General features: G+C 32.9%; 2 protein-coding genes across 2 annotated transcripts; one reads left to right on the top strand and one right to left on the bottom strand.

Annotated features, from left to right (window-relative positions):
• The first annotated feature begins 10,610 nt into the window (after positions 1-10,610).
• Positions 10,611-37,728, top strand: LOC127719976 (short transient receptor potential channel 7-like). The gene is made up of 12 exons (XM_052226355.1): positions 10,611-11,472; positions 12,181-12,375; positions 15,660-15,827; positions 17,471-17,654; positions 18,291-18,572; positions 19,668-19,929; positions 24,395-24,626; positions 24,890-25,087; positions 26,632-26,661; positions 27,846-27,915; positions 29,221-29,396; positions 37,268-37,728. The coding sequence occupies exons 1-12, from the start codon at positions 10,726-10,728 to the stop codon at positions 37,481-37,483; spliced, it is 2,760 nt and encodes a 919-aa protein (XP_052082315.1). The 5' UTR covers positions 10,611-10,725; the 3' UTR covers positions 37,484-37,728.
• On the bottom strand, positions 19,941-24,387 carry LOC127719995 (uncharacterized). The gene is made up of 4 exons (XM_052226387.1): positions 23,944-24,387; positions 22,932-23,008; positions 20,811-20,847; positions 19,941-20,269 (listed from the first exon to the last, which is right to left on the bottom strand). Exons 1-4 carry the CDS (start codon positions 23,963-23,965, stop codon positions 20,064-20,066), a joined length of 342 nt encoding a protein of 113 aa, XP_052082347.1. The 5' UTR covers positions 23,966-24,387; the 3' UTR covers positions 19,941-20,063.
• Positions 37,729-60,425: the final 22,697 nt, after the last annotated feature.

The following is a 60,425-nucleotide window of genomic DNA, read 5'->3' as shown; positions in this document are numbered from 1 at the left end:
AATTTGAGAACAAAAACACATAATTGACAGGTATATAAAAAAGATTTTCTGCAAGCCAAAACACTAAAAAAAAAACAAAAAAAAAGCAGCCACATACTTAAGTTTCTGAATTACACTTGTTGCTTTATCCTACATATTGGTCTTTTGATGTTGTCCCTAAAAACTAAAAGTCTAACACTGAATCTATATATTTTGCTTTGAGACCAACATATTGTCTTCTTGTGGCCTTCAGCGGCTCCCAAAACCTTCGCCAAATTTTTTTGCCTCGCTCCGCTCGTCAAATATGTTTGACATTACTTTAAAAAGTGGCTTAGTTACAGCCCCCACTTTAATACCTTGTACGTATGCAATACCTGCAGTTTGGAATTCAGAAGATTCACTTCCACAGGATGATGATTAATTCTGATTAAATGGTACATAATGATTTGACTATACATTTATTATCTATTTAGGAATAAAAAAAATAATTTTAAATTGTGTGTTTTCAAATATTATAAATATAATTGTGAAAAAAATAATCAGTCCCTTGTTTTAATGAAAATGAAAAACCATGCTTCATCAGTGCAGAAAATAGATAATCTCTTCTCCTAGTTCACAAAAATGAATAACTGATCCAAAACAAATCCTCCTGGCCCCCACCAGAATATCAAATGGTCGTCCCCTTAGCCGCTGCTTCAACATAACATTAACCAATACACAATCTACAAAAGAATTATGTTTTGGTACCAATCTTTTCAAGCATGTATAATCTTAAAAACGTCCACTTCAATCATAAGTATGAATACATCAATTTACAACATTGATAAAATATAAGTGAGTGGGTGGGTGGGGTCACAAATGACCAGACTGGACTGTCCGTCGAATACTTACTTACTTACTGCCCATTACGCCCATTGGCGTGTGGGGCAGCAACGAAGTTTCTCCACATCTGTCTGTTTTGTGCCATCTTTTTCAAGCTCCCCCAAGTATGTTGGAAGTATGCCATCTCAGACTCAACTGTGCGCCGCCATGTTATCTTAGGTCGTCCTCTTCGCCTCTTTCCCTCTGGGGTCCAGAACATTGCTGCTTTTGTAAGTTCTTCAGGGCTCTTACGTAGTACATGGCCAATCAATTTCCATCTTCTCCTGCTAATGAGTATGTTGATCTCTTCCTGTTTGCATTTATTGAGGAGGTCCTGGTTGGTTTTTTTTGTGGCCAAAATATCCTCAGGATTCTCCTCAGACTCTTGGTATGGAATGTAGAGAGCTTCTGTTGGTCTGCCTCTGTCATTCGCCAACATTCAGAACCATACAACAGGATAGGTAGTATACAACTGTTGTATAGTTTTAGCTTTGTCCGGATGGTGTATTGACCAGATTTCCATACAGGCTGCAGGTTATTAAAAGCAGCTCTAGCTTTTGACAATCTTTGTTTGATGTCAGTGTTGGCTCCACCGTCTGATCTTACAGTACTTCCTAGGTAAGTGAAGGTATCGGTCTGTGGTAATGGTTTCCCGTTTATTATAATTGGAACTGGGTTGTCAATGTTTAAACTCATTACTTCAGTTTTCTATGTGTTTATTTTCAGACCTATCTGTCCTGTATACTTTTCTATTCGACTGGACTTTTCCTGGATATGTTGGTGAGTGTGCGATAGCATAGCAATATCGTCAGCAAAGTCCAAATCTTCAAGAATGGTGAAAGTTCCCCATCTTATGCCTCTTGGGATATCTGCAGTTGTTTGTCGCATCACCCAGTCGATGGCTATTATAAATAGTGTAGATGACATTATACATCCTTGTCTTACTCCAGTTTTAATTGGGAAATAAAGTTGTTCACTTCCGACTGTACATTTGAAGTTTTCATAAAAAGCCTTGATTAGATGGATCAGGTGTTGTGGGATACCATAAAGTTGTATGATTTTTTAAAGGCTTTCCCTATGAATACTATCAAATGCTGTTTCGAAGTCGATGAAATTGATGTAGAGTTGCCGCTGCCATTCTGTGCATTGTTCAATGATATTTCTCAGGATGAAAATCTGGTCAACGCAGCCTTTTCCCTTGCGGAATCCTGCTTGCTCCTTTCTTAATGAACTGTCGATTGATTCGGATATTCTTTTTATAATAATTTTGGCCATGATCTTGCTAGGAATAGATATAAGAGTGATTCCACGCCAGTTATTGCAGTCATTTAATGCACCCTTTTTAGGTATTCTGATGATAATACCTTTATCCCATTCTGTTGGTACTTTAACTTCTTTCCAGATGTAATGGAAAATTGGTTGGAGGGTATTGGCCGCTAAGATGGGATCAGTTTTCAACAGTTCTGCATTTAGATTATCTGAACCAGGAACTTTTCCGTTCTTTAGAGTCTTGATTGCTGTTACAATTTCAGATATGGTGGGTGGTTCAATACTTATTTCCAATTCAATGTTAGGCTCTGGAATAGTAGGTAGTTCTTTTGGAGATGGTCTGTTCAAAATTTCACTGAAGTGTTCTGCCCATTTTTTTTCTTGTTCATTTTCAGATGTTAGTAAATTACCCTTTTTGTCTTTCACTGGGATGTTAGGTGATGACTTGCCTTTTCCACAGATGATTTTGGTAATTTTGTAGAGGTTGCCTTGCTCTCTTTTATTAGCCGCTTCTTCTGCTTGATCTGCTAAATTATCCATAAATCTTCTCTTATCAGCTCTAACCAGGGTTTTGACATTGCGATGTATGTCACTATAATCTTGTTGGTATTTGTCTTTCAATCTTAGTGATTTGGTATCATTGACTTTCTTTTTAGCCTGCCTTCTGATGTTAATCTGGTTCCATGTTTCCGATGTGATCCAATCTTTTTTCTTTGTCTTTTGCTTATAGCCGATACATTCCTCGCTACATTTAGTGTATATATCTGCTATCTCATTCCACTTCTCATCTAATGTTTCATTTTCATCTTTTACTGAGTTTTCCAATACCTGGTATCTGTTCTGTAACTTTATAGCAAATTCTCTTTTAACCTTGATATCCTCCAGTTTATCAATATCAAAACGCTTCCTTGATGAAACTTTCTTTCCAGTTGCCCTGAGCTTCAGGTTGATGAAAGCTGTTATCAGTTGGTGGTCAGATCCTACATCAGCTCCTCTCTTAACTTTCACATCTAATAATGATCTTCTCCATGTGCTGTTTATCATTAGATGATCAATCTGGTTTTTATCCCTAAGGTTTGGGGAATACCATGTCAGTTTGTGGATGTCTCTGTGTGGAAAAATGGAACCTCCTACTACTAAATTGTTTGTTGAGCAGAAATCGACAAGTCGTTCCCCATTCTCATCTATATTACCACAACCATGCGTTCCCATAACTCTTTCGTAGCCAGTGTTGTCCAAACCCACTTTTGCATTCATGTCTCCCATGATGATCTTCATGTCATGGTTTGGTGTTTTATCAATTTCATGTTGTAATTGTTCGTAAAATGCATCTTTGTTCTCTTCATCAGCTTCATTCGTAGGAGCATAACATTGAAATAAAGTGATGTTAATCTGTTTTCCTTTGAATCTTGCCATAATAATTCGACTGCTTATAGGTTTCCATTCTAACAGTGTTCTTTCTATACCCTTTTTGATGATTATTGCCACTCCTTCATGATGTTGGTTATCATCTCGCCCAGAGTATACTACAGTAGCTCCTGAAGTTGTTGTCATCCTGCCAGATCCTGTCCATCTACTTTCACTAACGCCTAAGATATGTAATTTGTACCGCTGCATTTCTGAGGTTATTTGAGCCAATTTTCCTGTCGCATACATTGTTCTGACGTTCCAAAAACCAATTCTGGTTTTAGTTTTTGCCATGTTAAGAGTCTCCGTTATCCTGTTTGTAGTTTCCTTTCGACTTTCACTACCTACATTCATCCTTGCTCCACTGTTGGTGCGTTGGAGACTCTCTTCCACAGCTGTAGTTATATTCTTCGTTGCTCTTTCTGTAACATGAGTTTTTTTACTTGTTAGGGTCGTTAACCCTAAGCAAAACCTTCTACGTGAAGGGTCGGGTTATTCTGTAGGGGTTTTCCATCCCTTAGACGACTGCATGAGCTTACGAGTTCCTTCTACCCGGATTTTCTTTCTGGATTTACTTCCATAGCCTTTGACTTTCCAAAGTCACCCACAAGGCAGTGGGGCTATTATTCCATAGCTGGGGCAAGGTTGATGAGAGCCAGGGCGTATCCACTCGCCGGTGGGCCTGCACTCTGCATCTCTAGGGCCCTTGCTACTCCGAGATCCCTTGCAATTTAGCCTGGAATACTGGACCCCAGTATCCGTGTATTGCCACGAGAAGGCATTGCAAGAGTCTTGGTAGTGTAGAAGCTTTGTACTGGCAGGGCAGGGTTTACGCACTCGACTCTCCCTTTCACCTACAAGTAGGCTAGCCAGCGGCAGCGGTATATCTAATGGCCGATACCCGCCACACTAGACGCATTTCACTACCCTATGGTGTAACACCACTAACACACAAGCGTCGAATGACACATAATTAAACATAGATTTACCGTTACAATTCTTCCCGCTTATTTTGGCTCGTGAAATACTCAGTAATTCAGAGTAGACCTTATATCTAGTCATGTGACAAATTTCAAAAAAAATACACTAGTTCATTATAACACTTATAAATACATTATTTAGATTGTGCCATCAAACATTTATTAAAAATATGTTTTCCTGTTTCCACAACACATTGCAGTTCAATTATTTAGATAAAAATAATTTAAAATTAAAAATAGTCAAAATAGCGTCCCGTAATAATGAGAAATGCATTCATTGACTCTCAGATAATTATCTTTTATTAATTAACTGTGTCATTACTACATAATAAAAGGAGATTTTGGAGTTCAATTAGACAGCAAACCAACAAAACAAAAGACAATCAGAAGGTCAACATTAAAACAGTTGATGTCACTTTTTCACATCACAGACTAATTGTTATACATTGTCATGCATCATCAACTTATTCAAATATATACTGCAGCTGTGCTATTTTCGCAGCCAAATTGCATTGACCGTATATCGACTTTGTTTGTGACGTTGACAATGTGTTCCCGTTGAGTTTTATTTATGACGATATTAAATGTACAGGTTCGCTGAATTGTTACGTTCCATTCGCTCCAAATTAAAAAAAATGATGGTTTTTACCCTAAATATTCCATTTGGAACAGTTGTAGGAGTTGCAGTATATAAAGATTAACCATACATTGTCTCGAAATATAAATTTTATATGTTCTCCGCTCAAAACAGGATAGAAATGCTTGTCAAAGCCTCTCTTTCTACCTGTTTCTAAGCCATGTACATATAAAATTTATATTTCGAGACAATGTATGGTTATTCTATATGTCTGAAATTTACAAGTTCCTAATTACAGCTGAAATTTGAAGTTTCATGTGATACTTTGATAAGTGTACTGGTAACTAAACTTCCTACTTTTATGAGCAACTTTTAAAAGCATCAACTAGTGATGGTCAATCCACATTTGTTAGCATGTTTAGTTAAGGAGAACAGAGGGGAAAATACATTCTATTCATACTTAAAGTATCAGTAAACAAGAAATTGCAAGATTAAACAGGGTATTACTTACATTGTGAAACTCAACATTAGCAAGCCTTTCACGCCATTCCATGCAAACAATTAGAATGTTATAAAAAATCTTGAACGTTGGGTGTATATTGAGAAATTGTAAGAATTGGCAAAAAAAAAATAGTTGCTTTGCAACATGCATATCTAAAAATGCTTAAGCTGTACAATTCAATATTAATTGATATTCTGGTTACCTGATGATTTTAAGATCGTTGGTATAAGTACATATATGGTACAGCTTACCTAGTGTCTGGACAAATGAGTAGCAAACACGAGGAAACATTATCTAAACCTACTAAAAATTAAAATCATTCCATCCGTACACGAGTGGTTTACTAGTATTTAAGGACACACATTAGCATAGTTTGACCCTCATTTCTAGTGAGACAAACGATTTGAGACTTTGGAGTAAATGCCTCAGCGTTGTTAAAAGAGTCTGACTGCGATGGGATTTTGGAAGTGGATAATCCAAGAACGTAACCGTTGTCGCTTAAGAGTTTCAAACTTCATAAAAGCAAAATGTCGACCTTTATACATATTTTATTGATTGATTCTGTTTAACGTCCATCGGCAAATATTTCATGCAAATTAAGGACTAAAACAAAATGACATTAATCCAATAGATTCTGATGGATACGTTTTGCAGAGTAGACCAGATACATATACCTCTGAATAGGTCCACCAGTGTGAAGGACTGGAATTTAGACTTATCTGAAAAGGAGGGAATGTAAGATGAGGGTTAAAAAATCTTGCTTTGCAGCAGGTCACTTACGGACACAAAAAAGATTTGCACTTTCTCTACACGAGACATCGTATTTAATGTCCCCATTCCGACAAGACGTGGCCGTGGGCTGTGCATTTATACATCATGCACAGCCAAACTGTGCCAGTTTGTTTCCAATCAAAAGATTTTTGCAGAACCTATACTTACTGTTGATTTGTTCCTGCTCTTCTGAGTTTAAATTTTGATCGAATACAACTTGTTTGCTTCTGTCTTCAACTTGTGTTCATAAGTTATTTTTTTGTATGTTTTCAATGGATGTTATACGTTATAGAAGAATACGGAACAATAATTGTACAACATACAATATTCTATAGAATTGATAAATCTGGATTTTTATTTCTCAAACTTCTATGATTGTATGGGCAATATGGCTCGGTTAAATAAGTAAATCATACTATGTCATAAAGGTTTGTCATGTGAAAATATTCAATTTACTCAGATGACATGACAAATTGAACTATTATAGGCTCTTTATTTACGAAAAGTAAAGATGACTAATATCAAAAGAAGGTAAATAAAAAAATGATTTTTTTCCCTATGAAGGTCGATATTTATGAGGGATTATATCTGAGACTACTATAACACAATATTATAGTAGTCTCATAATTTATATACAACCGCAGCAGCTTTTTCATTGATGTCAGAGCTAGATGATCCGAAGTAGGTTAACTTTAAGGCAACTAATACATTCAATGTAAATCTAAAATATGTCTTTTTTTTTATACAAGGCTGAAATATTAACGGATGTCAAGTTGGTTCAATATTCAACATTCAACATTCATTTTTTTGTTTTTTTTTTTGTTTTTTTTGTTTTTTTTTTTGGTACTATTCATTTTCAACATTCAACTTTCGATTTCAACGTTCAACATTCAAAAATTATTTTTTTGTTAAACTTTTTTTTCAATTTTTTTTTTTTTTTCAACATTCAACATTCGTTTTCAATATTCGATTTTCTACTTTCAACATTCGTTTTCAACATTCAACATTCGTTTTCAACATTCGATTTTCAACATTTAACATTCGTTTTCAACATTCAACATTCAATATTTTTTTTGTTAAACTTTTTTTTCAATCTTTTTTTTTTCAACATTCGTTTTCAACATTCAACATTCGTTTTCAACATTCACCATTCGTTTTCAACATTCACCATTCGTTTTCAACATTCGATTTTCAACATTCAACATTCGTTATCAACATTCAACATTCGTTTTCAACATTCGATTTTCAACTTTCAACATTCGTTTTCAACATTCAACATTCGTTATCAACATTCAACATTCGTTTTCAACATTTGATTTTCAACTTTCAACATTCGTTTTCAACATTCAACATTCGTTTTCAACATTCGATTTTCAACATTCAACATTCGTTATCAACATTCAACATTCGTTTTCAACATTCGATTTTCAACTTTCAACATTCGTTTCAACATTCAACATTCGTTTTCAACATTCAACATTCGTTTTCAACATTTGATTTTCAACTTTCAACATTCGTTTTCAACATTCAACATTCGTTTTCAACATTCAACATTCGATTTTCATCTTTCAACATTTGTTTTCAACATTAAACATTCGTTTTCAACATTCAACATTCAAAATTTTTTTTTGTTAAACTTTTTTTTCAATTTTTGTTTGTTTTTTTTTCAACATTCGATTTCAACATTCAAAATTCGTTTTCAACATTAACTTTAAGGCAACTAATACATTCAATGTAAATCTAAAATATGTCTTTTTTTTTTATACAAGGCTGAAATATTAACGGATGTCAAGTTGGTTCAATATTCAACATTCAACATTCATTTTTTTGTTTTTTTTTTGTTTTTTTGTTTTTTTTTGGTACTATTCATTTTCAACATTCAACTTTCGATTTCAACGTTCAACATTCAAAAATTATTTTTTTGTTAAACTTTTTTTTCAATTTTTTTTTTTTTTTTTTCAACATTCAACATTCGTTTTCAATATTCGATTTTCTACTTTCAACATTCGTTTTCAACATTCAACATTCGTTTTCAACATTCGATTTTCAACATTTAACATTCGTTTTCAACATTCAACATTCAATATTTTTTTTGTTAAACTTTTTTTTCAATCTTTTTTTTTTCAACATTCGTTTTCAACATTCAACATTCGTTTTCAACATTCACCATTCGTTTTCAACATTCACCATTCGTTTTCAACATTCGATTTTCAACATTCAACATTCGTTATCAACATTCAACATTCGTTTTCAACATTCGATTTTCAACTTTCAACATTCGTTTTCAACATTCAACATTCGTTATCAACATTCAACATTCGTTTTCAACATTTGATTTTCAACTTTCAACATTCGTTTTCAACATTCAACATTCGTTTTCAACATTCGATTTTCAACATTCAACATTCGTTATCAACATTCAACATTCGTTTTCAACATTCGATTTTCAACTTTCAACATTCGTTTTCAACATTCAACATTCGTTTTCAACATTTAATTTTCAACTTTCAACATTCGTTTTCAACATTCAACATTCGTTTTCAACATTCGACATTCGATTTTTATCTTTCAACATTTGTTTTCAACATTAAACATTCGTTTTCAACATTCAACATTCAAAATTTTTTTTTGTTAAACTTTTTTTTCAATTTTTTTTTTTTTTTTTTTTTTAAACATTCGATTTCAACATTCAAAATTCGTTTTCAACATTCGTTTTCAACTTTCAACATTCGTTTTCAACATTCAACATTCGTTTTCAACATTCAACATTCAAAATTTTTTTTTGTTAAACTTTTTCGTCTAAACATCAGCTCAACGAATGTTGAAAACGAATGTTGAATGTTGAAAATCGAATGTTGAAAACGAATGTTGAAAACGAATGTTGAAAACGAATGTTGAATGTTGAAAGTTGAAAATCGAATGTTGAAAACGAATGTTGAATGTTGAAAACGAATGTTGAATGTTGAAAACGAATGTTGAAAGTTGAAAATCGAATGGTTGAAAACGAATGTTGAATGTTGAAAACGAATGTTGAAAAAAAAAAATTGAAAAAAAAGTTTAACAAAAAAAAAAATTCAATTTTGAATGTTGAAAACGAATGTTGAATATTGAAAACGAATGTTGAAAGTTGAAAATCGAATGTTGAATGTTGAAAACGAATGATGAATGTTGAAAATCAAATGTTGAAAACGAATGTTGAATGTTGAAAACGAATGTTGAAAAAAAAAAAAAAACAACAAATTGAAAAAAAAGTTTAACAAAAAAAAAAATTTGAATGTTAATTGTTGATATCGAATGTTGAATGTTGAAAATGAATGGTACCCTAAAAAAAAAAAAAAAAACAAATTTGAATGTTGAATGTTGAATGTTGAATATTGAACCAACTTGACATCCGTGAAATATCAAAATTTTGGTTCAATTGAACTTTTGAGTTGATCCCACTATTTTGACTTATATTAGGTGCTTCGAGAAATTACATGTCATGGGAACAACGAACAGGTAACATGGGGAAGGGGAGGGGATAGAGAGAATAAGAAATACAATTTGATTTTAAATAAGTTATGATCAACTGTTAAATTCTTGGAAACCTTTGGTTATTTACCTTTGTGCAGCAATTTCAAGATTTGTCAAAATGTATACTATACTTATTCATATAGTTTAAATACCAATTTTGTTGTTTATGTACTATTGTTGTCTATAAGCTTATTTTTATAGACAACTACGATCCTAAACGTTTTGTTTCAAACGTTTCGCCAAAAAAGGGACAGGGAGGAAAATCAACTTTTAATGACCTACAATTTTTTTTTTTAATTCTTCCTTTGTATAGCCGAACTACCATATTATAAACGCTGGTCATTAATTCGCACGACTATTATAGGAGTATATGTTTTACATGCTTACAGGTATAGGAAGAAGTTAATAAATGAATTTTGAAATAAAAAAAAATAATTGTTCATATCAAAATGCCATATGATATAAAATGTATATACATCTTAATGATTTATGTAAATATACATAGGACTCATCTTATCCGCATTTTATTTTTAAAGGTGCGATTCATTCAACAATAGATTAGATGCAAAATCAATTTTTTATTTTGTTCATAGTTAAATAACCTTAAAACACATGTTCAAATATCGACAGATACATACGATAATAAATGAGTTGTATAATAGATCACTAGGAACATGATACAATAAGTATCTGTTACTATCATTGTAATTTTGAATAAATTGTAAAGATGCAAATTAGATGAAAATTGTGCCTTCCAACAGATGACGTGAAATGACATTTTATTGAAGGATAGGATAATATTGTTCGAATCTAATGAGGTTAATGTCACGATGACAGAGGAAAATAGCTAAGCCACTTTAAATATAATGGACAAGAATAATAAAGAAGATAAAAACATGGTGAAAGTTTTAGCAGAACGACTCCAACCAGGACTGAACGAGAATGAAAGACAACTTTTGTCAGCATCAGAACTTGGAGATGAAGAAATTGTGAAACAGTTGATAGACCGCAGTGAAGCAAGTGCTGAGGTGTTAGATTTTCAGGGGAGAAGTGCCTTAGATCTAGCTATTATTGCTGAGGACGAAGGCCTTACTTCGTATCTGATTACAAAAGTTTCGGATAAGTTAATTCATCAAGGACTGCTTTGTGCAGTTGAACAACAGAGGACACAAATTTGCGAATTGTTGTTGAAAAATTCATTGTACGATTTAACATCGACCAATCGACAGGCGAGTGAACAGTTAAACTTAGTCTCCATCACAGAAGACGGCGCGACGAAAAACATGCGCCAAAAAAGCACTAAATCAAAAGTACGAATGATGTTAAAGGAGGCACTGATGCGAGCGTCGATTAAAAACAATTTCCAAATCGTGCAGATTATAATGTTAAAAGGAATCTGCTTAGAAATTCCCCATGACTACTTTTGTTCGTGCAAGCATTGTATTGGTGACAGACATAATGATTACTTGGGATTCTGTAACCGTCGATTAGATACATTTAGAGCTTTAGCAAGTCCTGCGTATATAAGTCTTACAGAGGAAGATCCTGTTCTTGCCTGTTTTCAGTTAAGTAAAAAGTTCCGACACCAAAAGCAAATTGAAACTGAATATCAGGTAACAATTCATAATTGTGGTATTTATAAAAAAACATGCATTAAATTAAGTATGAATAACTAAACAAATTTATTTTTTCCATGTTTGTGTTGCGCGAATAATGACTTCGATTGCATTTATAAAAACTTTAATACATTATTTATAAAAAATATTGGTATGTTTTTTTATTTTTTTGTTCGCTTCATGCCATGTATATTTATATATACAAATTGTGTTTTGTGGGGGGGGGGGGGGGCGTTGAATTTCATTTTGCAGTTTCTGTAGGTTTCTTCTTTATTCCCTATTTACTGTACACACGAGAAAATGAATTACAAGTCTAGTTGCGATTAAGGCAGAATAGTTATATATATAAATGCAGTTCTAACATTTTTGGTCGGATTCAAGACGTACAGTATATGTATATAGATCTACAAAAACTAGATTTATCTCGACACATATTCATATCAGGTTATCCCAATTGCGGAATCTCTTTTGCCATAATTAAATGGGTTCTTCGAGATATTTCATGAAATTTGGCTTTGATGTTAGATCTTTGATAGTCTCTTTTATGGTCCGGACAGTTTAGAAATTGACACATTGCGTAGATCATCTGTCCATTGTTTTAGACCGTGAGACATACAATTGTTTTTATGTGTAATAAATTGCATTTTGTCATAAAGCCTATTCGGATATCAGAAAGATAAATAAATAAATTATTTATTGCTGTAGCAAATCTACGACGAACTTGGTAATCAATGTGAACAGTTCACTCTAGACTTACTAGACGAATGCAGATCATCGGAAGAGGTGAAAGTTTTGCTATCTTCTCCGGTAAAGAGTAAAATAGAAGCGAAGACCGAGATACCTTACATCAGCGAGGCCTTTCCTTTGCTTTTGACAGCAATGCAAATGGAACAAAAACAGGTAGATATAATTCACGGTATTGCACTGGTTTTTATTTCACGCAGTTTGTCAACAAGCAATAAAATTGAGAATGGAAATGGGGAATGTCTCAAAGAGACAACAACCCGACCATAGAGCAGACAACAGCCGAAGGCTACCAATGGGTCTTCAATGCAGCGAAAAACTCCCGCACCCGGAGGCGTCCTTCAGCTGGCCCCTAAACAAATATACTAGTTCAGTGATAATGGACGTCATACTAAACTCCAAATTATACACAAGAAACTAAAATTAAAAATGATACAAGACTAACAATGGCCAGAGGCTCCTGACTTGGGACAGGCGCAAAAATGCTAAAAAAAAAATCATATATAAGTATATGTTCGAGAGTCATATCTATTTTCGAAAGAAGATATGGTATGATTGCCAACGAGACAACTCTCCACCAGATACTAAATGGTGTAAAAATAAGAAACTATAGGTCACCGTACGGCCTTCAACAATGAGCAATACCCATACCGCATAACAAGCGATAAAAGACCTCTAAACAACAAATGTAAATCAATTCAAACGTGAAAACTAACGACTTGATTTGTGTACAAAAAAATAAATGTAAAACCAAATATGTTATATTCAGCAACAAACGACTACCACTGAATTACAGACTCCAGACTTAGGACAGGCACATACAGGGTGTGGCGGGGTTGGACATGTTGGCAGGTGCGCAACCCGCCCCTAAACCTGGTCCAGTGGTGTTACAGAACAACACATGAACAAACTGTACACAACAATAAACGAAAAACAAATATAAAAAACAACAACAAACGAAAACCACTCAATAACAGACTTGAGACATGCAAATATAAAATGTGGCGGGGTGAAAAATTAGTTTTAACGATTCTCCATCGATTTAAGCAAACACGCAATTGTTTCCTAATTCTAGCAACCATGTCCTCTTTCTTATTTATGACATCACCGAGTACGACATTTCACCGGATTGTGTTTCTTGTCCTAATCAACACACTTGCCCTCTTTTTATGCCCCCGCGACAAAATATCGAGGGGCATATTGAATTATATAGATTTTATATATAATTTGAATTAGATACATGGTTTTTCCGGCTATCTAATCCAACAGTTTTTGAGCTTCAGCTTTAATATTTTGTAGGATGTTTCTACACATATTAGAGGTGTGCATGTCCATAGAGTTTTAATTTTTTTTTCAAATATTCTCAAAATGCCGAGTATTTTTGTACTAAAAGTCAGAAAGGAGTTGGGATTTAGATATTCACAAAAACCGGTATTTGGACTTCATTTTCTTCTTACTTGCTATATAATTGAAAACATGGTTTGTACTACTGTAGTTTAATGTCCCTTATGCAATAAATAAGATTTTTTTAGTAATGTCAAATATCTAATCAATACCGGGAAGTTGAACTTGGTGACCACTGGAAATAGAAAGTTGAACTTGGTGACTACTTAAACTGGAAAGTTGAAACCTTTTGGCTGGACATTCAGTCCTACAAGTGTAGACATTCAGAATAAAAAAAAAAGACAGATTATCATACATTGTGTTAAATTTATAATTTCTTATGGTCAGGCGGGGGCATCATTTGTGTCTCACAGACAATTTCAAGTTGTACTTCAACATTACGGTTTGTCAAATCCAAAGTATGTGGACTATACTCATGCATATGTGAGAGCAGAAGGGAGCATCGTCCATAGTTTAACTGGTTAAATTCCCTTTTTAGCTCTTCGGGCGGCCCCATGTGAGCTTATGCCATCACTTGGCGTACGTCGTCGGCCGTCGTCTGTCGTCGTCGTAAATTATTTCAAAAATCTTCTCCTCTGAAACTACTGGGCCAAATAGCTTCAAACTTTAACTAAATGTTCCTTAGGGTATCTAGTTTATAAATTGTATCCGAAGTTTTGATCCATCGACAAACATGGCCGCCATGGCTAAAAATAGAACATAGGGGTCAAATGCAGTTTTTGGCTTATATCTCAAAAACTAAAGCTTTTAGAGCAAATCTGACATGGGGGAAATTGTTCAGTTGGTCAAAATCTATCAGCTCTGAAATTTTCAGACGAATCGAACAACACAAATTGCCACCGAATTGGTAGTTTTAACAAAATTTTGCAGTTTTTTGTTATTATTTTGAATATTATTATAGATATATATACTGTAAGCAGCAATAATGTTCAGCAAAGTAAGATCTACAAAAAAGTTAATATGACCATAATTGTCAATTGACCCCTTAAGGAGTTATTGCCCTTTAAAGACAATTTTACACAATTTGTTTATCAAGTTTGCTAACATTTAAAAATCTTCTCCTCTGAAATACAGGTGAGCGATTCAGGCTCTTGAGAGCCTCTTATTTCTTTGACAATAGCAACCAAAGGGTTGACTGGGATATAGAAACATGGTTACCTGGACTTCTTCCATCTTCAAGTAAAATCAATGCAGAATAGGGGAGTCCGTTTGGCTGTGTTGAATGTATAAATTGTCAGAATGTGATAGAGGCAAACATGTTGCCTCTATCCAACATCTTGATTCCCCAGTGACAGTCTAAATTCATAGGCGACGCACTTTGTTTTATTCAAAACCTAACTATTGAATTCTTGTTGAGCAAATACCTATCAATTAATCAGTTTTGACTTTATGGCTTTCTATTTTTAATAGCATAACAATCTTTAGATGCGTACCATTATCAACATAATGAGGGTGGTAAAGGGTTATTTTCGTGCAACGTGATCGCCGTTTTTTATTTCACGTTCAACGTGTTTTTACTTTTTTATTTGACGTTCAGTCGTGCAAGACAGGTGCCTCGTTCAACGTGTTCTGCTTATTTAATTTTACGTGCATCGTGATTTTCAAATGCTTATTTTGCGTGCTCGGTATTTTTCAAATAAAATTCAAACACTTGGCAGGGATCGTCAAGAAATACTTTTTTAAAAGCCGTAAACCATTTATATCATAAATGTGTATACTAAATCAGGAATAACAAGTAAAACAGAGAGTTTATATATACAAGAAGACAGTGACTCAGTCACAAAAGGTTCACATCAAAGTTTTTATTTTTCGTGCAACGTTCATGACAGAAATTATTTCACGTTCAACGTGAAATTATGTCTTATTTCACGTTTTTTCCGTGCAAGCACCCCCCCTTTACCACCCTCCATAATCTTGTGATCATTTGATACAGGTAATGGTCACAGCAAGAACAAACATGAAGAGAAATACTGTTTTGATATTAAACATCAAAACTTGTACGGAACGAAACAAATAATGCATTTCTTTTTGTTCAGTTTGTAGCACACGAGAAGTGTCAAGCACAAGTTTCTGAGATATGGTTCAAAGGTTTACAGGCAATGAGGTATCTGAATAGATTCCAGTATTTATTGCTGTCCATCCCGGTTGGTATGGTAATACTGCCTATTTTATCAGTCGTGTATATAGTTGCACCATGGAGTAAAGTAAGTATTATCTAGAAATGTTTATGGTTAACTTGTATTGTTGGATCGCGGTTCATTGATTTTTATATTATATATCCTTCATTCGTGTAAATTTTTGTAAAAAGGCCTCATTGCATTTTTACAATCATTTTTTTGGAAAACAATTCCAAAGTGGAGCTTTAACTTTTTTTGGTAAGAAGAGTTTTAACTGGCGACATACATTTTATTTTTATTTTTACCAGCGTAAAATCAGTGTCCAATGCAGTGGTGTTTGCCACGTTCGGTTTCTTATAAGAATTATGTTCCAATTGTATATACTGTTACGTTAATTTTATGAAGTAGACATTTTTTAAAACCTAAACTTGACTTAATAAATAGAAAATAGTTTTTCCACTTTTAACGTTCCGCTATAGATGATGTCCTCTCACTACATAATTCAAAGTTTGATGTATATGTTGTAGTACACCTATCCCACTATCCAATCGAACTTGAAATTAAAGATAAAACAGATGCAGTTTAGTCTGCCTCATATCTTGATTTACATCTAGAAATTGACAACGAGGGTCGGTTGAGAACAAAACTTGACGGCAAAAGAGATGATTTCAACTTTCCGATTGCGAAATTTCTATTCCTATGAAGCAACGTTCCAGCAGGGCCTGCATATGGAGTATATATCTCCCAGTTGATATTACAGCCCTAGCATTTCCTATCATGATTTCCTTGATAGAGTGTTGCTGCTTACAAGGAAGCTATCAAACCAAGAGTTCCAAGTGGTAAAGTTGAAATCATCCATTCGAAAATTTTACGGACGCTATCACGAGTCCTCTTTTCCTCGAAGTGTCTACCGAATTAGACTTATCACCGGGTTTGTAGTTACACGAGTAACACGACGGGTGCCACATATGCAGCTCCTGAGATCATCCCCGGTTTTTTGTGGGGTTCGTGTTCCTCAGTCTTTTCTTTAGTTGTCTATGTTGTGTTTTGTATACTGTTATTTGTTTTTTTATCGTTTCCTGTTTTTTTTGCCATGGCATTGTCAGTTTGTTTTTGAGATTGAATATCCCTTTTGAAGCATGACTGATTAGCAGAAATGAAAAATAAATGTTTGATATGAAATAATGCCGCGTATATGTCAATGTCTTGTATGTTTTATGGGATTTACTTCTTAAGTTATCGCTTCTTCCAAGTAAAAACTTTTAAAAAACTTGTTCATAAAGCTGAAAATGTTTGAAAATTGATTTTTACCAACAACAGACGAAATGTACTTTTACCTGCAAGCATTCTATATCTGTATCATCAAGCCAGTATTACTAGCTAGTACAGGTAAAAGTTCGAATCTAACAGTTCTTTTACAGTCAACATAAATGTCTATACGTATTTGGGGTTATGTTTTTTGTTATTAAGAGTCGACTTATCCAAAAATGCATTATTGATAGTTTATAATTGTTATTTTTTTTTTAGTTTTCATTGCTCATCCAAATACTATGCCTTGACTTTGGCGAAAGTTGATATCAAAGTTCATAAGTTGGTGTTTCCAGAAGAAGTAAAAAAATCTTAAATTTACAAGGGGTGTGGTTTAAGTGAGCAAATCATTACCAAACCAAGTTTGTGCTCTAGTAATGAAGCAAATGATATACTCATGTTATTTTTTTTTTATATTTTAGGTAACAGTTCTGTTAAATACTCCATCGACAAGATTCCTAAGCTATACATGTTCATATTTGTCTTTTCTCTTCCTGACCGTGGTCGCCAAATTACATTATAGCGACATGTGGATTTCATTAGCATGCGATGATACACCAACCTCTGCCTATATTCTTATAGTGCTGATATTTGCTTGGATTCTAGGTGAGATTAATACAATGTCATACTTTGAAATTTTAGATTTGAGGTAGGGCAAATTACCCTCTTTTTGTTTCAATCAAAGGGTAAACATAGGAAATTATTGAAGTGTACAAGAATTTGATTTTTGTCTAAGTAATATACTAAAAGCTTTTTCAGAGCAACACAAAACATCGGTAATCAATTTGAATCAAGTTGTATCTAGAATAAAATTGAGAATGGAAACGGGAAATATGTCAAAGAGACAAAAACCCGGCCAAAGAGCAGATAACAGCCGAAGGCCACCAATGGGTCTTCAACGAAGACTACTTTTGTATACTATTCCCTGTGTGTGTGGTTTATTTCGAATTGTCGTTCAACACAAACATGAAAGATACACAATAAAGACATTTTAATTTTGCGATATCGTTTTTACATACAACGAAAACAATGGGTTTTTTTTGTTTGTTTGTTACGAACCTGTAAATGCATGAAATTTTGCAAATTCATTTCCTTTCAGTTTACTAGTATATATAAATAAAAGATAAATAATGAAGGAGCTTAAACTCTATACTAACACTTTAGAAAAGCATGTACGTGCGAGGTCGAAAAAAATTACCTTTGTAACTTGAGTAACCATTTATAGACTTAATTGTTTTGAAGGTTGGATCTGGGAAGAAATGAAACAAGTATGGTCCTCTGGAATAGAAGATTATGCCGGATCAGTTTGGAATATTATAGATTCGTTAATGCTAATGTTCCTTCTAGCGTCCTTCACCTTAGACATAGTTGTGCCAATCAAAGTTGCGGATGCGTTTACTACAAACCCACTTTCTCTGAATGTAACAGGAGAACAAGTTAACCTGTCTACTCTCCTCCATTGCTACGTAACGTCTGAAGTTGATGAAGCTGATGTATGTCCATCTGTTTCATACTCCGTAGGAGGTTTGTATTCAGAGATGGAAACTAGTTCAGTAGCCCACAATCCCCAAAATCTAGCTGAGATTGTAACTCTTTTTTGTATATGTCTCAATAATTTAATTGCTAGCTACTGTGAATACAAAGCTGCATCGGCTACTGCATATAAAGTCTATGTTCCATCCCTGTTAAAATTATTCATCAAAGAAAACGCCAAATTAATAGTGTTTTGATAAATTAATCAGTTTTATAGTTTTATTGAAATCTTACAAAATGTATTAAATATGATCATTATATTATATACATGATGATATGAATATAAATATTATAGGGTTATTGCTTGAATATTAATGAATATTGTACGCTTACTTTTCGTTAAGTTCTGTCGAAAATAGTATGTTGCTTTACAATAAATATAAATCATATCTGAAGCATATGTTCAGATGCATGTAGTAATGTTCACAGGTCAATTTTTGCAATAGAACCTGTGTTAATAGTTTCTGTGTTGTAGATATTTTCAATAAAATTTCGTTTTATTTCAGCTAATTTTCCACGATTAAACATATCAATAGAGATTTTTTTTAGATTGAAAACCGTTAATTGTGCGATCCCTCTATTAGTTTTTTCCTACGAGATGAAAATTGATATACCGGGTAGGCACATATACATATTACTATACTTTTATGTATAAATGTAAGGTTGTGTTGGTATACGAAATATATAATTGACACTATGTCTGTAAGACATAAAGTAATAAAAAAAGAGTCTTTGCCTCGAGCACCTTGGCATAAGCTAACCTAAATAAAACTTCAAAAAAGAAGTCACCCAGACATTTAAGTTTTTGATATGATTGCTTGTGATTGCTTGATACGTGTAGTATGCCGCTTAACGCCGATTAACTTGTTACATAGTAAATATATTAACGGTATGAGTTAGTAGCGTATTATTATAATAAAGTAATTTATAAACAGGAAGATGTGGTATGAATGTCAATATGACAACTATCCAACAGAAACAAAATGTACTAAAACAATTCAAAGAGAAAACGAACGAACAATATAAAACATGTTCATCATTTTATAACCATGTACACAACCGCTTATATGTTTATTATATTTACAGTATCTTGGGAACCATCATGGATACCAGATCCCGAGCTAATCTCTGATATACTGTTCTCCTTTGGAATAATACTGAGTATATCGAGAATTTCCTTTATCATGCCTGCCAATGAAACATTCGGAACCATTTTAGTATCATTTTACCGAACATTCACAGACCTAATGAAATTATGCGGCATGTTCTTGCTGATACTTTTGGCGTTTTCTTGTGGCTTAGCAGGGTTATATGCTGCTCATCGCTGTCAGACTACCACATTTAAGGGGTAAGCTAGAATTGAAGATTATATCACATCGCAATTCCATATTAAATTTATATTTTCCAATCATTCACCTGTATAGTATATTCGTCTTTGAAAGACACCTGTAACGCGTCTTTAACATGGTATTGTATTTGTTCTCAGGAAATACAGGTTTTGTCCTTCTCCTCCTTATCGTTTACTTCTTTTGGACTTTCATCGAAATAGTGTGTATCCTCTTCTCCATCAGCATCTATAAATACTAACTGACCACCAGATAGACAAGTCGTATCTTCGTCATTCAAATCGATTATATCTAAGCAGCATTCGTCAAAATCAAATTTTGATGATGAGGAGGCTGTTCTGTCTGAAAAATGCAACAGAGAACTTAAATTATTTATAAAACGAGACGTGGGACACACACCAGTAAAGTACATTGAGTACCCCCTCCCCCTAGAAAAATTAAAAAAAAACCACAGAAAATAAAAATATAATTAAATAATGCAATAAAAATTGCGTACTATTAGGTTTGATCATTTTATATTTATATCGTCATAAAATTTTGTATTACAATTACACTATCGCCATCGGTGATATGAATATATATTTATATATATATATATATATATGTATAGAGCTTTCATATAATGGCTACAAATATAATATAATTATTGCACGGAGAGAAATAACTCCACACTGTTTCTCACAAGAGTCAAACTTTACAACAAAAGATTCAAAGCTTATTGAACAATATCGTTATTTATGTTGCAATGGTTTTTCAAATTAGTAATAGGTTCTTGTATTATATGTAGTTCTTATGAAAAAAGGGAAAAATGAAATTTCATAAAAATAAATGTTATTGAATAATAGGAGACACTTTGGCCATTGCCTACCCATTTTGTTCTTACTTTTCAAACTAGACTCTGTTTCCAAAATTTCTTTTCCCTAAAATGTAGAAGACAGTGTAGTTTCTTGTAAATATGTAAGTTAGTAAACCTTTCTTCAGTTAAAATAATTGCGCAGTGCATAATTCATATAATATATACACAAAAACTGTCAAGAACCAAGAACTATTTGGAAATGTATCAATACTATATTTTGATATTATAAGAACATCCTCCTCCTATTGCTTTGCTTGGTCTATCTATACATGCGCTTTTAAGTTTTACAGATCACGTGGAATCACAATGGAGGTACATTGTACGAATTACATCACATGAATAAGCTGATCGTAATGTCATATTTCCTAGCGTTATCTAACCATTCGTTACCCTTACCATCTTGATGCTTCGACAATTTGAGAAGATTTGAATATGAAGCAGAATAAGAATACTCTTTCTGAGAATCCGATAAAACTTAAGGTTTTTGATGAGCGTTTGTACTGGTTTTTTGAATTTTTCTTGTTGATAAATATTTTGCATGTTCCGTGCATTTGTCTTGGTGCTTTGTATTAGTCTTGGTCGTGTATAATTGTTCTATTGCATTCAATTGTCTGATTTCCTCTTCAACAAACTGTACTATGAAAAATTGTCACGTCGTTTTTTTCTGCTAATTTCGAGATGAGGATAATAGAATACCCCGTGGCGTTATTTGACTTTGAAGGAATATTCGAATCAAGGACCAGAAAACGCCAAAAAAAAAACCCCAAAAAAAAAGTCGCGAACAAGTTTTGGACCTAGAAATTGGGAAAATTAAACTCCGCGAAAATAAACCACTTTACTCATGTTACAGTCACAGGCACTTGTCTCAGAATTTTTCCCCCCTACATACCTTAAAATAACACAGGCACTTGTCTCAGAAAAAAAATTTCCTTTTTACCTTAATATTAAGGTATATAGGAAAAAATTTTTCTGAGACAAGTGCCTGTGGTTATAGCAGTTGGTTCGGCCTCGACCTCTTCTTTTTGTTATTTTAAAAATTATTCGAACCATATACTGTAAAGTTAAAGAAATCTATATATATATATCCTAAAATTTCGATTAGCTACAAGTTAACATCCTTAATTATGAAATAATCTGACGGTGACATATAAGTGTTAACTTTTACGTCATTCTGTGTCTGATGTCTCACTGGCAATCATATACCACATCTTCTTATCTTTATATCAAGTGCTTGAAGGCATGCTTTTCATCATAACTACATTTATTTGTAGGAGATTTATAATCTATATTTAACACAACTGTAAGCGATCGTAATCACAACATAATAGTAAAGATCACTATCAATTTGTATTGCCCAAGGCCGGTTTGTCTCTGTATCAATCTATAAACATTTATTTTTAAATACATCCATGAGGGAGTTCGCTCAATTGGTTGTATATAAATTACACCAAGATATAATGGTTAATGGAAACTATAATAGATTTCGATGAATTAGGAGCGGAGTGTCTTTCAGCAATTTTAACTTATTTTAAGGTCAAGCAGGATATACCATTACATTTAATTACTTCTTGTTGTAAATACGAATGTTACAGGAATGACTTATATTAACATTCTCAATATTCTGATAAATTACATATCAACAAAAGGGAGAGGAATTTGTGACTGATTATCCACTTGTTGTCTAATTGTTAGAGATGAAACGGAATTTTGTAAATAACAATTTTCTGAATAAAATATATATTTTGTTTATACTAAATCAAGACTCGAACTAAACAGCAATTTTATATATGACTTTTTCATAAATATATAAATATTGTTGAAAGAACTCGTTCTTATATTTCATCATATTTCGTTTTGTTGAAAACAGCAATGTCCTTTACAGCTGATGCCCCAGTATTTCTGGTGGTCACCGTTTTCTATTATTAAAACTGGTTGCGATCTAACACGGTTAAAAGGTTAGTCCGAAATGTATAGTATTTCTCTTTTTTCCATTAAATATTTTTCACTTATATTCATGTATTAAAATATTTTTTTTAACATTTTAAAACATTCGCAGTCACAGACTTATGAATGTAAAACATCAGGGTTTAATGTATACAGTTGAATATAGGCATGTCTTTTGGAAACACCGGTATACAACTTCCATACCTTTTTCGTTAACAGCTTTACATGTATAGCTCGCAGTACTCTGTTGATGAACATGGTCTTTTGACGCTTTTCCTGTTCTGAAAAAATACGCAACAATCTAGATACATTTTCGTCAATTTCTTATTTAGCATTTTAATTATTTCGTTTTTGAATAAAGATTTATTTAAATGTTAAACATTTAAGATGATGTAAAGACGAACTAAATAGAATATTTGTGTTTAATTTGTTGCTCTACCACTATCCAAGAGAGACGTTTGAAAGTATACAAACAAACCTAAAATAGAAAATTACTTCCATGCTCTTCTGTCTTTTCTGTTGAAATCGATAAAATGTATTCAAAGCTTTTAATGATGTGTTGACATTACAACACGATATATATATATATTTATGTAAATGATGGTTAATAGATCTTCATTTATTAACACGCAGTGGCAACTAATTCATACATATGTATGCATGTGATAGATAGGTTCTGCAAAGTGAATAAAAGTTTGATTGTGATTGATTGATTGATTGTTTGTGTTTAAAGCAACATCCAACACTGTTGGCTATATCGCGGCGTCCAGTTTTTTCGGCAGAGGAAGCTGGAGTACAAGGAGATAACCACCGATCTTGGGTAGGAAAACTGGTAATCCTAGTCAGTTAAAATTGGTGTCGAACGCACCTGCAACGAGCAGGCTAGAGATAACTGTAGATGAGCTACTAAGATTAATTGACCACCGAGGCCCTGGATGGACTTTGAAATAAAACCGGGAAAAGAGGGCTGGTTGGATAGGGGTATTACATTGGTATTCAACAGGTCACAAACAGACCAACCAAACGTTGTTGCAAGGTTCGTCAGCGGAATGAGAGTGTGACACTGTCCTTACAGGGGGCATCTGATTTAATGGTTCTACTGCCGGATAGGAGAAGTCAACGTGACCATTAATCTATACCAAGTCGACCCTTGGGGTCAGGTACACCATATTTTGTAAACTCAAATACCATTATGATAAATAATAGTTTTGCTTACCTGATTCTGAAAGGGTAGTCATGTTTTTTAATTACTATTGAAATATCCTACAAACAATAACCTAATGTTTTTCCATTAATATAATGTGATGTCCCGACCAATTTACAGGAAATAGCTTTCCTGAGAGATATTAACAATAAGCTTACTATCTAAAACACAACTACTACTTATACCATGTAATCCGTTTTAAGTGGTATGTCCGCCTTGACATGGCCTTCAATATACGATTATGTTTTTCAACAAAATAATATTATCGATTTTTATCTTTCTTAAAGTTAAAAAAAAATTAAATTCGCATTACAATAAGTCATGTCTCATGTTGTTCTTTTAAAGCATCATCAAGTTCCATATAAAAATAAGGAGATGATGTGCCAATGAGACAACTATCAAAATGACTTGCATGTCATCTTCTATATTAAAAAAATAAAATTCATTATGTACAATAATATAGTTTCAGGGCGACTTTATTTATGTTGGTATGGTCTCTGTTCGGATTTGGACCAGGAGAAGCACCGGAGCTGAACACGGATGCACCAATGAGTTCTTTGACGAACAATCCTGCGAGGAACGTCTACACAGAAAATCTCGGATACTTGCTGTACGGGACATATGTCTTTGCTGCTCTGATTGTCCTAATGAACCTGTTGATTGCTGTAATGTCAGTTACATTTGAGGAAGTACAGGTGAGTGCCATATATTCAAATATTTTAGATAGCTTTCCTTTTTCAATAAATGTCACGAACAAAAACTTATTCTAAAATAAATGAAAATCATTAAATAATTTCTATCTTGTTTAAGTTTGTAGAAAAATAATCAAGTTTTTATGGTACATTTGAATACTGAAACATAAATTGCTTGCTGAAATTTTGTCAATACTTTTTGTACATATCAAACCCTTCCTCATCATAAGACATAATCACTTAATGTTTTCATGCTTATTTTACAGGATAAAAGAGATGTGGAATGGAAATTTATGAGAACAGAGCTTTGGCTTTCATTTATAGAACCCGGATGTCCAGTGGCTCCACCTTTCAATATTATCCCAACTCCAAAAAGCATTATGAAAGTAGTTAGTTGTATGAAGAATTGTATTTGCAAATCTGGATGTAAATCTGAGCTTAAAAGAACCAGTATGTTCAAAAAGGTTATATATCATCAATCATTACACGTACAAATTTGTATATATGTCCTCCACTTCACACACTTCCTGTAGATACAATGGCTCTTTTAGCAAAAAAATCTTACGACTGAAATTGATCGTAAGTTTTACTGAAATTTTCATGACTAACGACTACTTTTTATCATACGATATTTTGTTCTCCATTATGAAAAGAAAATAAACTTTTTCAAGGTCGACTATCTAGTTAAAATGCTTTATTGACCCTTTGTATGTGTTCCGTCCTCTAGCTCACATATTGTTATAAGGTAATATATTATGGCCATGATATTGATCATGGTCCGTCATTTAGTTCACATAACTTATTAAGGTTAAATGACAAGGCTATACATTTTGTCGAGGTCCGTCCTAGGGTTCACCATTTACATACTTTGATAAATTAACATGTCAAGGTAGAGGTAAAATTAGATTAATGATGTTCTAAACTAATAAATCAATGAGGACTTCGAAGGCCGAGTTGTATAAGTAGTATATCTACCGTATCACTAGCCTGTCAACACTGATGTTGTACGTTCGAACCCCGCAAGTCTCAGGTGCGTTCAACACCAATCTTAATTTACTAGGATTGTCAGTTTTCCAGCCGAAGGTGGGTGGTTCATTCTGAGCATTCCGGCTTTCTCCTTTCGCAACCAAAATACAAACAGACCGCCACTATCTATGCTTGTAGCAAACAGTGCTGAAAGTTGCGTTTAACAACAACAATCAAACAATTAATCATACCTCAGTGTCATGCAAAGACCCTTCCTTTATTTCACATTTTACATACTTTAATGATTTAAGATGTCAAGGTAGAGGTAAAATAGATTACTGATGTTCAAACCTCGTTAATCAAAGATCGGAGATCATATATACTATATTGACGTTACTGATGTTTTGCTCATACATACTCAATTTAAATTAGAAACGTCTTCATCTTAATTACTCTTGTAAATAACGTATTTATACAACAATATTATGTATCTGTATGGTCTTAAACTTTCACATACATATTTATTAATCATTGTAAACATTTTATATCGAGGTCTGTCTGCAAGTGTTTCTCAAATAAACTTTATTAGATAAGCTCGGAACCAAACTTTTTATAACCAAAACAGGCAGCTGTACATAAGAAAGGATTAAGCTTAGTTTTCAATAACACCATTACCATCATCTGTTAAGCTCGAGACTTAAATCTTGTGAATCCTAATATTTAAAGCTCATTAAAAGTTGCGGGTATCCATTGATTGAACTGAGACTTTGATATCGCCTTTTCTTTAAATACAAAGGTGCTTTGAGCCGATCTTCAAAACTTGTGGCTTCATTATTTGTTGTCAAATATAGTACTTATATTCTGTGTATCCCATACTTCTATGTTCACTTTTCCCCGCTGTAGTGACGTTATAAGTGTATGCAAGTGACCGTATTTTGACCTGTAGATGTATTTTTATGTCGTTTGCTTGGCTGTTTAATTGACATAATCCCATATCTCTTTGAACTAATATTAATATATAATCAATTTTCCTTTTTTCCAGAAAACAGATGATCCATGCAATGTTCGGAAGGTAAACATTCTTATTTGAATAACTCAAAGAATCTGTTTATAGTGTTGGCGCTTCATTATTTCTAGAACGGGTTCGCACAGGATAATGTTTCTAATCCCAAACGAAGATAAGTCGTAGCCATAATACAACAGCAAAACTGATTTATGCCTGTTACATGTTTATTTTCAAAGTATTACAAAAGATAACAAACGTAACCGTATCAAAAATGAAGAAAAACATGCAAGACCAAAAGAATATATTAGACAAACATAACACGTTCAAGAAATAGACAAGAAAAATAATCACTTGATTCGTTTTGATGCATTATATGACGCTTCCTGGTTTTACCAATGAAAATGGTTCCATTATATTTTTCTGTATCACGAAATAGAATGATAGGAACTAATTCATCTTGACAAAACCACAGAATCCATAGTTTTATTGGTGTACTTGGAATTCTTGTATCGCTATAATTAATATATTTCGTTAAGTAACAAATAATAAAAATAAAAAATGCCTGTGAAATAGCAAAATATAAATGATGAAGCTACTTTTTTGTACAATTTTGATAGATTTTGATAGATTTGAAATATATATCAATATTAAGGAAGGCCATTACATGTAAACTGAGATAAAGGTATTACAAAAGTAAATTACTGTATCATCTGTCTGGTAAATGTTTTTCATGTTAGTTCAGGATGTCTAATAATGTAAAATTTCATAAAGAATTTTCACTTTTCAGTCCCCTCCTACGATACGTCAATGTCACATTTCACTGTGTTCCCAACATTATCAATATTGCCTCCTTGTTTGACCCAAAACCACATTGACTTATACTTGATTGTGGTGCAATAAAATCCATGTAGTCTGATGTTAAATTGTTTGTTTTTGTTGATTAGGTAAAAAAAATTCCTGCCTCCCTACCTACCCTGAATTTGTATAACCACCTTATATATTATATGCACATGTAAAGTTAAGCACCGTTATTTAATGTCCAAACATTTTTGGTAATCACCGATTGTGTCCCAATCATTTCCCTTTATCGTCTATGTTAATTATTAAAAAAAAACACAATTACTTTACAACCTACCCTAGTCCTTTCTGTCAGGAGGCAGGAAACAAGTACATTTGTTTCGCCTTATTACAAATTTAATTAAAGCGATACTGTCAAAATCATTGCTGAGAATCTACTTCATTTATGATAGGTTGTGATTTGTTCGTTGGTGAGGAGATATATACTGCACGCAGAGCGAGAAAAGGTCGAAGAAGACGATGGTATTTATTCGTAATAAGATTGTACTAAAACTCACCATGAATTGTACTTATTAACTTGGTGGTATTATAATTAATTCCACAATACTGTGTGAGATGATTTGCCCTTTATATGTAATGAAATCAGACGGCTAGTCTTCTCTTTAAAAAAAAGCAAGCTAAAAGCTACATTAATTTGTGAAATCAGTTACACAGTTTCGTTAATTGGAAAAGGGAATTGCTTTTCTGTATAATCTCGTAGTATTACTAACGGTTTCCGTAGATACCATTTTAAGGAGATATCTGCTGCATTGACAAGATGCGTTGAGAAGGTCAATTCAGCTGACCAAGGACATCAGGCCATATTAAATTTTTGATAAAAACATTTCAATTTTGATCGAAACTTCGATTTTAAATTGAATGACATACATGTTATCCAGACATTGACGTAACGCCTTGATTGGTCGATGTCTTATCGACTTGTACTCAACATATCATCTTATTTGTTTCCCCAAAAATAACTTTTAACAATTTTCTGCAATTAACTTTTGAAACCCGTCCAATACGAACTTTAGTACTATAGGAACAGTTTTTCATATATCAATTCCACTAATCTATTTGTATTAACTATATCGATGTTTTAGTTTTCTCTATATATATTAAAGTAAACAACTGAATGGGTTATAGGTGACTAACTGTTCAACATGTGTTTTTTTTTATAAAATCAATGCAACGTAAATTGTTTTAAATTAAATGGAACAAAAGTTAAACGATTTTCAAAACAAAAAATCTATTTTATATACATTTGTTTACATTCCAAGAGAGAGAAAAGTATTCCCACTGACTATCAGGATACTCTAGCTCTATAAGTATTATATGAAAGAAAGTGTTGATTTGTCTCATTAAGACTTACTTCTTGGATCGTTAAATATCCATCGACAATATAAAAATAAGATGTGGTATGATTGCCTATGAGACAGCTATCCAACATAGTCTAAAAGTGACGTAAATATAATCAATTTTAGTATACCGTACAGCCTTCGACAAAGAGTAAACCTCATATTGTATAGTCGGGTATAAAATGACCCCGACATGACAAAATCTGAAACATTTCAAACGAGGAAAATAACGTTTAAATGCTGATTTATGTCCTTTTGTGTAATGAAAAAAAAACCAGTAAAGTTTTTTTTAATTACAGACTTACAAACAAAAATCAAAATCTCAACCCGTTCTACCTACTCCCTCCTAACCAACTCGGCTAACTACCTGATTGTTGGTTTTGTTTTGTTTTTTTTTTAATCTTTTTCCCATTGATATTTATTCTTGTAGACGCAACGGAAGACAAATTAAGACGATTAATAGAGCTTGTTGCATCAAAAATTGAAAGTCGACTTGACGACATTGAAAACCGATTAAATACAGTTGATAACAGAATCAGTGATGTGTATAAAGGATCCAATGAAATCTTCTCCTTACAAAAAACTGATATGGGTCTTACAGAAAAGGTAGGTTATAATCTGTAAAACAAAAACATTTTTCTCCCGAAAATTTTGTATTAAATAGTAATATTTTATTTGATATAAAAAGTATAACAAAAATACCGATCTCCTATGGAATTCAAAAAGAGGAAGTCCATAAAAACAGACAATATCGAACGTTAGACTTTGTTGACCAACGGAACGGATGGAAAACTGTACAACTGTCCTACTACTGACTTCTGAAAAAAATGATGGATTAAAACTGTATATAAACGCCTAAAAAGTGTACAAAACAACAACAATATTAAAAAAAGGAAACATTTAATGTAAATATATGTATCTATAAATATTTCGGATAACAGATATCCTTCATCAGTATGGTTATGATGTAAAATAAATCATATCAATCTTTTCTGATTTAACTATAACAATCTTTAAATTGATACAATTAAAACCGAACAACGCTTTTATAATTCTTTTAAAATTTAAAAAAATGACGTAGGTTAGGTATTTACAACAGAGACTGCATAGATATGCTTCTAACACAAATAGTTATGTGGGATATGAACTGGTACATTTCTAAAATTACACAGGTGACGAAAGTTGAGTTATTACACCAAAGACTGCGTAGAAATACATTCCCAATGAATAACACTGACCGATTTGAGCTGGTATAATACTCAGATTTCAAATTTGACTAAGGTAAAGTACTAAAAAAAGTACTTACAACAGAGGCTGCGTATTTTCATATCCCAAATAAATAGCAGTTTGATAATTTTATAAATTTCTAATTTTGTCAAAGGTTAAGTAATTGACCGTGGCTGCGTATTTATACATCCCAAATGAATAGCACCCTGCAATTAAAACTGATATAATTCTAGAATTTCAGAGTTGACAAAAGTAAAAGATTAGCAACAGAGACTGTGTAGTAATCATATGTAATATAACCCAAAATGAAAAGCACTGCGCGAATTAAAACTACACTTTTTCATTGATCCCATTTAGTGCCGAAGTTTTTAATTTTCTTATCTAAAATCTTTCCCGAGTGAGGCTATCCTCTCTAGACCAAGCAGTGTTGTGGTCTATGATTGTAATGGTCAGTCGATTGAAATCTGCCTTAGTGTGGCCAGGCAATCTCAAATTACGACTGAGAGGAAGGTCTTGCTTGCATTCATAGTCGCTACGATGGCCGTTCATACGTTTGTTCTGACTCGCCAACATACTGTTTACCACATTTACACTGTAGAAGATACACAGCATTTGTAGTTTTGCAATTAACATTGCAAAATATGGTGTATTCCGTACCAGTGGAGTGACTGTTAAAAGTCTGGGTATTCAGTATTTGCTTGCAAGTAAGACATCGTTTGTTTCCGCGCATCCCTTGCAAGAACCCACAGACGAAGAGCCTGATTTAGACGATAAATCAGCTATCACCAGCAAGTCTTTTAGGCTTTTGGCCCTACAGAAAGCCAGTACAGATGGCACGGGAAAGATCTTGGATAGTTTAAGATGTTTTCAATTTCATTCCAATTTTCGGGGATAAGGTGTGATAACTTGTCAAATTTGGGATGGTGAGTCAGCACAAACGGCACTCTTTTGTTGACCTTTTTGTCTTTATATTGTAAAAGTTCATCTCGGCTGATGTTGTTGGCACAAGAAAAACCTTTATCAATGTCTTTTTTTCTGTAGCCCCGATTTTTTAGGTGACCGCGAAGTTCTTGTAGTCGCCTTTTTGTAGTATCATTGATGGAGCAAATCCGTTTTATTTGTATGGCCTGGCTGTAGGGAATGCTCTTGGTGCAATGTTTAGGATGAAAACTCAAAGGAGAAAGATATTGATGTTTGTTTGTAGGCTTGCAATACAGATCTGTAAATATGATTCCATCCCTCACTTGCGTAGCAGTGTCACGAAATGTGATCTTAGAGTCAGAGATTTCATAAGTGAATTTTATTGAGGGATGGGCATCGTTGGCATGTTGAATGAAGACATTGAGTTTTTGTTCAGTATTATCCAACTTTATGTCAATTTCGTCGATGAATCGGAACCAAGAGAGAGGTTGATAAAGAGAAGAATTGAGAATTTGCTTTTCTAATTTGCCCATAAAAATATTGGCATAAGACTGGGCCATCTTTTTTCCCATTGCTGTTCCATTAACCTTGCGAAAGTGTTCACCATTGAATGTGAAGTTATTGCATTTCAATACCAAAGTAAGAAGCTGAACTAGACATTCAGTTGGTGGGTGTAAGTGTTGCGAGAGTTCCAGACTTCCCTACATCGTCATGCGGGATGTTAGTATAGAGAGAGGTAACATCAAGCGAGACAAGGATTGTTTCAGGTGGGAGAGGGTTCAATGATTCCATTTTCTTAAGATAGCGTGTTGTATCTTGTATATAGGATGGTATATTTTCTACATGTGGTCTTAAATGAAAGTCAATAAATACTGATATTTTCTCTGTAGCGTGGTCAATGGCAGAAACAATTGGTCTACCTGGATTATTGACTTTGTGTATTTTGGGCAGAAGAAAGAAACGCCCCGGCTTTGATTTTTCATGCGTTTCTCAATGAAAAAGTGTAGTTCTAATTCGCGCAGTGCTTTTCATTTTGGGATGTATTACATATTACTACGCAGTCTCTGTTGCTATTCCTTTACCTTTTTCAACTCTGAAATTCTAGAATTATATCAGTTTAAATCGCAGGGTGCTCTTCATTTGGGATGCATAAATACGCAGCCACGGCCAATTACTTAACCTTTGACAAAATTAGAAATTTATAAAATTATCAAACTGCTATTTATTTGGGATATGTAAATACGCAGCCTCTGTTGTAAGTACTTTTTTTAGTACTTTACCTTAGTCAAATTTGAAATTTGAGTATTATACCAGCTCAAATCGGTCAGTGTTATTCATTGGGAATGTATTTCTACGCAGTCTTTGGTGAAATAACTCAACTTTCGTCACCAGTGTAATTTTAGAAATGTACCAGTTCATATCCCACATTACTATTTGTGTTAGAAGCATATCTATGCAGTCTCTGTTGTAAATACCTAACCTACTTCATTTTTTTAAATTTTAGAATTGCACAAGCGTTGTTCGGTTTTAATAGTATATATTTAAAGATTGTTATAGTTGAATCAGAAAAGATTGATATGATTCATTTTACATCATAATCATACTGATGAAAGATATCTGTTATCCGAAATATTTATAGATACTTACATTTAATGTTCCTTTTTTTGAATATTGGTGTTGCTTTGTACACTTTTTAGGCGTTTATATATTTTTTTTATTTTGTACAGGTATCGTTACTCGTAACGATCCAGCGCCCATGTATGAAAGATCGTTGACTAATATCTAGACGTTATATATATATATATATTTCTCTTATTCATAGCCGATTTATCCTTTTCCTGATCTGTTGATTAATTTTATTTTATCAACGTGTGGGTCGTTTAATCTCAGTTCTTTATTGGTCGAAATTCAATTATGACGTCAAATTTTCTTGCTTTCTTCAGAATTTTCTATTGTGACGTCACGAAAAAAAGCTACCATTATTAATGACGTTTCACATGAAGAATACATCTTTTTGCAGATCATTGGAAAAGAAGCCTCAATTTTATCTCCATATCGTCTAAAATCATTAGAGAAGCAGACTCTACCACCAAATCTGGTGCAATACGAATATTTCCAATCTCGGCATTTAAATTTGAAAATTTTTCTGTCTCGAGTGGAGAAATATCGTATCATACTCGATGCAATGGTAGAACCTTTATATATGTTACAGTAAATTTGTATAATTAGGGATTATGTATAATCCTTCAATTTTTAGGGATTATGTATAATCACTAGAAAAAATGCCAGGGATTAAACATAATAACTGGAAAGATAAGACAATATAACTTATTCTATGAAATCATATTTAATAATCTTTATATACATAAATATTTAATATTAAAATGTTAAGCACAATACTCTAATACAAATCATTTATTGTCACAAACTACATTGTGAATTTGGATAACATCTACTATTGCAGATTGACCAATCAAGTTTTTCCATGCTCTGATATTTGTAGGTTATTTTGTGTGTTTTTTGCAACATCTACTTGTTGAAAAAACATTGTCCTTCACATATTGAATCTGATTTTATTGAATACTGAAGAGAAAGTCAATCATTAAAAGGTGCCAAAAAAGTGATTTAGACTTTAAAATAATTTGTTTGGTAGGATCCGAGCAAAAGTCTGTTTCGTATCTATGCCATATCCTTTTCAGTCCGTTCATGAACAATGGCCAGAATATGTGTGGGTCTCTCTTGCTGCGATCAACATGCAGAATCTGTATCAAAACATTACAGCCAATATTTGTCTCCATTAAAATTAAACCTGTCAATCATACGTTCTATTTGTTTTTCTGTAAGATTAGTTGCTTGCAGTTGTTTGCTTTGTTTTAATTCCTTGTTCACTGGAACATAGAAAAAAGTAAAATCACAAAAATACTGAACTCCGAGGAAAATTCAACCGGAAAGTCCCTAATCACATGGCAAAATCAAATGACAAAACACATCAAACGAATGGACAACAACTGTCAACAGAAAACATAAAACAAATATTCAATAACATTCATTGCCATTTTTGTTACAGCAAAATGATTAAGTGCATTGTGCATTTACATTCAGGACATGGATGTGCATTTGACGCTGTTTTATTCCAAAACAATACAATTCATTGCATGCATGTGAAGTTATCACTATCATTAACAACTCTGGTATTTTAATTTCAATTCTAAATACCTTTTTTATTTATTATTTAATGTGGTTCAACACAGTTAAATAGCATATCACTGGGAAAACTGTTCACTTTTGATTTGATAAATGGACACTGTTCACTTAAACCTCAAAAGGGTAAGAAATGCAGATGATTTATTTGTCTATATTTGATTTATTCTTTTCAAACAAAGGATATTTGTGTTATAGATAATCCAATAATATTAGGGAATTTGTAGAGAATTTTCAGTGATTATGTAAAATCCCTGGTCATTTATACAGATTATATACTAATCATCCTAGTGATTACGCAAATTCCCTGAAAAATCAGGGATTCTACATAATCCCTGATTATACAAATTCACTGTAATATATATATATATACTTCGTCTCAAATTTAGCCCAACAATATTAGATCTGCTAACGCAAAGATTTGTTCTTCCATCAGCGGGATTCGAACCCCTGCGTCTGAGACATCGTGGCGACACCGCCTAAACTGTGTCCAGCGCCCTAGACCACTTGACCAACTGGACTACTAGTATATAAATCATAGCTTTCATTAGTCGAGTAATGCCTTTCCTCGTCGGCTTTATCTAGGGTTGTAACACAGTAAATGATGTACGGTGGCAAGTAAATAGTATACCTTAAGCTTGCAGATCAGCTGTTTTGTCTGTTGTAAAGGATTATTATTTTTCTTACCATGCAGGTAATCCGAAGGAGAACGTCTGTCGTAAAGTTGTCACACACACACTCAATTTAGGATTGAGTCATATCATATATATATATATATATATATATATATATATATATATATTTAACGTCTAGATATTAGTCAACGAATTTCTTAAGAGGGCGCTGGATCGTTATGAAAAACAAAACGGTACAGTACACAATAGAAAAATAATATATACACCTATAAAAGTGTACAAAACAATATATATAATGTTATATATATAAACAAATGGCAGATCAAGATATGACTGTTGTTCGAATTTACGCCTTTGTAAATGGGCTGCTATAAGGTTAGACCAATAACGTAATGAATTTCTTTAAACGTTCGAGAATTTACTTTTGACGTCAGAGAATTATCTCGAGGCTGCAGTTTCGAAGTAATAAAACTGCAATTTCTTTTTGCACATGCAATGAAAAAAGTTTAACTGGTAATAATTGTTGGACGTTTTATAGGTTACAAAATTCTCTTCACTTTTAGCCATAACACATTTTAGCAAAAGATAAATAGGTACCTAGAGAATAATAGATTATCTTGTAGTTTGGAACTGTTTCTGTTTTGAGTTGATTAATGATGTTTGATAGTCTTTGTTTTTATTTAATTCGATGATTGTCGTTGTTTGGCGTCTGCCTTATTTTGTTTTCTTTATTGTTGTAGCATACATGACGTTTAAGTACTCAAACAGGAGTTTTGTAGAACTTGTCTGATGATGTGGGTGTTGTTGGATAAATCTATCTTTAGGAAACTATATTTGTATATTTCTTAGTTTGGACATTCGCACTAGGTACTCTCATGGCAACTTCTTTTAACCGATAAAATAAATCACCAATTCTTAGCGACCAAAGTCGACTTATCACGTCTGCAACATTCCATAGTAATTGAATTCTTGAAAATAAAGGAAAACCGTATAAGAGTCAAACAAACAAATACAAGTAATGTATTGCATTAAGTACTCACATAACTGAGTTTCATTGCTTAAATACTGTTATCTGTGGACAATACAGGTCATTAAAACTATTAATATAAGAGCCAAAACATTTGTTTTATGTTCGGATAAACCTTGAAAAGAGGCATAAAACTAATGGAATAATTTCACTGATTCCTACTGTATTACAACCTAGCATGATTAAAAAGTATTATTCCTCTTGTCCGATTATGGAAATAGAGATTTATAACATATTGTATAAAACTCCTCGACAATTTATTTTGCTTCTAAGCATGCGTTTCCATTTGCCTTCCAAGATTTATTTCATTTGATTAGAAAGAAAGTTAAGTAACTCTTTTAAGAAAGTTATTTTATGTACAAGTAAATAAATTTCGTAATAGATATATCCCCTATAGAGCAATTCATTTTGTTTTTCCTCGTTGTTTCTTTGGTAAATATATAACACTAATTGAACTTATGTGAGAACATGCTTATTGATTTACATATCAATAGAACCCTTTAAGGAAATATGAACAGTTGTAGACGTTTCAAGCTACATTTTGTCAGTGATTTATGAGACAATTTCAGCAGATGACATATTACTTGTAATCAATAATAACAAAACTATTTTTCTAATCTATAACCTGTCAAACAATAGAGTTTGAACTTATTTGTTAAAAATAAGCTTGAAATAAATAACACTGACCAGCAGACAAAATAACTCCGTATAAGTAACTATAATTAGTAATACACACGCCTTTAGATACGGTTTACTATCGTGATAAAGTTATCAAATTCTATTGTTCTAGTAAGTTCTCAATTGTTTTTCCAGTTATTGAAATGATGTGTAGCGGTTCTCTGTGTATCATAATGATGTCAGAATTTTTCTATTTGTTCGGACGACTAGCGACAGACATTAAGTCAAATGGTTTTCAAATTTTCATTCGAAAAGAAATCTGATAGTTTCTGATTTGTCTTAAACAAAAGAGATAAGGACCAAATATCAATCTGTCTCATGTCAGAAGCCTGCAATTCAGTGGTTGTCATTTGTTGCTGTATGTCATACATGTTTTTCGTTTATTGTTTTGTACATAAATGAGGCCGTTATTTTACCGTTGGAATTGTTTAAATTTACATTTGTCATTTCAGGACCTTTTATGGCTTGCTATGCGATATGGGATTTGCTTATTATTGAAGGTCGTACGGTGACCTATAGTTGCTTACTTTCTGTGTTATTTGGTCTCTGGTTGAGTGTTGTCTGTTTGGCAATCATATATTTTTGGTTGTATATTAGCCTTATAAACTCCATAAAAATTCGAATTAATTTTGCGAAGCTAATTTAATTCATCATCTGTATGATGAAATGTAATATTTGTTTTACCTTATTTCTAGCCACTATTAATAAAACCTCTGTCACTTATATTGGAATAATTTGTTCATGATACTTTTCAATTTGTTTGACTTTCTCTTTTTCTGTTTTACTAGTTAATTGATGCGCAGGAGAATTACAAAAAGTTAATGCATAAGAACTGGGAAGAGAATACAATGTTTTATGAACGAAAACTTGAAGAAATTAACGAGATGAAAGACGAAAAGCTTCGATTGGTAGCTCTAGGGAAAATGACAGAGGCAGAAAGAATAAATGATGAAATGTTAGCCAAGCTAATGACAGAATTTGTACCAAAAACTACACTCAAATGATACAGGAAGGATGTTAATGTGATATATACCATAATTGACTTTTTACGGTTGTTGTAGCAATAAATTTTGATGAAGTATCGATTTAGCTACAAAGATTGGTAACAATATGACAGTTATAGTTTTAGATAAGTTTAAGACGTGCACAAGGAAGTTGTATGAGTCAATTTGAAGATCAAGCACAATGCTGATACAATATTCATATTGTTATTGTTTTTTTTTAAATAAAGATAGATAAAAATCTCTAATCTGAAAACATCATTATATAGTGGCGTAACATCATGTTATGTTATTATCATTGGCGATGGATATCATTTGGTTATATATTTTAAAACCTTTCCATTTCATGAACTTTATGAAACTGTACAGTTTACAAGGGTCAAACTCTTGATTTCATTTATCACATTGCTTGTATCTATTACCTTAATACTACTCTTAATAAACGCATATATTTGATGAAGGCAAGCATACAGAGAATCATCGATCGAACGCAGAAAAATTACGTTTTGATTTAATTCATAACTAAAAAATGTTCTACCTTGTAGTCAGTATTTTAGCATTTGACATGATTTGTTTTATATATGTTGTTCAATTGTCCATTTGTCCAATTTGTGCCACCATAAGGTAAAGTTAACGACTTTGACTACTATTTTCGACCTTTTATTGTTTGAGGAATTCATATGTTTATATTTATAAGTAATTGCCAGAAGGATATTGGCTTTGAGCTTTCCTTATGTACTAGTATTCAAAATAAGACACAGCAAACCCGTAGCCAAGAAGGTTTTGAGGTTTCCAACCCCTTAAAATAAATATATTATTTAAGACCATCAAAGTCGAAGTTTTGACTATTTAAGTCAAGGCGTCATAAACCAAAAAAAAAAACCACTAAGAGGAATCCTGTCTATAGAACTGCACAATAATCAGCACTGGTGAGTTTTTATTTTCCCTTGAGTGGTTTCCTATAACTCTCAACATATTTCAATTCAATATAGCTTGATTTCTTCATTTTAAAAACACTTTGTAATCAAAATGCAAATCAGTATGCCAAACACATCGAGAACCTATCAAGATTTTCATCACATATTTATGATATCGATACCTTCCCTTTTGAAAGACAATTTGCGAAACAATAGTCTTAATCTTGAATAAACTTTCTTTATCATGTTACCGTCTTGCCTGTCCCAAAGAGAATCATGTTATAGAAAATCATAGAATTGAAGTATAAATTTATACAATATATTTAATTCCGATGAGAACGTATCACATGTTCTGTCATAGAAGTATATTTTGATACAACTTATGTATTGGGTTAATAGCTATGATATATAATTGTTTGCTTAATTGTAACGCGGATTGAATCTAAATAAGTTATCATAGAAAGTTCAGTGTACATAAGCATCTTCTATTCATTTCTTTCAACGAATGTTTTTGGACTTCTTTTTTGCATATATTGTTCAGTGTACATAAGCATCGTCTGTCATTGGATGTCATCTTCTTTTTATAAAACGTTCACTTTACCATATTTGAAAAGAGGAGATTGTATCCTGCAGATGCTCTGTAGGGGTTAGCAGATCCTGCTCAACATGTGACACATGTCGTGTAACTCCTACTAAATATGTTGACAAGTTATATCAAGTGATTAATTCTAAATGAAACATTATTATATTTGGGAGAGTAGTGAACATTTTGTGGGCTATGCTCAATATTTAGTAATTTTTTAAAAATTTATTCTCTTTTCCGAGAGATCCTGCTAAAGATATTCACATACAATAGTTTTTCTCCCCCTAAAGGCCTAGATCAACATCCATACAAATTCCCAAACTATGTACTAGACTGTCAAAGAGTATCAATATACACAGCGTATTAACATATTTGTATAAACATATGTTTATTGTTGAAGACTGTGTAGTGCCCTTTAAGTGTCTTCTCGGTTATTCATGCTGTTCGGTTTTAACGTTCGGTTGTCCTTTCACTGAGGTATAACTTTATCCATATATACAGAAATCAATTTTATTGAAAGAAAACGGCAAATACATGTTATGTAAAGGTGTTCATAACAAAAACATATGAAACTGTATTTCCAGCGTGGTTTCTAATGCCAAAGTAAGAAAAAAATACCCGTGTAGAAAATCTTATTTGAAGACATCATATAACACATGGACAAAGGAACTAGCTACTGTATCAGACCTGTTTGTAATGATATGCATTTTTCGAAAACTTTTTTTCCCTTAATTTCTTTCTCGTTTCAGATAAAGTCTTCTGATCTTGACATTCTATTCAGATTCAAACATGTTATTGTACAAAATTCTCTGCAAAGTTATTATATTTGAAATGTAAATATCTTTTATCGAGTTTCAACGTCTTATATAAACAATTCTAAAGCTGAGCAAATACAACATGCACGAAAATAAAAAAGATATAATTCGATAAATTCCACTTTGGTGTATTCTCTTTAGCAGAAAAATAAAGAACAGGTGCAAATTACTTTTACAACCGAAATCCAAAGGACTAAATTTTCAGTGTTTAACCATATTGCCATGCTTAAAACCTATAACAGTTCAAACTCCTAAAGTGGACCCTAGACATTATGTATTTGGTTTATTAAGCTTTTTGGTATATAGAATAACCACAAATTTAGATAATAATTGTTGATAAATACACAATGTACTGCGCATAAAACTTTAGCTGCAACTTTCTATGGTAAACAAAAATCTGTTAATTTAATTTTGTTGTTCTGTTAAGTTGATGTTTACATGTTTCGAATCCTAGTAATTAGTACTTCGGTACTGGCATGAAAATATGGATTTTGTGTTATCAAAAATTTGCTGTTACAGGGAAATAATTATTTTGAAATAAGGAATATATCTCCCTAATGCAAACATCTGATTCATTGTCCGGCTTTGGCAATACACTTCTTGCCCTTTTTGCTTTATTACTCTTCATCTTTTTAATAAGCCTTGGATTTTCAAATATTTTGGTGTCGAGCATCACGGAAGATAATTTATTGTCAAAATGTGCATCTGGTGCAGAAAATTTGTTATCGTTAATGTACTACCACTGGGTCGATGCCTCTGCAGGTGGACTGTTAGTCTCCAAGGGTATCATCAGCCCAATGGAAAGTACTTCGGTACTGGCATGAAAATACGGATTTTGTGTTGTTAAAATTTGAAGTTACAAAATTTTGGAAATTATTTCAAATCAAGGACTATATCTCCCTCATGCAAAGCTCTGGTTCATTGTCCTGCTTTGGCTCTACTCTTTGTCCTTTTTGATTTATAACTCTTCATCTTTTTAATATTTTTTGGATTTTCAAATATATTGGCCTCGAGCATCAATCAGAGACATTTATTGTCAAAATGCGCGTTTGGTTCACTCACCTGTTCTTCCTCAAATGTAACTGACTTTACAGCAATCAATAGGTTCATTAACACAATGAGAGCAGCAAAGACATATGTCCCGTACAGCAAGTAAATATATTCAATGTTCTCTGTGTAGACATTTCTCGCAGGAATGTTCGTCAAAGAACTCATTGTTCTTATTTTTTGTATATGTTTTATACATTTGATTTTCAAACGTTTGGTCTATAGCACACCTGATAAAGGTTATTGCTGATCTGAAGTTGATGAACTTATATATACCAACTTATGAGTGGATAGCCGATGCAAAACTGTCCATGATTTTACCGTACAATATGTAAACAGATACAAATTATGCATTTTTATTGTACATCAATTGTTCACATACACCAATTTATATCAAGAACAAAGATCAAAAGTTACACATGATTAAAGTAGAGAAAGCATACCAATATATTATCTTGTTAAATTTAAAAAAAAGACTTAATTTGATTTTCATTCTCTATCAATCTATACATTTAACCGCCAGCGATAATTATCACACGAATGGTGAATAATCAAAATCGTTGAAGAAAATGGATGATACAAATAGTAAGAACAGAATTGAAAAGAAATTGACTTAATGGAAACTTTGGTTGTAATTTAAAACTTATGATAGGAAAACTGGATTTACAATACATTAATGCAAGGGAAAAAGGAGAAAAAAGTACTATACTAATATGTCCATTTTTAGGCATGCATAAATTTGATATACAAAATATGCCCTTATTTTAAGTTGCCAAATATGATTTACTCTAATTATGAGCGGGAGATATAAAAAACATATTTAATGTTAATAAACACCCAGACTCTCAATTCGGTATAGAAACACAAGCTTATATCCCAATACAAAATTTGAGTAACATTTATGTAGCTAATGGCAATACCGTTATACCTCCATAAGTCTGGAAATGTCAAGGCAGGTCACACATATTCGTGATTGTTTGTATGAATTTAATTTCTGTTTCCGAAAAATAATTGTACTGCGTTGTATCTAGATACAGGAAGCAATAATTTAGTATAAACTTTTAGTACAAATTAGCACAAACCAAGGGGCCAGGTATGGCTACTTATATACTTTCACTGGCGCCAAAAAGAAAACTATAAATGGTAAAATAGTTAAGTATATCATCCATGTAGATAAATTAAGAACTCTTATATATGCATTGATTATTTAAGAAACATTTTCCCCTCATGAACGGACAATTTTTAGTACTTGAAAACTACATCAGAATTTATTATATACAATATAATTATAACAATAAAATGTTTCGACTGATCCTATTTAGAAATTACAATTTTTCTGTATCAATATTTTAGAACTTTCCAGGAAAACAGATGATTAGATGTTCATATGCAATTTTTACAAAATCCAAGACCAAGTAAAAAATACCATTCATTAATTTTCATTTTTTAAATATTGCGTTATAAAGGTAACATACAGAAACAATTTTCAGGCTGTCATATGAATTGTTTATTGTGGATTAAGTTATCATCATGAGCAACTTGGACGGGTGGAGTTCACTTCTGGTTCTTGTGGACCCGGTTTCGTGTTGCTTAATCTTCAGTTTTCTGTGTAGGTTTTTTAGGGCTTTGATTATATTGTCGTCCGTTTTTTCCATGATATTATAGTTGTTTTTCTTCAATTTTTGTTTTTTGGTCACCCTTTGGTATCTTCTTCAACTTCTTTTGTTAAAACATGAACAAACAAAAAAATATGAAATTTGCAAATGACTTCCAAATATTTTTTTATCAATCCAAACCATGCTCTTCTGATCAAAAGAATCTTCTCCAATGTGACTCGATGTCAATGTAGATTAACGAACTAGGTTCTCGTTAGACATATGTACTTGTAAACTTTACGAATAATAAGGTTTAATAAATCAATGCAACAAACAGTTCATAGCATTTCTTTGTCAATAAACACTATGTGATTATGATTGTGCGTTGAAAAAACAAATTTTCAGTCATTACAGATGTTTAAATTCAATTAACGTTTGCGAGAGTTCTATCTTCACTGTCAATTTGGAGAGAATTTTGTGAAAAGTAAATCAGTATTAACGAAATATTCATGCAAAATCATGAAGAACTTTATTTCCTTCAAATGGGAAATTTTAAGTTTCTTTTAGAAATGGGAAGTCATTTTCAAGCTAAATCCCATATCAAACGTAGCTCGAAAAAAGGTACCACAATGAATCTTATATATCATCAGCAAGTATTCAAGCGGCAATAACATGCATGAACCAAACATTATCAAGATATATGCAACGAGACCATTTTCATCCTCAGATTTACTTAGTCCAATAACTCGTATGATCAATGATCAGTGACTACCCGTAGAAATAATATTATCGCTTATAGTTGATAACAGCTTATATGGTCGCTTTTATGAAATGTTTGTTTAACGATCGCAATTAAACAGAATTAGCCGAAACGTATTACAGTGTCGTCTTGTTAACGTCCAGTTGTGTATATTTGATAAAAGCAATGGCCATATTCATACGTCACAATTTTAGACATCTAAAAAGAAGTAGATTTTGAAAGGTTTTCGAAAATACATTTCAAAGTCTGCACTTGTCGTTTGAGAAAATCAAGATGAAAAAAGACCTGCATGCAATTCAGTTAAGAATATCAAAACGAATCAATACATACATTATGTTTATTTTTGTATAATTCACTTCCTTTCATTTTAATCGAAGCGCATACCAGTTATATTTTCTAAATAAGATCTATTATGCTCATGTCAGCTGCTGATTCTCTTTACAATATCGTTCTATCTTCTGCAGATTTCGCATTCCGACAACCAGACAAATCAGATACCAATAGTGTAATTATTCAAGTTATTGAAAAACTCCCACAAGAAAGTTTCCATGTGTTTAAAAAAAAAGTGCACCTAAACTATTAAAACTGAGAAGTAAGATTGAACTGATAAAATACTATTTCTGTTCGTACAATGTGATGAAAATGTACGCCTGTGATTTGGAGTCCTTTGAGCAAACAAAAAAAAACTGAACACAATGTCGACGTGAATAAATTGCTTTGATAAGAGTGCGTGCTTATGTGTATTTTCTAGCTTATATTTAGGAATATTGCTGAAATGGAAAAGAGCAAAGAGCTCCACTCACGCATGATATGCAGCTTTGTAATTTGATCATGCAATAACGAGGAGGTGGAATAAAAGCAACTCGTTGTAATAAACAAATGAGAACTACTGACTAGATTCCTCATGACTTCGGACAGGCACATTACTATATTTATGGTTTAAATTAGTTTGTTGGATACTCAACCCAATTCAGTGAAACAATAAGTTACATATAAAAAGGCACAATAAATATCAGTTCAGCAAAAGTCGTTCTTCAAGTCTAGAATGGTTGAGAATAATTTTAACCAAAGACTTCCAAGGTCTTCAGTTACATACAAATAAGAAAAGGGCCACGTTAAAAGGTTTACACAATTATCCCTGACCGGTGTCCTGTCTTTGGACAGGATTAGCGAAACACTTGGGTTTTCTATCCCAAGGCATACATAGCTTAAGATTTAGATTTTTTTGTTTTCAACTTCGTATTTATTTGGCTTTCTTACTGTAAGATTCGATAACCACTGGCACCGATGAGTCTCGTGTAGACGAAAAGTGCGTCTGACATACTAAATTATAAGCCTAGTGTCTTTGATGAGATTTTAATGTTTTTATGAGTACTTAAAAACATCCGTTTAATTTTGATAATGGGGATAGCAAAGAAGAGCAAAAAAAGACGTACAATGACAAACTTATGTCGCTCCCTGTAATTTTTAAATAAAAAAAATGGGAGGGTCAAGTTCAACTGATAACAAAAATAGACAAATTCTATCGCATGTGCCTATACCAAATCAGCAATATCATCACTGTTGCGCTTATGTTCATCTTAATATTGTGTTTGCTAGATAAAGGCAACAGTAGTATACCGCTGTTCGAAACTCATAAATCGATAGAGATAAAAACAAATCCGGGTTACAAACTAAAACTGAGGGAAACGCATCAAATATAAGAGGAGAACAACGACACAAAAAAACACAACATTAAAATGTAACACACACAGAAACGAACTATAATATAACAATGGCAATTTTCCTGACTTGGTACAGGACATTTTAAGAAAAAAATGGTGGGTTGAACCTGGTTTTGTGGCATGAACCTGGTTTTGTGGACCGCCAAACATCCCGCTTTTATGGCAACGCCAAACACAACACCAAAACGACAACATCACATGACAGGACCACAATACAAATAAATGCTAGGTAAGATTTTGTTGATGGTATATCTGTGATGCTTTGTTTAATTAATTCCAAATTGTTTTGAACTGAAGAAATTTGCTGGAGATGTTAAGTAAACACTTATAGTTTTTGGCTTTTAACTAGCTTTCAGTAACTGCGAGTACTTTCAAATCGTACTTTCGTGTTAATTTGATCTGTTGATACAATTTGTAATGTATTTTTGTTATTTAATGTTTACTTATTCAGCGCTATATCTAGTCTCCCTATCTTTAATATATACCACCTTTGATAAGTGTTTAGTATGACGATAAATTTTCACTTTCGTTCTCGTACAAGGAACAACAAAATTATTTATTTTGTAAAAATTATTTCCGTACCCATGTATACCTTACAACAAAATTATTTTTATTCACCTGTGTACGTTATTTTATTTGGCGGCATTTTGTTCAAGGTTATGGTTGTCTTTTTGATATTGTTTTAATCTAACTCCATTGTTTTATTAATTTTGTATTAACATTGTGTCATAGATCAAATTTATTCGTTCAGTGTATGTTCACCTGTTTTTGTAAGTATGTCTTTGATTGAGTTAAGCCATTTCAATTGATATTTTATATGGTGTCTTTCTATGTTGTGATATTATACTATTGTTTGTGTAGGGTGAAGGTTGGCGCCTATTCAAACGTTTAAACCCGCTGCATTTGTTTGCACCTATTCTAAGTCAGGAACCTGATGTTTAGTGGTTGTCGTTTGTTGATGTGGTTCGTGAGTGTTTCTCGTTTCTCGTTTTTTATATAGATTAGACCGTTGGTTTTTCTGTTTGAATGGTTTTACACTAGTAATTTTTAGGACCCTTTATATCTTGCTGTTTGGTGTGAGTCAAGGCTCCGTGTTGAAGGCCGTACTTTGACCTATAATGGTTTACTTTTACAAATTGTGACTTGGATGGAGAGTTATCTCATTGGCACTCATACCACATCTTATATCTACTTAAAGTTGTCTGATGACTTCTATAGTCTATAGATGTTTTTCGGGTTTCTGTCATTTTTGTTGCTGTCTAATTAGTGTACACCCCACATCTGCTTTAATTCAGTATTCAACTCTATGTTCCCCCATAGCTTTCCGAAGTGAATTTTCTTTTCTGAGTACACCAGGAGGGCCAAGGTGATAAAATCCTATAACTTCCATTTCATTGTTACATAACTCTGCTTTCCTCTCATATATTTCTTAATGTGTTTACTTTGGTATTCTCAGTGTGACACACAACTCCATACAAGTATCAATCAAGCTTTTTAGCATTCAATGTAGTATCTTAATATTTTCTATATTTGGAATATCACTAAGAAATAAAAGAATTCTTTTTATGATTGATTCGTCAAATATAAAAGGCAAAACAAACGAATGACATTTATTAAGTGCATGGTGTGGATGCTAAATCGTTTTTTTCTCTCTGTAGGTTGAATCAGTTGTGAAATTAATTCCTTGAGGACAACTTTAACATTTAGCAGCTTTTGAGCAATGAGCATGTTATCTATTATTATTTCTCGCTCAATTATCACAGTTTTTCTTCTTTTTTAAGTGAGACCACACTGTTTCTTTTCTTTTTTGTTTTTTTTTTTTTGGTGAGAACACAATGTTTCCTTAATTCTGTTTTTATTGGTGTGGCATCACCAGACTCATTTGTTGTTTAAGGGATTTGGTTTTGCCCTTTTTGACATATCCAAACTATTCTACATCACCATATAAACAAACCATACTCGTTTTTTGCGCTTTTATACTTTTTTTTTTACATTGTAAATTATGCACTTGTCAATTTTATTGTATGATGTTGTTACTGTAACATAATTATGCACATTTGTGTTGTTATAATAGGACTTTAGTTTGGTTTTTTTTCTTTTTATCTGTTTTTTTTTATCTATTATCTTTTTTTTTATTGTTTCATTTTATTTAACATTTGAAATTTCGTCCAGCTTATCGTAGATTTTCTTTTAATGCATAAACGGGAACACATTATGCGATTGTCATGATATTTTTAATGCATAAACCGGAACACATTATGCGATTGTCATGTTATATTTAATGCATAAACTTGAACACATTGTGCGATTGTCATGATATTAATGGATAATTGTCAATAATTGATGAAACGTATGAAAGTGTGTATGTGTGCAGCATCCCACATCTATTAACATATTGTATATAAAGTGTGTACACATAGCAGCTACGAAAAGTAACAGGCTGACATAATTTAGTCATATAATGGACAAATATAGTCATTCTTTGGTTATAACTAGATGTATAATCCGTCAATGATTATAATCAGATAATGTTAGCACCATTGATCTTCATGTTTTTTTTATCATTTCTGGAGAAGCATTCAAGATTATCAAAAGACTTTGAGTGGACGACTACTTGATTATTTAATATAACACTTATAAACAAGGTGCGTCCGAAGCGCTTATTCGGTCGATTAACCCAAAAACTGAATAGAAAAAAACGTATGACTTTACACGTCAATAACCCCTATACAAATGGACTTTTAACGTTTGTGAATCAGCGGCCAAATTTACACACCAATAAAATTAACCGCTAGACAAATGTGGTAAATCCACAATATTCTAATTAAAACACAAACATTCGTTAACTTATCTCTCACTTTCAACATTCTTAGAACCCAAGATTCCATGCATGTTTATCACGCTTGAATATATCATAAGGAAATCCACAATGGGTGTTTCGGTAACAAAGTATATCAAAGTATAAAACCAAGAAAAAAAATTAAGCAGATCAATAACATTCAACTATTTGTAGGTACTATAGTATGCACATCATAAAAGAATTATTTATCTTTAATCATATTTTATTCATTCTATTTGATTGTTGTGCTATTTTATGATTATACTGTCAACGATCATTTTTTGATTGCCATATCTCTATTTCATCACAGAATCGTATTAAATAATGAGCTTTGTCAACTTAATATTCCAAACATTGCTGTTATAATCTTGAGAATTGATCTATGCAACAATCAAACAAACTTTAATCGTGTCGGAAATTACTACATTTACCAATTTGCCTAATGGTTTGTAACGATTCCAAAAAAAACCCCTCAACGCTTAAGTATAAGATTACAATAAAATACGACTGTCATACAAGTGAGAGATTTAGCTAGCTATAAAACCAGGTTTAATTCACAATTTTCTACATAAAGAAATGCCTATACCAAGTCAGGAATATGACAAATGCTTTTCATTCGTTTGACGTGTTTGAGCTTATGATTTTGTCATTTGAGAAGGGACTTTCTGTTTTGAATTGTCTTAGGAGTTCGGTACTTTTGATATTTTGATTTTTACATACAAAATCTATAAAAATTTGGCTATAATATTGTAGACTTTTTAAAGAGGAGTAGATTATGAAATCGTTTTCGGCGTGAAATAACATGTACGGTCCCTATGTGTCTGAACCAAATGCACATTGCGACAATAAATATATCTCCAGTGATGCCGGAGTCTCAAATATTTGAAAATACAAAATTTAATAAAAGGATAAAGAGCTAATAAAGGACAAAAAGTATAGCCAAACCGCGCAAGGAATCAGAGTTTTGCTTCTTCCTTACTATTCAAAATAATTTCCTAAAGTTTGTAAAAGCACATTTTCATTACACAATATCCGTGTTTTCATTCCAATGCCAAAGTAGTACTGGCTTCTGCGCTGCTGATATCCTAGGGGACTAACAGTCCACCAGCAGAGATATCAACCCAGTGGTAGTACAAACATTAAAGGTACCTATTTTGCAGATGCGTATTTCGACAATAAATGTCTCTTCAGTGATGCTAGAGGCCAAAATTATTGGAACATTGAAAAACGTTTTCAAAGAATTGAGAGCTTATAAACCAAAAAAGACAAAAAAGTTTAGCCAAAGCCAGACAAGGAATCAGAACTTTGCATGTGAAATGACTGTAAATGCTCATAATTGTTGTTTGGACAAGCGAGCTGAAAAAGACACGTAATACAATGCATATTCAAAAACAAATCAACTATTACATCATACAAAAATACAAAGTTGTGGTACAATTGCCAATTAGACAACTATCCACGAGAGACTAAAATACGTAGATGTGAGCATTTTTATTGAACTGTAATTGATGAGTTTCTATTATTCTAATGGAACGAGAAAAATGTTTTATTTTCTTAAATCAGTTACATTATATCCATGTCTACTGATGCAGTTTTCCGAATTTTTCAATCTTCTGCAAATATCCCATTTCGACAACTAGACAAAACTGGTACTAATAGCGTAATTATACAAGTTATTGTAAAACTCCCATTTGATAGTTTCAAGTTATATAAAAACAAAAAGTGGGGGTGAACTTTTGACTTTGAACAGTGATATTTAACTGATGAAAGGTTGTTCCCGTTCGCAAAATGTAATGAAAATATTCGCATGGGGATTGGAGTCCTTTCAACTGACAAAATAAAACTGAACACAATAACAACATGAGTAAATGGGTTTGATTAGTGAGTGTTCTAGTTTATTACCTACACATATGGCTGAATTAAAAGATGCACAAAATTCCATACACTATGGTGTGCAGTTTTGTTACCTGATGTATGTGATGAAGATGTGGTGGATTGAAAGTAACTCGTCATAATGAACTAGTTTTGTGGATATGGAGCCCATTTCAGTAAAATAACAAAGTTATCTTTGGTTATCTTTGTCTTATACAATTAGAAAGACATGGCTGCTTCGACTGCATTATGCCTTGTTCATTGCTTAAATTCATAAATCTATCGATGAGAGATAAAGATGTTAAAATTATCGTATACTAGACATTGTAAAGATCACTGGGCCTTTCCGAAGTAAGAAACCTTGTAGGAATACGTAACTTTCAAGAAACTGATAACTGACACGTTGCAGTAACATTGACTGTCATTCAATATCTTAACTTTCTTAAATTCTCTGTTGACTAAGGTGCGAACTCCCTAAATCAAAGTTGATGTATTTGTCGTTCCCTTTGTCATAAAGTTCATAACATTTTCAAGTAGGCTTTGAACTAGCGTTCAGTAACTGCAAGTACTCTCAGATCTATACAACTCAGTACAAATCAGGTTCTAAGTAGACTATTTACTGGGTTTGTACTAACATGAGCAACACGACGGGTGCCACATGAGGAGCAGGATCTTTTACCCTTCCGGAGCACCTGAGATCACCCCCAGTTTTTGGTGGGGTTCGTGTTGCTTAGTCTTTAGTTTTCTATGTTGTGCTTTGTGTACTATTGTGTGTTTGTTTGTCTTTTTTCTTTTTTAGCCATGGTTTTGTCAGTTTATTTTCGATTCATGAGTTTGAATGTCCCTCTGTATCTTTCGCCCCTCTTTTCTATATTCATATCACAATATCATGGTCTCGTTCTAAATATGCATTCAACTTGCCATTAGACATTTACGGAAAGTCTCGGTACCGACTGTTGACACCGACTCTGACAGGTAAAATGAAGGGGGTGGTCTCAAAATTAAAAAAAAGGACGAAATAATTAGCTTTTCAAGATAAAATTTCCAAATAACAGTTAAACAAGATTTTACACAACGATTTATTTAATCAAATAAGGTTTGCCTTCTGTTTACAAATACTGCACAAGTCTCCACAATTTGCCTGAGTTTTTGTGTAGGGTGCCTCCACATTTACAATTTTTTAGGTCGTCCATGGCATGTTCGACAAGAATTCTATATTCTGCAATGATTCTATTAAATTTCCGACTCTTGCGTTTCTGGTGATCAGGTTTTCTGTTGATTTTCTGGCGCGTAAATGGTGTAATTACGGGATACCGATTTGGATAAATTTTATCTCCTAACAGCAAAAATAATGAACTTTTAAGAAACTGATAACTGACACGTTTCAGTAACATTGACTGTCATTCAATATCTTAACTTTCTTAAACTCTCTGTTGACTAAGGTGCGAACTCCCTAAATCAAAGTTGATGTATTTGTCGTTCCCTTTGTCATAGAATGGAGAGCTTATAAACCAAAAAAGACAAAAAAAGTTTAGCCAAAACCAGACAAGGAATCAGAACTTTGCATGTGAAATGACTGTAAATGCCCATAATTGTTGTTTGGACAAACGAGCTAAAAAAGACACGTAATGCCATGCATATTCAAACAAATCAACTATTACATCATACAAAAATACAAAGTTGTGGTACAATTGCCAATTAGACAACTATCCACGAGGGACCAAAATACGTAGATGTGAGCATTTTTATTGAACTGTAATTGATGAGTTTCTATTATTCTAATGGAACGAGAGAAATGTTTTATTTTCTTAAATCAGTTACATTATGTCCATGTCTTCTGATGAAGTTTTCCGAATTGTTCAATCTTCTGCAAATATCCCATTTCGACAACCAGACAAAACTGGTGCTAATAGCGTAATTATACAAGTTATTGTAAAACTCCCATTTGAAAGTTTCAAGTTGTATAAAAACAAAAAGTGGGGGTGAACTTTTGACTTTGAACAGTGATATTTAACTGATGAAAGGCTGTTCCCGTTCGCACAATGTAATGAAATAAGGTTTGCCTTCTGTTTACAAATCCATCTCAAGTCTCCACAATTTGCCTGAGTTTTTGTGTAGGTTGCTTCCACATTTACAATTTTTTAGGTCGTCCATGGCATGTTCGACAAGAATTCTATATTCTGCAATGATTCTATTAAATTTTCGACTCTTGCGTTTCTGGTGATCAGGTTTTCTGTTGATTTGCTGGCGCGTAAATGGCGTAATTATGGGATACCGATTTGGATAAATTTTATCTCCTAACAGCAAAAATAATGAACTTTCAGGAAACTGATAACTGACACGTTGCAGTAACATTAACTGTCATTCAATATCTTAACTTTCTTAAATTCTCTGTTGACTAAGGTGCGAACTCCCTAAATCAAAGTTGATGTATTTGTCGTTCCCTTTGTCTTAAAGTTCATAACGTTTTCAAGTAGGCTTTGAACTAGCGTTCAGTAACTGCAAGTACTCTCAGATCTATACTTTTGTGTTTTGTTAGTTGTTTTTGTGCTTTGTATCGATCTAATGAGTTAAGCCCTTTTCCTTTTCAACTGATTTGTATAGTTTGCTCTTATGTTGAGCTGCAACACTTCTGTCACAGGTTAGCGGGAAGGTCGGGCGCCAGTAAACATGTTTAACTCCGCTGTACTCTATATGTGCCTGTCCAAATTCAGGAGCCTGTTAATCAGTGGTTGTCGTATGTTGCCGTAAAAGTTTATGATTTTTTATGCTTATGGTTTGTACAGTTTGTTCATGTGTTGTGTTATTGCACGACTCTCTATGGTCAGGAGAGGGTTGGGCGCCCGCTAACATGTTAAACCCTGACACATTCTTTTTATGCTTATCCCAAGTCAAAAGCCTGTAATTTAGTCGCTGTCGTTTGTTGCTCTAAGTTTTATTTGTTTTTCATTTATTGATTTGTACATAAATAAGTTTTCTCGTTTGAATTGTTTTACATTTGTCATTTCAGGGCCTTTTAGTGCTTACTATTGAAGGCCGAACGGTGACCTATAGTTGCTAACTTCTACGTTCTTTTGGTCTCTGGAGGATAGTTGTCTCATTTGCAATTGGTTTCGAGCGTTCGCGGTAGCGTGTTTGTCTCGGGTGTGTGAGGTCGTGTGTTTGAAGCCCGGCCTTCTTAAAATCAAAAATTTTAACATGTTTATTTGCTGATTCTCTGCTAACCACGCGGCATTTAAGAGTATGAGAAAGGACTGTTCTGACCGGAGTCAGAATAAGTCTCCGAGTAGGGTGACATATCTTCCTGCTGACTATTACAATGTGAACTAGAACATTTGAAAAATACAACTCAGTACAAATCAGGTTCTAAGTAGACTATTTACTGGGTTTGTACTAACATGAGCAACACGACGGGTGCCACATGAGTAGCAGGATCTTTTACCCTTCCGGATCACTTGAGATCACCCCCAGTTTTTGGTGGGGTTCGTGTTGCTTAGTCTTTAGTTTTCTATGTTGTGCTTTGTGTACTATTGTGTGTTTGTTTGTCTTTTTTCTTTTTTAGCCATGGTTTTGTCAGTTTATTTTCGATTCATGAGTTTGAATGTCCCTCTGTATCTTTTGCCCCTCTTTTCTATATTCATATCACAATATCATGGTCTAGTTCTAAATATGCATTCAACTTGCCATTAGACATTTACGGAAAGTCTCGGTACCGACTGTTGACACCGACTCTTGACAGGTAAAATGAAGATGGGTGGTGTCAAAATTAAAAAAAAGGACGAAATAATTAGCTTTTCAAGATAAAATTTCCAAATAACAGTTAAACAAGATTTTACACAACGATTTATTTAATCAAATAAGGTTTGCCTTCTGTTTACAAATCCTACACAAGTCTCCACAATTTGCCTGAGTTTTTGTGTAGGGTGCCTCCACATTTACAATTTTTTAGGTCGTGCATGGCATGTTCGACAAGAATTCTATATTCTGCAATGATTCTATTAAATTTCCGACTCTTGCGTTTCTGGTGATCAGGTTTTCTGTTGATTTGCTGGCGCGTAAATGGCGTAATTACGGGATACCGATTTGGATAAATTTTATCTCCTAACAGCAAAAATAATGAAAGTTATCGGAGTTAGTTCTTCGGAAACAGAATCCGATTTATTGCAGGTTGAGAAAACAAATAAAATTTATTTCCTATATTTTTTTTAGTTAATATATACAGTTTCACAAATCTTAGCCCCTGCTTCTTATCTCAAAGGTAAATGTGAGCTATTGCCCTGATCACTTGGCATCCGTAGTTTTGTCCGTTATATTTTCCGACTGAAAAAAAGTATTTTACGAAACTTGGTATAATCGAAAGCTCTTTAGATGCGGGAATTATGTCTGACAACCCATTTCAATTTCAAAATTGCCATCGCAGCCTTTGAGCGTTCAACTTTTATTCCAGAAATTAATGAAAGATTGATGAATGGATGGTTGGATGTTCAACTTAAAGTGGCAAGCTAAGTTCAGGAAGGGGAACATAATTGGAAATGAATATTTGCCCTTGCATTGTACAAGACCGACACACCCGATTTTTAACGTTCCATTTCAAAAGGTAACTGTCCGCAGTGAAACATGTCAACCAACCCTAACACATTATTCTGACTCAGGGCCGACCATGCTTCGTGCTTAGTGAAGAAGCAGTAACTATCAATTTTTTAGTCTATGGTTTGACCAGTGGCGGATCCATAATTTCCAGAAACGGGGGCCCGCTACATTTTTTGGCTCTTAAAGGAGGTGCTCGATGCAAATTTTGCCAAACATTTCCGTTTTTCTAATAAAAATTTTAAGAAAAGGGGACCAGGTCCCTTTTGGCTCCCCTTTATTCACATCCACATCTGTTGACTCGAACCAAACTTGGCAGAAATTTTTCTGGGTTGCCATTTTCATTTATCAGAATGACCGCCAGAGCTTTTAATTTGTTGACATATTTTCAAGTAATATGGTCAGCACTGATTATATGTTCCCGCTTCTCCCACACCACTTGTTAACTTAGGGAGGGATCTACCTTTTAGTTGTTTATTTTGTTTTTTTGGGGGGGGAGAGGGGGGGAGAGGGGGGGGGGGGCTTAGAAGAAAACTTTCATCCTACATTTTATTTTTCAACAAATATCGAGTCTGACGTTTTTTCTTACTTGAACTGGTCCTTGATTATTTACTTTATTGATACATTGGTACCGCCTTTTTATTGCAAATTTCTTCTTCTTACCCCCCTCTCCCTTATCTAAAATAAAAATTACTCCTTAGCCTTGATGTTCCCTTTATTTTTGTATCTGTAAAACAGGAAAATGTTTATATCAGAAAACGGGATATGTTTATGTACATATGTATATATACATGTATATATAACTATGGCATTATAGATGCAGGAAAAACATCTTTCAAAATAACGTATCTGACTTCATATACATGTGTATGAGCTTGACGACATATCCGATTGAAATGTGCTGTTACGAAAACTCTGGATTCAATTTTTATTCTTATTGTCGATGCAGCGATAGTATGCTCCGTTTATGGACTCCTTATGAATCAATTGCGCCGCTGAATTATCTTTGAGACGACCCCTGTATTTTTTGCTGTCAGAGTCGGAGTTAACAGTCGGAACCGAGACTTTCCGTAAATCTCTATTAAAAAGACATCCATCTATCGAGCGTCCCTAAGATGGTAACTCGAGAAAAAACGCGTTGATGTTGCTGATTGCATTGCATGTAACAAATAAATTTGCATAACTAAAACGTTTGAAGAAAGATAGATAGCCATATATATTTGGACTACGAGCTCAACTTTACTTGGCTATGGTTTTGCATTAAAATTATGTGATAGATGTGCTGCAACATGATATTACCATCAACCGTTTTCAGAATACACGAGGGCTTTGAGTATTCTGTGATTTCTTACGGTATAATATATTGTGTGTCAATGTTACCAAATTGACTTTTATATATTTTTTTTCTTTGTAGTGAGTAATCTTTAGTTGACTTTGCAGCATTTGTTTGCGATTTTTATTACTTTATTTTCATTCCATATTAATACAATAAGTGTCTTTAAAATAACAATGATACTACAGGAACAGTCTCAAAGCATGAATCGACGAAACTAAGATATCACTATGACCAAAGCGAAAAAAATCAAACAGACAAACAACAGTCACAAAACTCTACGGGGATTGTAAAAACGAGCACAACTGTTTCAATATTCGAATGAATACTGTTTACACTACAGACTTTCAAACCACAAATGAGGAATGGTATGTTAATTCAGTGTTTTATTAAATATTACTTCAAATTAGTATAGTGAAAGATTGAATACCCTTCGTGCATAGCTCCGAATAACTGTCCTAGTATGGTTTTACTTTTGGTCCATTTTAGTTTTATCAGCTCTTTTTAAATTCACCGTTTGTATTAGGATAGGACTTTCATATATTTTGGTGTCGAGCATCACTGAAGAGACATAAATTGTCGACGTGTGCAACTGGTACAATAGAATTGTTTCCGTTAATGTCATCCCTGGGCATTAAATATTTCCCTGTTTTTTGAACCAAACATGTCTAATATTTTCTTAAACTAAAAAGCAGCAGCGATATTTCTAGTTCGTTGATAGCATGCATAAGATAAAGAATACTTCTAAAACCTGATAACTGATTTGTTGCCATAGATTTTAGAGCAAGATCTGTTGGCTGTTGGCATTTCTACACGACTCCAAAAGGTAAATAATCTCGATTTCGAAAAACACTTTTTTACTGTGTTTAGCTCGTATATTTCTTTTCGAATTTTATTTATCCCTTCTAAAATTTTGTAAATAATCTCTTCGTAATATGGACAAATATCGATGTGCTATCTTAACAGAGAAAATCAAAATGATCGATTTTCGCATATGGTGGTATTTTGGACAATTGCAAAACCTTCACTATATGGCTGTTTCAAGAACAATATACATAAGTTGCATACAGTTCTAATTAGTTTTAGTCATATGAATATCGATCCCCAAAGATGTATTTTATTTTAGAGTTTTTTTTTTCATTTTTGAAGGCTTTTTTAAGCATTGCAATGATTCTATAGTTAGTGCGCAACTAACTTCTTAGTTTTATTTGATATATAGTTATTGTATCTGGTTCTATGAGGTTTATATAATATTTCGAAAAATTGTATCGTACAAGAACCAGAAAACGGCATTTTGTTTAAATCGTGCAATATTTTGAAATCTTTATTTCTGACCTTTGACCTTGATTTAACGGAAATTGCACCGTATAAATTTTTTCACAACCGGCCAAAACAGATTGTTCAGATAATAAGCTTTCGAATGATATATAATATAGCCGTGTGTTAAGTGGGTGCATTAAAGTCCTTAACTAAGAGTCAATTTGGAAAATGTCACTCGCCTATTTCGATATTAAACAAGATCCGTTAATTTTTTCAAAGTCGAGTAGTCCCACGTACAGTAATTTGTTCATACTATAAAAGTTGTTTGGTGGGTGAATTCTTTATAGAGTCTCGTTGCACGAAACCACAACACGTCTCGTTTATTGATTTTTTCATTGTTTATATCATATGATTTTAGGATTTTAAGGAGTAAACTAATCAGTTCTCAGTTATTGAACTGTATGTGCAAATAATATAATAATTACTGATGTGTGTTTTACATGTGATTTATATAATTTATATGGTTAAAAAATTGTAACGAGTAACGAAATCCTATATACCGTGGTTGTCAATATTCATTAAGGGAAGACAATACTTAATTTTGGACGAACGAAGTGGTGGGGAAAAAAAACTAGTACACAAAGGTAATACAATCCTATAACCTCCCTTTGGAGAACCTCGTATGGTTGTTACGTAACTCCCAGATATTTCTTAATGTGATTAATTTGGAATGCTCAGTGACACACAACTTAATAGTATAAATCAAGTTTTGACTTACAAAACAATGTAGCTCAATATTGGATCTTGATATTTTCAGAATTTTAGAATTTATTGAAGAATTAGTGATTCTTAGCTCTGGTCGATTCGTCAAATATAAAAGGCAAAACAAAAGAGTATTTTAATTGAGTGCATAATGTGGATACTAAATCATTTGGTTTCTGAAAGTTAAATCACCTTTGAAATTATTTCCTTGCGAACAATTACAACAATCAACATCTCTTTAAAATATAGCATACTATCATCATATTATCATATATTACCCAATTAGCTATACAGTTCCTTTATTAGTCTTATTTTATTGTGAGTCAATGCCGGTTTTTTTTCTGGTGAGGCCAAATCAGATTAATTTGTTGTGTATGGGATTTGTTTACGCCATTTTTAGCAAATGAAGTGTTTAGGTCATGATAACTGTTTTACTTCAGCCTATAGGCAAACCATCCTTAATTTTGCACTTTTATCATTTTGTCTGTTTCTACATGACGTACACGTGTTAACAGTATTGTATGTGGATGTTATTGCAATCTAATTATGTAAATTGGTTTTGTAATGGTATGTCTTTGTTCTTCTGTATATCATTGTTACTTCACGTGTATCAATATAATACTTCCATGATCATATTAAAGTATAATACATGATTTTGAAAATATTGGATTTCTTTCGTTTTATCTATTTTTTATTATTATTTTGAATATTGTATTGTCTCATTTTATTTAACCTTTGAAAATACATGCATCTTATCTTAAATAAACTTTTAAAGGCGTGAATGGTACACAGCACCTGTCAATAAATTTAACCTTATGGATAATTTTCAATAATTGATGAACATTTTGACAATGTTGCATCCCACATCCATTAAATTGAATAGGATTAAATACAAAGAGTGTGCAAACAGCGTCTCTGGTTAGTAACAAGCTGACATATAACAGTACAATTATCATGACAAATATATGCATTATTGAGTTGTAACAGGTTGACATATAACAGTACAATTATCATAACAAATATATGCATTATTGAGTTATAAAAGATGTTTAATCCATCAATGGTTATAATTACTCAATGTTTGCTCCACAGATCTACATGTATTTCGATGTTTTCTGTTCCAATGTATTTTATAAAGAGGAGTATCACTAGATCACTAGACTTCGAGTGAAAGAATACTTAATAATTAAAATATGTTCCGTTGATGTTTAAACAAACTGTATCTAGCTCGACCAAGAAGTAAAACGCCCAGAAAATAAAGCTAGTCTGTATGGGCTAGATAGTCCAAATGGCCCGACACACATTATATTGTGTGGTTAATTGCAATAATATAAATTTAATAGGATCGATGCGCTTTTCTTGCTAGTTTTGCTCGTCCTTTCATTTACATTTGACTAAAAAGTACGTTTGTTGTTTTACTGAAACACACAAAGTAAATTACAATGAAATCCATCATAGTTCCTCAACCAATAAACTGACTATTAATCAAAGAAATGGGCGTATAACATAGGCATTGAAATGTATGTAAGTATATGGTTTTTAATATAAAATATCATCTAATCATCGGTAAAATGTTTATTGGTGTTTAAATTAATCTATTATTTATCTTTAATTAGTATGTCTTTTTTTAACAATTCAATTTTATTGTTGTACTTTTTTAAAATTACAATTAAATTTTTTATCGTTTAATTACCAAATTTCCATTTAAATAGTATTTTGTAATGTGCTTTATCATCTTAATATTCCTAAAGTCGATGTTATCATTTCAGAATGCATTTTAAAATTATAATTAAATTTTTTATCGTTTAATTACCAAATTTCCATTTAAATAGTATTTTGTAATGTGCTTTATCATCTAAATATTCCTAAATTCGTTGTTATCATTTCAGAATGCATTTACGCAACCATGCAACCAATTTTAATTGCGTTGGAAACCACAAATAGCAAGGACATCGGGGGAATTAAACTTGTGTATTATAGTCCCATCTACTTTATGAAATTTGTCTGAAATTAATATCCGTGATGGAGAGAATATAGATTACTTCAAATTATCAATTTGCCTAATGGTTTGTATAGGATCCTTATAACCCCCTCATCGCTTAAGTATACGATTAGTAAAAACGACTTGTTCACTTTAAATTGCATCCTTTCTACATTTGACTAGCCAATTTCAATTCGAACAGCAAGCAGTTTAAAAGCTTAAATAGCGAATTACAATCAGCATAAATAACCAACCACATGTTACAAATAATGTTTAAGAAGACGCCATTACATTCATGTAATATAGAAAGCAATAACGGTGTAGATCAAGATTTAAAAAAACAAATTATCGGTTGTTTTCTACTTTTTGTATAAGGGGTGTTACGTTCACTGTTGTTGGCCACATCTGGTGTTTCGCTATTTTGTTGGTCTCTATTGCTTTTTGTTGTTAGATTGTCTTCTGATTTACGTCCCACATACACATATTTATAATCGGAGTTATTTTTTGAAAAGGCAGTATATATCATATAATCAGTATATAGATAATATAGTTATTATTAATATGAATATATTTAGGACATTTAGAGACGTTATTGTAAAATTAAACCCCCAAAACAACTAGAAGCAAATATGCGGTATCCAGTATTTCAGTAGTTGTCGTTGGTATTTGTATGTCATTCAGTGGGGTTTTTTTCCGCTTGAATTGTGTCAGATTTTGTCATGTCAGAGCATATAGAAATGTGGTTGCGCTTGGTTTTCTTTCGACTGGCTGTAAAACCCTTGCTAAAGTGGGGCTTCCGTTTGGTTGTGCGGGATGTATAAATTCACAGCCACATCCTGTCAGAATGGAGACGTTTAATCCGATTCCTCG

The sequence above is a fragment of the Mytilus californianus genome, unplaced genomic scaffold (genome assembly GCF_021869535.1).
Source record: "Mytilus californianus isolate M0D057914Y unplaced genomic scaffold, xbMytCali1.0.p SCAF_11, whole genome shotgun sequence".
Lineage (NCBI taxonomy): Eukaryota > Metazoa > Mollusca > Bivalvia > Mytilida > Mytilidae > Mytilus > Mytilus californianus.
Note: the sequence above shows the minus strand (reverse complement) of the source record. Positions and strands in the feature narration are given on the sequence as shown.

What these genes read in the sequence shown, in the direction of transcription:
- LOC127719976 (XM_052226355.1), top strand. Translation starts at nt 10,726, where the DNA reads ATGGACAAGAATAATAAAGAAGATAAAAACATGGTGAAAGTTTTAGCA. An exon ending in CAGACTACCACATTTAAGGG is followed by an intron (nt 19,930 to 24,394) that starts GTAAGCTAGAAT and finishes ACAATAATATAG; the next exon opens with TTTCAGGGCGACTTTATTTA. An exon ending in ATCCATGCAATGTTCGGAAG is followed by an intron (nt 26,662 to 27,845) that starts GTAAACATTCTT and finishes CATTTATGATAG; the next exon opens with GTTGTGATTTGTTCGTTGGT.
- LOC127719995 (XM_052226387.1), bottom strand. Translation starts at nt 23,965, where the DNA reads ATGACTACCCTTTCAGAATCAG. An exon ending in GACTACCCTTTCAGAATCAG is followed by an intron (nt 23,009 to 23,943) that starts GTAAGCAAAACT and finishes GTATTTTTTCAG; the next exon opens with AACAGGAAAAGCGTCAAAAG. An exon ending in AACAGAGTCTAGTTTGAAAA is followed by an intron (nt 20,270 to 20,810) that starts GTAAGAACAAAA and finishes TGCATTTTTCAG; the next exon opens with ACAGAACAGCCTCCTCATCA.